At 39.1% G+C, this 72,089-nt stretch overlaps 2 protein-coding genes across 2 annotated transcripts in view; both read left to right on the top strand.

Annotated features, from left to right (window-relative positions):
* gabra5 (gamma-aminobutyric acid type A receptor subunit alpha5) overlaps positions 1–12,440 on the top strand; it is a 23,994-nt gene extending 11,554 nt beyond the window's left edge. Inside the window, exons 6-9 of the mRNA XM_040128272.1 lie at positions 5,644–5,787; positions 9,406–9,558; positions 9,945–10,156; positions 11,960–12,440. Coding sequence (XP_039984206.1) covers positions 5,644–5,787; positions 9,406–9,558; positions 9,945–10,156; positions 11,960–12,250 — 800 coding nt within the window. The 3' untranslated portion in view covers positions 12,251–12,440. The remainder of the gene's footprint in view (positions 1–5,643; positions 5,788–9,405; positions 9,559–9,944; positions 10,157–11,959) is intronic.
* A 7,952-nt stretch (positions 12,441–20,392) lies between these two features.
* Positions 20,393–69,645, top strand: LOC120790876 (gamma-aminobutyric acid receptor subunit gamma-3). Its single transcript, XM_040128836.1, has 9 exons — positions 20,393–20,521; positions 20,769–20,914; positions 35,759–35,826; positions 51,932–52,152; positions 56,665–56,747; positions 60,482–60,619; positions 62,961–63,113; positions 66,198–66,397; positions 69,177–69,645. The coding sequence occupies exons 1-9, from the start codon at positions 20,469–20,471 to the stop codon at positions 69,453–69,455; spliced, it is 1,341 nt and encodes a 446-aa protein (XP_039984770.1). The 5' UTR covers positions 20,393–20,468; the 3' UTR covers positions 69,456–69,645.
* Positions 69,646–72,089: the final 2,444 nt, after the last annotated feature.

Here is a 72,089-nt window from a genome sequence, read left to right as displayed (position 1 = left end):
AAATGAATAGCAGAAGCCTGCCTCACACACATGCAAATGACCTGAAATGCAAATAGAAAGCAAAATGAGACAGAGAATTTTTACCACTTTGTTAGACATTCATGTGAATCAATAAGCCTAAAAGCTTGTTTTTTCTTTTAGATCACACTGCGGTGCTTATTAAAGTGTGTCCTATGCTCAGAATTATCCAGATAAACCACTTTTTATTAGACTGTTTTCTAATTTTTATGTCAGCCCTTATGTCTCTTTGCATTTGATGATGGACAGAAAATATGGACGGGAATGGAAGACATGTACCATCATGCCCAACAGCTAGAGCAAAGGCAGCTTTAACTAGTCACGGAGACGTGCTGGGAAATAGCCTATGGTGGAATAGAAGAAAGAGCACACAGCAGGACAAGCACTTGAAATAAGGCAGGGACCTGGGAAAAGGCTTCCTAAGTGTTCGCATCCGCCTTGGCTTGTTTATTCTTCTAAAAATCAAACTTACTGTTTTCTGTAGGTATAGAGGTTATTTGTATTTACTGTATACGTTTATTTAACATAAGTATTGACCCCCTTATCTTATCAATAGTTACCTCTCAGTTCTCATCAGGATGAATTATAACAATTAATATACTAACTAAGCACCTCCATGTCCTCAGTATTACAAGCATACCTGTCTACTAAAGGTCACACATGACGCTAGGCTTCCTTGTATCAGAATTAATGTATTTAACCACAGCTGTGTACAGAACACTTGCAATGAATTACAATATCAGGCAGATTACAGAGTTATGTAAAGTCTCCCTGTGTTTCTGTAACTGTGATATCATGATTTTAAATAACAGTTTTGGTATCTACATTTTCTGAGACCCTAACGTAACGAAGAGTGGATGTTTAATACTTTCAGAAGCTGGAGGTGAATAAAGCGTGCACATGCTTGCAAAGTTGAAAGAGCTACATGTGAGGTATGAAATGGAAGCAATGTGGTTAGCCATATTTTAGAAAATAATGACTTTTTTTTTTTTTTAAATACTGAGCAAACAGATTGACAGTAGAGAAGTGGACTATACTGTAGGAATGGTTAGAAAAGTACTATGGAGATTGACAGTGACTGTAAAAACTGATCACATATTGGATTCAACTGTAACAGACTTAAATTGAAGCTGAACACAGCCTTACAGGCTTAAAATATATATTATCGTCACAGGATTTGTTGTTTCAAGCTACACGAAGTTCATTACACTCTACAGTTTCATTTAACTTGCTTCCCCTTCCTGCTTGAATTCAAAACATACATACAGCCTACAAAATGTATGTTAGGAGTGTTAATGTGTAGCATTCATCTTTTTTTAACTTATATTTCTTAAGTTGTTCAAGTGTTCTACTTTGTGTCATTAATGCTATAGATTGATTTAATTTCTGAAAACACAATGTAGAAATTTGTCTCATGCATTCATTGTATTATGTAGGAAGCACTAATATTAGAAATGAATGCATTAAATATTTGGCATATAACCCTTGTCACACACGCAGACACATGTGTGACAAGGGTAGGTTTACATTTTTATTAGAAATGATGGTTTTGCAACGTGCTTAAAGGGTAACTTCACAATTTTTCAAGTCTTTTAAAACACTAGTCAGCTGCTCATATAAACACCGAAACAGGTATTTGAGTGTTGTCTTAAGACAAACTTGAAAAATTGTGAAACTATTTTTTTGAAATTAGAAAGCTTACTAGTGGTGTCTAGCTACTCCAACTGTCCGTGTTGCCATACATGGACGCAAATCTTTGTATGGCATCTCGACCAGCTATCTGTCCAGTTAAATGGCGAAAAAGTTTTCTTGCTAAAGCCTCCTGTAAAGATTAAAGGGTGGTCTCATAAACAAAGGCATTCCTCAGACAGTGATGAGCCCGATTTAGTTTCCTATATTCAAATTAATTTACATTTATTTTGCATGTACCATTTACTTTTAACTTACATCTGTCTCATGGAGCTATTTTATTAAAAGAATAGTTTAACATTTTAGGAAATGTGCTTAATCACTTTTCTTGCCGAGAGTTAAAAAAAAAAAGATCAATAACACTCTCATCACTCTCATGTCTGTACTCTAAATATGAAGTTAGAGCAAGCAGCTTAGTTGCTCAGGAACTAGGTTAGCTTAGCATAAAGACAGGAAATGGGGAACAGCTAGCCTGGCCCTGTCCAAAGGTAACAAAATCCACCTTCCAGCACCTCTAAAGCTCACTAATTAACATGCTATACGTCTTTTGTTTAATCCGCACAAAAACTGAACACTGTGGGCTGTTATGTGCTCTAGTATCTCTTGGCTGGAAGCAGTGACTTCCTGGAGCCTTGTCTCTACTGTGAGGTTGCAGGGCAGCCAGCAGTGACCTTTAAAACACTTGCACATACACTAGTAAATGTTGGGTATCGATATTGAGTGCCAGACGTTTGGCAGTTCTTTTCGATTCCGACCTGTATTTCTAGAAACTCTCTTTGAAACTAGGTTATTTCAGTGCCTTATTGCGTCTAAGGATTAAAGTCATTTATTCCTTTATTTGATTTTCTTTACTCGGGTCTCATTGCAAAAAAGGGATCTTGATCTTAGTGAGACTACCTGATTAAATAAAGGTTATAATGATTTCATATTGACAATTTAAAATCAATCAAAAAACACAAAACTGCTAAATGTCCAGAATGCAGCAACAACAATGTAACTTTCCGTTACAGTTCAGATTACACTGGCTTAGAGTTGATTTTTTTTTGTTTTCTTCAAAGCGTAGTCTTGATCTTTTGACATAGCTCTAAGGAATGTTTTATGTGTATACAAAATCGTAATTGTGATATATTTTTTGGTCATAATTTGCTCGTACAACCTGCAAGTAATGTGTTCTTCTAAAAGTAAATAAAAAATTCAGCTGCTCATGTAACACAGTTTTACAAAGACATGTTTGAGACATTGTGGAGTGTCTTTGAGACGATAATCCACAGACTGGTTGACTGGGGTCAATCTAAATTGCTGTGAAGTCTTCTAACACCACAGTTGCTGGATTAATGCAATACTGTTAGATTGGAAGCTGCACTGCAGTACAATTGAGAGACACACACACACACACACACAGATTTAGTGCATTTACGGTATGTGTGTGCTTTGTACTACAGTGTGAGCGGCTGGGACAGTTTTTGCTTTTGGCAGGGCCTGCTGGTTTTCAAAATGAACTTGAATGAATGAAAGACAGTTTACTCAGTGAAATACATCAGCATATTAAAGAGGCGAAAAGAATCTAAGGCATATTTTGAGCTGTGCTTCATACTGAGAGTTAACTGTTGACAAAAATACTATCCATACAAAGCTAAATGGCCAAACCCTGTGAGCAAACCTAGAACCAAACCGTGCCAACCTTCACACATAATATCATACCATTAGTAACATCTGCGTATTGTGATACAGTCAAACTGATTACATCAGATCCAAACAAGAGCTCTTAACAGTCACACCACGTTAATCTCTGTGTAATGAAGCAAAGTGGGTGAAAGGTCAAGTGTTGTATCACAGCCACGCCACATTTCTTAGCTTGCAACATCTGAGAGAAAAAAAATGAATAGAGTAACACCAACATGAAAACGATTTATACTATTTGATTGGTACGTTGTAAGAAAAGATCCACGGGCAAAGCCGGCTATTACTGGACAATTTCTAATCAGAGGAACATTTCAGGAGGTATTTCGGAGGTCTTTAAGACCTTAATATCTACTGTGTTGGCAGAGCTCAAAAAATATCCCTTAGAGAATAAGGCTGGTATGAATGTATCTTTTAGTTTTTGGTCAACGAAATCCCGAAGAGACCAAAACCAACAATGAATTTAACATACAAACAAGTCTTGCCCGTGTAGCCAACATTTGATACAGCTTATGTCTCTGTGTTATATTGAACTTCTGTTTTTTTGTCACATGCCCTACAATTGCATTGAAAGACATATTACTGAAGTATGATCACTGAAAGTGTAGTTGATAGGGAAACAATTCTGGGACTACTTTTTTGATCTCTGGATCAGTCCTGTGTGGTCAGTGAGCATGCTTAGCTATACGGTTTCTTGTTTATACGTCTTTAATTTGATGAGCTAAGAAGAGTAAAGTAAAAAATGGAAAAAATAAATGAACTCTGTGAGTTTTTCTGCTTGACAGCGAGGCTTTTTATCATATCAAAGTTCAGAGGGGGAGCTGAATATGACAGAGTACCTGCACCTGTGAACTAAAATGACTACAAATGTAACTCTTACATAATTGCACTCACATAACATGTCATTTATCAAACTCATCTTCGCTTGAGAGGAAGTAACAACAAAAGCTCATACTGAACATGAAAATAATATATTGAACATGCACTGAGGCTGCAGGGCATTAACTCTTTTTGTGTTTTTTTTTATTGTGGTTTTTTTTTTCACTCTCAGCCACTGCTGTCTAAATGTGTCTTGTGTGCATGCACATGCTCAGTGTGTGATTTTGTTTTGAAAACGACATATCATTCATTTTGCAGACCATTTTATCCAAAGTGACATCCAGTATTCTAAAGGCAAGGCCCACTTACTTTGCTATTCCCAGAGCTTTCGACTGTATCCCACAGTATTGCTAAATAAGAGGACCTTGTCCCCAAGGTTGATCAATCTCCATAATCAAACATATCAAAACAATATTTAGAATTTGCACAAGGGCACATAGAATATTTGTGCATGAACATTGTATAGTTCATTTGTAATGTGTAGTTACTGTACAGCTTCATGTTAGCTTTATTTTCTTGATTAATTGTTTTGTCTCTCCCTTTCTTTCTCAATCTCTCACTACATGTACGGTCATAAATGTGTGTGTGTGTGTGTGTGTGTGTGTGTGTGTGTGTGTGTGTGTGTGTGTGTGTGTGTGTGTGTGTGTGTGTGTTTTCTGTGAAGGACATTGCATTTCCCCTGTTAAGTTTTGCTTGCTTTCTCTAAAATGTCAGAAAATAATCATAATCATAAAATTTAGTTTCCAGAAAACTGAATCCCCAAAACATTCAGTTTACTCCCATATATGACAAAGAAAAGCATGCTGGAACCAGTGAGTGTTTCACACTTTGTTTGAAACAAATGACTGAAAGACTTTATTTAACATAAGAACCTAAATAGTTGCTGATTAATTTTCTCTCAGTCAACTCATTGATAAAGCGTCTTATCAGTTCAGCTCTATATCCAGTCAGTAAAATGTGGCTGACTTTAGGAGTCTGAATCAGTATTAGGAGAGAGAAAGTGGGATTAGTTCATCCCCCACAACATTTTTAATCGGTATTTTGTATTTTTCAACACCTACTCCGACAAAATTAAAAGTAAAATTATGATTTTAATATCCTTATTATGTTTTTCTCTTTTTGTCTGTCTGTCTATTTCTACGCTCTCATTCTCTCCTCGTCAAACTCACTCTGTCTGACGGTAAATCAGCTGTGTCCATGGGTATTAATGAAGATGTACTGATCTGCACCGCTGTGACATACCCCCAGATATCACAAGCTAAACTAAGGAGTCAAATTAAAAAAGAAAATTTTATCACAGCATGCTTCTGAGAAATGTTCTATTTTCAGTGGATGCGAAAAATCAAGTTTGTGCATCTTTCTGTCTTGTTGTCTTAGATGCGTATCCTGTCTCGGAGGTGGTCTACACGTGGACTAAGGGAGCAGCCAAGTCAGTGGTGGTGGCAGAGGAAGGCTCTCGGCTCAATCAGTATCATCTGATTGGACAGACTGCAGGGACAGAGGACATCTACACCAGCCGAGGTACAGTGAGGCGAGAGTAAACTGCCACCTGACCCCGGACAACCAGGCCTCGGATTACAGATGACTTATCCTTCAGTATCATACGCACGGCCATTTACACCTTGGCTGGAATTTATGTTGCTTCATCCTTACATTCTTTCCTCTCCTACAGCACCAGTCACATACAGTAGCTTCAGGCAGCAGCAGGGATGTTAAGCCCCTGCTTCCCCCCTATTATTCAGCTCTGTGTTATTACAGTGTGTGCCATCCAAAGATGTTGTGAGAAGAAAATGTTTTCAAATCAAGCTGGATAGAGACAATGAATGAATCACAAGGATTTGAGAATGCCTCCCACACATAGCCAGCTGTCTCTGGGGCTGCCAAGAGAGGATAGTTGGGTGGGGGGGGGCAAAAAAAAATCACTTATCCATGGTCTGAGCCATTGGGTCTGTAGGGTTAATCCGTACGCAGGCCCATCAGTTGTGCTTTTACCGAGTGACGTCACACCTCAGGGATTGGATGCTGTGGCGGAGACACATGGGGGAGAGGGGGGGGGGCGGCATCTGCTTAATTCTGTTATGTAAAGAAGTATGATAATACATTTCTGCTGCTTGTTGGGAGTGAGTTTATTACAGGGGAGGCATTCCTATAGCTGTATTGTATACAGAGATATTTGCTTTATCCTGCCAGAGAAAGATGGTGCCGACACTGGATAATGCAACATTTACCGTTAAGTATGCCTTGATGCTTTTTACGCAATAGGAGAAAATCCAAGCCTGCTCATGCTGGTGGAATACCCTGACGCAAAATGCTTAACAAGATCTTGATTAAGACACAGGTTGCTCTATTTTCTGAGTCTAACTCTTTCCTCACCAGACAGTGCTCAGACCAGTTAAAGAAGGAAGACACAGAAAGCCAGCTTGGCCTTAATTAGCATTGCTAATCTGAGGTACAAACCCTCCTTAACAAGCCAAGAATAGCTCAGCAAAGTGCTCACATTGTCGGAGGTGACCCTTGACCTCATGGGTTAAGCCAAAGAGGATGAAAATATGGACACAGGAACTATATTGATGATAGGCAAACCTTGTGATTTCATTACATTACACGCATCAGCGCTCTCAGATCAAAATAGAAAGCCGCAAAGCTCAACAGATGGTTTCAATCTGTACTTACCAGTTGACCAACATAGCTGCATTGTTCTCCGCTATGAATGGCAGTTCCCCACAGGCACTCCAAAAACCAAACAGTAAAATCCACCACAACCGCATTTTTTCACACCTTGGAGATATCCATCCACTTCCAAGACAAGCAGGCGGTCAGATCAGAGTGGGGTTCGCTCGGTCGTGCCACCACAGAGCAGGGCTGCTGGCTAGTAGTCTTTGGAGGGAAGGCAGCACAGGTGCCCTTTTCATTAAGGACATGATGCTATGACATGATACCTTCCAAACTTTTCCTCCGGTCCCTCTCAACCCCCCTCTGCTTCAGTCATCTGTGGACCTGCTTGTAATCACCGCTGATCCAGGTCTGTGCTCGAGCTCAGGCAAGGCAAGGATGTATGTTCCCAATGAAGTGTGGCCTGCCCTGACAGAATGGGATGGACTGTCTGCTGCACACACACACACACACACGCGCACACACACACACACACACACACACACACACACACACACATAGAAAGAGAGAGCGGCAGAGACAGGGGGAGAGTGAGGGAGAGCGAGAGAGATATACAGGATGCAGATTGTGACAAGGGATTAGTGAGACAGAAAAATCCGATTTTGCCAGGAGAAAGCAGCAGTCATCTGTGGATTTTCTATAGTTTATCAGACTCCATGGCTCAACAGGATTTTTGAGAAAAAAAAATCCTTCAAATGCAATCTTCAGTTGGTTAACAGGATATGATGATTTCCTCACCAACCTGTTTTTTCAATTATTTAGCTCACACTTTCATATTTGGAGTTGTAGTCTGACCTGGAGGTTGTGGAGTAAAGTTTATTTGTAGAGCTCTTAATCACAGTTACAGTCTGGAAGGACTACGCAACAGCCACTGACTAACGGAAATGAAAACAACACGACCCAAAACAGAGTTTTTAATGATGACCTGCACAAGCCACGTTATTTTAAAAAAGCAACAATTTTGAAAAGAAGGAAGGAATTCCTCTTCTAAAATGCCAAGAACCCAATTAGATTACTGTACCTTCGCAGTGTAATCATCATGTTCATTATAGGGAAGACTATCAGTGTAGGGCCGTCAGCACCTGCTCCGTCGATTCGGCGTTCCACTGTGGTGCAAAGCAACGTCAGTCGCAGCCCAAAATGAGAAAAGATGGAGACAAAAATGTGGCATTACTTGCTGTTTAGTAAATGGGCCAAGTGAAACGAGTAATGGCTGAATACTACACAGGTGAATTGACAGTTAAATCATATGAGTTAAATAGTTATTCCTGTTGGCAGAGAATAGAAAGGCATCAGTAAGTAAATTTTAAGTGTGTGTGGATGAAGAGTGAGTGTGCCACATTGCAAACTGCAAACTTTGGGGTGTTTGTAGTCATTTTTTACTTCAGAGAAATATGCAGCCTCGTCTTTTGAGGCAGGTTTTCGTAATTCAGCTAGTTACCATTCTATCTATAACCTTCAAGTCTAGTTGAAGACCATTTATGCTGGTAAACCCTAGTACCAGTAATGGAACTTTTTTGCTTTACTGTTCTGGTTCCGTTCTGTTCTGGTGCTATTTTTAGCTTACATTGCTCTGATAAACCCACCTACGTCTGGCGAGCACCAACCAGCAGACAGACACAGTTAGCAACTAGATGTAAGTGGAGCCTTTAGCTGTTAAAGAGTCAGTCAACTGCCTCAGGAGTTGGTACAGACCCAAACAGAGCTAACACAAGAGTGAAAATTGGATTTAGAGTTATCAGTTGGACAGAAACACGACTCCAACTGAATGTCAATGTGTCTGCTGGATGTGTAAATTAAGCAGCTGTTTGCTAATACATTAGCCATAACAACTTTAAAAAGTGATAATAAGTTAGAGTGATATTCACGGCATGTTGCACAGTGGCCAAAAACTCAAGTAAAGCAGCTTCAAGTGGGAAAATGTAATTCATAGAAAGGAATGTGCATATCACAGGGAGCAAAAGTTAGCCCAGGGTGAACAGGAATTTTGACAGTGTGTAGGTGTCATTGCAATTACTATGACAAAAAGTTAATCCACCTTGGGATATAGCTAGGTAATGGTCACACAAGACTCAGGTGTAGGAGACGGCTAGAAACAGCAATGTCACAGTCCAGGATAAAACTGATCATGTTGCTGTTTTATGGGGGGTGTCATGAAAGAACTGAGTATAATCAAATGTATAAGTGGGTGATTTTGATGGATTTGCTCAGCTATGACAATATTGTTTCCAAATGATAATGGCATTCAAATGTAGTTTTCCTATGAATCTCTGTATGTTGTGTGTTAAGATGATATAATGTTAACACTTGGGTGATTTTGTCTTCTGATAGACTCAAACTTTTCAGGGAAATTTTGTATCCAGTCATATACTTCACCACCTTCAGCATCAGATGCTGTTTCCCCTGGTTTTTCCAATGCAAACACACTGAGACAGGCCTCCCCCTCTGTCCCGCTGTTTTCTACAGGTCAATACACCGTGATGATGGCTCACTTTTATCTGAAGAGGAAGATCGGCTACTTTGTCATCCAGACCTACATGCCTTGCTTCATGACTGTAATCCTGTCCCAGGTTTCCTTTTGGCTCAACCGGGAGTCTGTGCCAGCACGGACTGTCTTTGGTGAGTTTGGAAACCACAGACTAATTCACCAGTAAAATAACTTTGGATTAATTTTTACCTGATTTTACAACATATTGGTACTGCAACATTACTGAGTCTATATAAGAATGTACCTGGTAAATAACTGGATCGTTGTCTATCTGAAGTCACATATCTTTGAACATTAGTTAATTTTGTGCTTGACACATGAATATTTCTAACAATCGAAATGAAAGTTGAATGGAATCAAAAGAAGCCACTAATACATGCATGGATAACCTGATGTTTTATGATCTGTCTATAATGCTCTGAAAAGCGCCCTGCTTTTACTACAATTTAATCTGTTGGAATAACAACAGAATCCTAACTCTGGTTCCTAAAACTGACCCAGTTTTCCCCACCACCAGGTGTGACCACGGTGCTCACCATGACAACTCTCAGTATCAGTGCTCGAAACTCACTGCCTAAAGTGGCTTATGCTACTGCCATGGACTGGTTTATCGCAGTGTGCTATGCCTTTGTCTTCTCGGCCCTCATTGAATTTGCCACAGTCAACTATTTCACCAAGAGGAGCTGGGCCTGGGATGGAAAAAAGGCGATGGAGGCCCAACAACCCAAGGTGTGTACTCAAGGTGTGAGTGTGTTTTTCCATGTTGATTTTACATTGTGAAGACCCAGGTAGCTGGCTCACATTGTGGGGAACCAACTCTGAAATGGGTACCAAAAAGCCGGTCTCCACAAGTTTAACAGTTTATTCTTAGATTAAGACTTGGTTTCAGGTATTGGACGCTAAAGAATGAATGTTTTCAGTGGAGAGTCCCTTCAATGATGGCAAATTATTATGTTTGTGCAGCCGTATTTTCACAGTTTGGAGGAGGCTTTTCCCTTTAGTGTCTCAAAATACCAGCCTGTAGCTCATGTTGTCTTTCTGCGTGGTTATACTGTAAGTATAAGTATGTATAAGTATATAATTGCAGATTGGGGCAGTCGCAGTAATGTCCATAGGATGGTAGTAGGGGTTTGCAGATGTCATGGATGCCTACGAAAAAGTACTCACAAGGTACTACTCTGTGTCTGCAGTTGCTGGAAGTCCCCCAATTTTTAGCGGAGACGCTACCAATTCTGGTCTTAATGAGGGCTAAACGGCGGTGTTAGAAACACGACAAATGTTTAATGTCAGCCAGAGCTTGTGTCTTCTAGTAGTTATATTATGTTTGAAACAGAGCAGAGCATAAAAACACGATATATGCAGAGTATAAAAACACTCCACAAGATTATCATCTCCCGCACAACGGAGATATTACGGCCTTATAAAGCTGATATGACAACACATTAGCAAACTTAGCAAGATTTGAGTTCATGTCTCTGGCAGTCTGATGACTGTAGGTCCAATACTCACTGTCCTTTTAGCTCTGTTTTGCTCTTCACCAATTCACCAGTTTTTTAGCTGCTAAATGCTCCACTGTATTAACTGTGTCTGTGCACCATCTGGTGCTGCAGATAGTGTACAGCGGGTTTACCAGAGCTGCCTGCTGTGGCTGGAACAATGCTGATGAGAGCCATGAGAGTTAACCAAAACAGTAAAGTTGCTGCCAAATGCTTCACTGTGTCTATTAGCTAGTCACAAACTTCGTCCCTCTGCTGTTTGGTCCTTGCCAAGTAACTTATATTGGGTTTATCAGAGGTTTTTTCACGGAAGACAGCTGCCTACTGCTGCTGGAAATGAGGTTGATGAGAGTGGAGAGACAGAAGCAAAACATTAAAGTTGCAGGCCGTATAACTACAAAACAATGCACTCAAACAAGATCAACAACTCGCACATTCAGACGGACACTTAGGCATACACAAACAGCCATGTGCACATTCACACATCCAATAGAACACTTATCTTCTGAAATATGCCGTTATCATGGTACACATCACTAGGTTCCAAGAATCACTACTGACCTCTGTTTCTATTTCTAACATTGTTGTAACATTAGCAGTTAATGTCACAGCAGCAGGCTCTGTCAACAGCAGTCCCACTTTCCACTTTTCCTTCCTTTCTGCTCTCGCCTCTGTGTTAATTCCTTACAGTATAGCAGAAGAGTGGTAGTGTGGGAAGCGAGGAGAGGAGGGGGAGTGAAGAAGTCTATGTAACACATGACAATAAAGTAAGAGATGTTCAGAGAAGTTGAAAAAATGGTGGATCAATAAATTCACAGCTCCTGTGCTGTGGCACAATGCCAGTTCATTATTGCCCAAGGACATTCATCCCCACTTTCAACCTTCACTGGCCATCTCCTATTTTTTTCTTTGTGTTTTTGAGTATGTGTGTGTGCGCCTGTGTTATTAACTAAATGTTCAAAGACTGTGAAGCACCGCTTTTGGGCAGAGTTGTGTGTATGCATGCTAAATCGATGCATTTTTTTCTTCTCCCTAGAAAAAAGACCCTTTGGCTCTGTCTAAAAAGCCAAACAACACCTGTTCAGCCGGTGTGAATTACACAACCAACCTTACAAAGGACACATCTATCTCCACCATTTCAAATAGCACAGCTGTTCAGCTCAAACCCTCTGAAACCAAGGCACCAGACCCCAAAAAGACTTACAACAGCGTGAGCAAGATTGACAAGATGTCCAGGATAGTGTTCCCGGTGCTGTTTGGGACCTTCAACCTGGTGTACTGGGCCACGTATCTCAATAGGGAACCAGTGATCAAAGGAGCTGTGTAAGCTGAGGGTCATTCATTCTCCTGACAACCACTTCAGGATTTGGTAACTGGACCGCAATCAAAACCGATGCCAAGCACTTAGTCCTTGTATCATAGTTGTGTTTTTTTTTAGGTCACTGGGTAACATTGCATGTCAGTCGCTTCAGGAAAAATGTTGCCATGTTTGCCTTGAGTTTATACATGTAAGATTAACAACTTTTCCTTGAAAAGTTTATCTCATTTTAGAACTCAGTCACTGATTAGTTTTTGCCAAACTCAGATTTTGTGAAATGTTTGCATTTGGCATTCATATTTTCTCCTTGAGTATCCAGTAGATGATGGTAAAGCAAGGCCAAATGCTATGCAAAACAACATTTTTACTGTGTTATTACTCAAAACAGGCTTTTATCTTTGTAACTCTTACTTTGTACAAATGGGCTGGAGGTCCAGGTATGCGAGGCTGGGCTCAGGCACATGGACCTTTGCTTCCTTGTTAAAAGCAGATGAATAGCCATGCTAAATGTGTTGCCTTCAGAGTGTGATAACTCATCATGAATGCACTGAAATCTTGTGCAATTACTTTTTCAGAAACAAGTTTTTAACTTTCTTTAAACAGTTGACTCTTCTTGCTCATTGTTGCTGCTTTTGTGGAATGGCCAGTTTTCCATTAATATTATTTTTCTGTTTATGTAGAGATTAAACAGGGACAGATTTCAAGCTAAAGTGATAGTGGCAGCTTCTGTTTCCAGGTCACCATGTTAAGGACTCCTGTATGTCTGTACATTTGGTCGTAGTTGAAGAAACATGTATATATGCCCTGCTTTTAGAAAAGCACCACTAAGCCAGTAAGGTTAGCTTCTATGTTATGCGTATACAGCAACACAGTGTTACTCTAGTCTAGTGCTTCATTGACTGGATATTGAAAAAAGCAGAATAGCTTGAGCTTTAGCAATTTTGACAGAATATACAATGTTTTTTTTAAAGATTTCCTTTTTTAGATAGGTTTGTTGTTTGTATAAGCTTTGATGATAACTTGCAAATTTTCTTGATAAATATTTGGATGCTTTGTGCAGAATCACTTTTTTGTCATAATTCACATCTGTAGTGAAGCGTTTGACTTGAGCTTATCAGGTTAACAGAGACAAAGTCACAATGGCAAGTTTGTTGAATTTTGACCTTTAAATCACATCACAGTTGCTATTTTTAGGGATTCGTGCAAAAGTGTAAGATCAATAATTAATATGAATTTGTCATTAAATAGTCGAGTGATATCTCAAAAGAACAATTTGACATTTTGAGAAATATGCTGTTTGCTTGTTTGCCAAGAGTTAGTGAAGACTGATACCACTCTGATGTCTGTACAGTAAATGCGAAGCTACCGCCAGCGACCGGTTAATTTAGGATAGACACTGGAAAAAGGTTGATCCATTAAAGGAATACTTCAACTTTTTGGGAAATGTGCTTATTTGCTTCTTTCCTGACAGTTAAATAAGAAGATTGACAGCCCTGTCATGTCTGTACAATAAATACGAAGCTATAGCCAGACAAAAGTTAGCTTAGCTTAGCATCAAGAAAAGAGGAAACCGCTAGCCTGGCTTTGTCCAAAGAAGAGAAAATCCGCCTCTAAAGCTCGCTACTTTAACACGTTGTATGCTGTTTTGTTTTATACGTACTGGACAGTGACTTTTGATGTCAACAAGACTCCAGGAGGCTGTTGCACGTTGTGTTAGTTTGACATTTGTAGAGAAGTTACGCTATGATTTGAACTTAGACTAAACGAAGAAAATGCTGCAACTCATAACAACAACTGGTTTTTTACATTTCGGTTTTTGATTGAATTTAGGTTAGGATTACCTGTTAATTATTGAGTTTTAGTTGGGTTGCTAGGTGGATATATTTTACCTTTGGACAGAGCCAGACTAGCTATTTCCTCCTGCTTACAGTCTGTATGCTAAGATAAGCTAACTGTTGTCGGACTGTTTCTTCATATTTAGTGTGGAGACACGAGAGACCTATTAAAGTATAACTTTAATGGAATAACCCCAAATTTTTACCCACTTTTAAGGTCACCATTAGACTACATAAAGTCAAGCTTTTTGCATGATTCTCACTGCGAAGGCTGCATGCACTACATTCACTTCAGCAGAGGTAGTTCCGCAGTCTTCGTAGTTTTCCCAGAATTATATTTTTAGCCTCTTGTCTCTATGGGCTCTATGAACAGTTTAAATATGAGTGTGATCTACTCATGTGACTTTATGCCTTCTTTGTGGCCTGCCACTATTTAATAATTTTATGGAGCACTGCAGTTGTATTATATCATTATTACATTTAAGTGAATTTTAGGTACAGGTTGTTCTTTAAATGCAATGAAGCAATAAATAATGCTCATATGAATAATGACTTCTGTTTATGGTAATATGTTATCATTTGAACTTGATTTTGTTGCTGTGTTTTTATCAAGATTTGATCCTTTTGACAATAGTCTTTTTCTATATATGGCTATACTCTGATTCATCTTTTCTCTGCTCTTCCCTCTTTGGAAGCACAGTGCTCTCTGACAATATTTATTTTATTTATTTATGTATTTTATCGTATTTAAATTTTGTCTTTCTTATGTAAAAGGCCTGTGCAACTGACCAATGTAAGGGTCTGGGCCCCTATTGAAACCTTAACTTCTTTTTCTTTCTTAAATGTTATGCATACCTGATTCCAAATAAAGCTTCACTGACTCCATCTGTCGACTGTTAATGGTCAAAAAGCTCACTGATACTGAAACATGCAAAGCCTTTTTCATGTGAGTTGTAGCATGACATTTACGATGTGGAGTGTCATGCTGTAAACGTCAGGTCATAGTTGACACCGATCGGGGATTTTCTTGTTTCATCACTTTTCTCTCCTGTGCGATACCAGATAAATACAAACAGAAAGCAACAATATGATTCAGTAGATAGTGCAAGAATCCACAGTACAGTTCATATTTAGATACACTTATGCAGTTGATGTGATAAAACACTGGCTTAATCTCGCTTGATGGAACAACGGTCTGCACGTGCCATTTCTGCTTTGATTATACACATGCACATCCAGATCATGCAGCCTCTACAGTTGGTGGACTGTTAAATCCATCTTGGGGGTCTCTGTGGCGGTAACATCTGGCTCACATCTGTTTGTCAAGGATTTAGCTCCATTTAAGTTGCTTTTTCCATTCAGCATGTCCATACTCTACACCAAATTAAGCTGTCACTGATGGCACCAAATGACATCAATCATAGTATATAGCTTGAGAAGCAAAGATGGGCTACTGTATATACGCTGGTGGAGAGGACCGTCCTCTCTCATCCTGTACCACGCCTCTATCAAAACATACTCCACAATATTAGAAAGGCCTCTTGTTTGCTGACCTTTATTCGCACATTTGACACACTGATCCAGCAAACAAAAAGTGACACTTTCAGTTATTTTGTGAGACAGGTTGATGTTGTAAAACGCTAAATCAAAAGACACATATACAATGTTATATACATTGTATATATTGCTTTTTTTTATGTTTGTTTTAAATCCCTTCTAGTCAGAATTTTTACATGACTACAACAATCCCCAAATTATTCTGATAAATTAACTTCTTGGAAATGTGTACAGTCTGTGTTGTTGCCAATGTGTTTGTTTAGTTGTTGTTGTTTTTTTTTTTACACTGACATTTGTGGTCGTCATGATCAGAAATGTTCAAAGTAGCTTTCTCACCTGATCCAATGAATTATGTCTCACTTGTTTAAACTGTACAAACACAAACGCGTAAAAAAACGTCACGAGCAGTTATGTGATGGACTATGGCTGCGGTTGAAAAGTCTTTTTTGCTTAGGAAGGTTCTTCACTGAGTGAAATGACCCGGATGTACTGTATCCCTCTTTGTGGCAGCCTTGATAAGAGCTGGTCGAATTCTCTAAATGCTAAGGAAAGGTGCTTCAGTGCTTCCTATCTTATCTCCTTTAGCATCGGGTACACTGGACTACTGGGCACACTGGCAGCAACATTTTAAGCCATCCGCCATCATACAATTACATAGTCTAGTGTATGTGCAGTCGGATTCTCTTAGCACAGCGGTTGTCTTTTCCTAAGTCCTAATGAATTCTCCTTCACATCTTTCCTTGACCTCATAACGTCTTCCATCGAGGTCAAGGGAAAGTGGTCAGGAAAGGACATTTTTTTGACTTTTTCGACCACAGCCTATGTCTCCTATCTTTGTGCCAACCTAAGCTAACCGCTGCTAGCTGTAACTTCATATTTACCGAACAGACACGAGGAAGGTATCTTACCATCTAACCCTCGACAAGAGGGCGAATAAGTGTATTTCCAGAAAAATGTGGAACTATTCCCACAGTTAGGGCAAGGACAGATGGTTGTGGAGCAGATGCACACAAAGGTGTGTAGAGACTGTGGCTCAGGGCGAGAAGAACCAGTGGATGAACCGGGAGAGCGTTAAGAGTAAAATAAATTGTGGGGGAGGAAGAACTAATATAAGACTCTATTCATTAGGGGTACTATCTATGAAATGTCCTCAAAACTGCTTAGTCAGAAGGGACTGTACCTTATGTTCAGACATATACTGCAGCTACTTTATCAGTCTGCAAAATATCTATAGCCCATGCATATAGCTCACTGATGTAATTTGAGTACTGCATTGCTGAGCAAGCACTTTCAGTGGCAGATTCAAGTGTGTATCTCTCTTTCCTCTGCAGTGGAACAAGGGACTGTAACACTGTATCATGTAAAGTTGTATCAAGTTTTTGTATTAAACTGAACTTATCTTTTCATTAACATTATACAAATTATATAAATTATACAAATATACAGTCTCGGTCACTGCACTGCTTCAAAATACAAGGATCAAACTCTTTTGTTGATTATATCACTGTATTGATTTTAGGAAGACAGCCTCTCAGGAGCAATTATTTTCATTGAACATCAAAAACCTAATATCTCTCCTTGTTCCTCGGTGACCTTGATTCCCAGCATGTAGTTGCGTGTGGCTAATATAAGCCTTTTTAAATTAATACAGCACAATACAGACAAAAGATCAAAACAGAAAAGGACATTACACAAAAACAAGACTACAAAAAAAGAGTTTTAAGAAGTTATCTGAAAGTTAAAGAATATCGTTCAGCCTTATCTTCTTCAGCATGCTGTCTCAAAGTCTGCTGTACAAACCCGAATGGCAAATGGCACAGTCATCTTCACTTCCTGTTTTTAACATACAAAATGTGAAGGAAAGAAGATGTGGCTTCGTTGGATGTTGGATTATCTGTGACCTTTAATCTAATCAACCCAATATTCTGCTCCCATGCCAATTAATGCACACTGTGTAAGGCCGTCGCAAAAGTGTGTCTTTTAATTTGTTGTTTGGATGACTGCTCACACAGTGCTGTCGTATATGCATATAACTTTAAAAAGTATAATCGTAAATTATTAAAGAAATGTGGAGAGTGCAGGTCTGTAATCTTAGTGCACTGATGCATAGCTCATAAAGAAGAACCTGAAGCACTGAAAGGTCACCGGAAAACATGTAGAAGTTCAAACTATTAGTTGTTACACCCTATAAATTTTAAATGCTGCGTGACAGAAAATGTTATACAGTTTGTAAAGGTGTCGCCATCTTTCTTTTCATAAAACAACAGTGGCTATATAAAGAATTCTTCAATAGTTTTGGTTCAGCTTTCAATTTGCAAAAAGCCTTATGTAACACTAAATACTATACACTTTTACAGTATTTTTGGCCTTAAAATCCCAAATAACACACAAAATGAAAACATCTGTACCAAATTAGGCAATACATCACGTGGTACATTTATTGGAGCATCACAGCATTGTACTGTTTATGTTTGTTAATGTATTTCATTCATTTTTGAGTTTTAAAATAATATGGTACAATTGTCAAATTACAGATAATGAAAATCAAATTATTGGCAAAATCAGTCATTTTAGAGGCTAGTTCTGTCTTACTGTGCCCAATGCAATCATTCACACTGGTGCTGGAAATACTACAAGTAATGGAAGAGAAGAAGGCAGTTTGTTATTTTCTCTAATAAAAAACCAAATATTCTGAATGCATCAAAGTTATATTTTGGTGAATATTCGCAGTCAGAGTCCATTTGTGCCAAAAAAAAGGGTAATAATAATAAAAAATGAAGATGTTCTTAATCACTTCCTCTCCGTCCACTGATGTTTTCTTCTTTGCAGTGGGCAGTACATGACTCCCTAGTTAACAAAGCACGAAGGTCCCAGCTGATCCATGTAGATGATGTATTTTGTAGCCGTGTTTTGTACGAGCCCCTCCTGCTGCTCTGGTTCCCTCCCTTTATGGTCCAAGTCCCGCCAGTGTTCCCTGCCTGGGGCCTGCGTTTCTCTTTTTTAACCACCAGAGGACGACAGCAGTCAGCTCCGGCGGCGGCTCCGCGGACGCGACGGGAGGTCGGAGGATCCACACAGTCGCCTGTGGTCTCCTGATGGTGCCGCGGCCGTGCCCTCGTCTCACTTTGATGCCGCTGCCATCTGAACCAAACGACACCACGTACGCGAGATATGGTCTTATCTAAGTCATTATTGATCAGCAGTTCATTTCCGAAACCTCCAGGAATCCTCTGCGGAGGAAACAAGGGGCAGAGTGTCCGTTCCAAACCCTCCAGTCGTCCATTCATTTCCAATGGCAGCCAAGAAGGGCCAGGGGGCAGTTGCCTTAGTCTCTGGACAAAAACCTCTGACTGCGCCTTTACAGGGGCTGCTGAAAGCGACCACTTCATAACACCGACAAAAGCTACCCCTTACATACAGCATGTGGTCATTTGCCTTATTTCTTGTCATTTTCGCCGGACTTGTTGCATTTGTTTGTCTCTGAAGGTCGATCAACTTTTACTTAATGGGGCGCGCCACCGATTTGACATGTCAGTTAACTCAGCTTCGGCTTGAGACTTTAAAAAAAAAAAATTGCTGTGTTACAAACTTAAAAGTGTGTGGGTTCGAAAGAAGTGGGGATTTCGTAGGCAGGGAGGGTCTAATGAGAGAGGCCGAGGTCCCAGTGTTTGTTTTCTGCTCTAGTGACTGAAAATCAGTACACCTCGGCTTCTCCTGCAAAGATTTTGACTTAAAAAAAAAAACCAAACAAACAAAACGATCTGTCTCTGGTGAGTCTCCCAACTTTATGGAGCCGCAATACCAAATTTCTGCTGTGCGCCTTTAAGCGTTAAATCTATACCGTTGATTGTCACCACCAATTGCAAGGTGCAGGAGATCTAAACACGGCACAACAAGCCCCCCCCCTCCGATTACAATTACAAACGCTGCTCCAAAGGTGGGCTCGTACCGTACAATAGCAGCGTTTTGCGGCTGTAAAGGAGCTCCTGCCGCACGCTGATGCTTCAAGCTGCCAGATAGAAGAAAACAAATAAGCCCCAGCACCTGTGCTCAAGCTGCAGATGCATCACCAAAGTACACGCATGAATAAATGAATCCATTTCACCTATAAAAATACTGATAACAACATTTTAAAAAGAAGAAAAAGACGCTTATTTATCATTACGCTTTTCCTTTTAACTATGAAGGACTTGCATATATTACTGAGACAGAGTTACCTATTTCAAAGATTAAAGTTAATGGCATGTCTGCTAGAATCATAAGCTTAATACTAAAATATTGCCCCAAAGTCTTCCAGTCTTCCCTTTCCTTTCTTTCAAACCCAGTCACAAAGGCTGGGTTTATCTTTATTTTTTCACGTATTTGGCAGATATCCCCCCCACACACACACACACACGAGGGAGGGAGAGCGAGGAACAGGACCATCACAAAGTCTCTTGAGGCTGCTGTTCCAGTTCCTCTGAGGACTGCAAAGTCGCCCTCAGTGAAGTGGAGTGACGCACACTTCGCCATGGAGGAGTTTTTGATGGAGAAGGGGCTCTCGGTGGGCGCAGGCAGAGAGCGCGCACCTGCGTTACGACCGGCAGTGTCCGCGATCGAGGACACCGCAGCTGCAACTGCTCCGAGCGACAGGCTGCTCCTCCGCCCGAGACCGGGACCGTGGGGGCGATTTCTTTGAGTAAAGGCGCCCGATTTTCAACAATGGTTGACATTTCCGCTCTGACGAGCCTCTCCCTCGCCCTCTCCTCCGGCCAGCTGTGACCGTCGCGTCCCTGACCTCCGGTACGCGCCGTCCTCTGACACAGGCTCCACTTGTTGTCATCCAGCGGGGAAACATGTCGTCCAAATTACTGGCCTATGTCTCACTTCTGTCTGTCCTACACGCCTGGTGAGTGGCGCCCTTTTGTTGGAGACAATCGTACAAAATGGAAAAATGCACGTTGTGTTTGGGTTGTAACTTGAGCACGGTGCTCGCTGCAGTGATGTTTTGGTTGTTTTTTTTTTGACCCACGAAAACTTTGTGTTGGGGCTCTGAAGTTTATCTGAAGGACTCCCGGCGACACAGCCACGGTGGTTCCCATGCATGCACAGGGGACCGCTCGTTTTAACCACCTTTTGTCATTTGACCTTTGCAGCTCTCGAACACTCGATTACGAAGGGGACTACGAGGATGTCACTGTGAACCAAATGCTGGCTCCCAAATCGCAAGAAACCGACGCCACGGAAATACTCAACAATTTACTGAAAGAATATGATAATAAACTGCGACCGGACATAGGTGGTAAGTGTCACTGTGGAAATGTTATTCACCCGAGTAGTTGCAGACTGTAAATCCACAACATTCAGTGAGATAAAAACCAAATGTTGATTTTGCACTGATATCATGCCTTTTATACTGAGCCCGACCAGTCACATGCCTTGAAGTGACCTGTGTAAAAAACCTGCAGGTTCAGGAATTATAACCTGATAAATGAACAGGTAAGTGGTGTCTGTCAGTCCTTAGCCACTTGTAATTAAACTAGTACTAATACCTTGTCATTAACCGAAGTAACACTTTGTGAAAATAAGAATCTGCGCAACACCTTCTACACATAAACAGTGCAATGATATCATAAATGAGTTGCTGGAAGCCTTCATGAAAGACTGAGATGTCTTATAACAACAGTCATTTATCCCTATAGGTTTGATTGTAATACTAAAATGATGTAGGCGGCACAATTGTGCTTTTTCTTATATGGATGTGACAAGCTGTAACACCCACAGTATGTGACAGCTCATTGTCTGCGTCAAGTGTGTTTTGATACCCGTAACAAGGTTAACCCGTAGATGTGCATGTCACTGGAAGCAAGCATCAGGAGTCAAACTCAGTAGTTTTTGTTCAAAATAAACCTGTCCTCTCTTCATAATTCCGCACTTCTGCAACTTTTACATTCCATACAACACAACATGGTTTGGTTCTCGTGGGATCTGACATGCTCCTTAGTAAGCAGGAGAGGAGAAGCTGCAAATGTGGCCGAGTGGTTATGCTACAGGCAGTTAAGGTGTGGTAAATACAGTAGATACACTGTAACTGACAGAAATACTAATAAGGATGATTAGTTCCAATACATTTTTCATAGGACGTGTATGTGGTTAATTTTGAAAGTTAAGGTAATGATAAAAAAACAACTTTTATTTGCTTAAAAGTAATAGAGGAGAAAAAATAAATCAATAGGAAGGAAAAAAATGATTTTCGAGGAATACCTGGAATATGAATGCCGAGGTCAGTTTTGACTCACTTACACAGCTAAGGGTTAATAGGCAAACAGTACAGATATCATTGGGTAGGTAAAACGTTTTTCTGAGGCTGTGAATCACTGTCACATTCTACCCTTGGTTTCTGGCTTCAAGCAAAGAGAAAACTAGCACGTTTTTTCCAGATGTTTGTCACTTACCCGCTGACCTACAGTCACAAAGGTCAGGATGTAACTCATCAGCATATCCTCATGAATATAAATTACATTTGGAGATTGATACTTTGAGTGGATGAGAGATATGAGGAGGCCTAAAATTCAATGACTCTCGTGCTTTTTGTATTTTCTCATGTCATATATGAGATGATCGGAAAATGTGTGTTTGTTGGTTCTGATGAGCCGGTATTCCCACTTAGTTCCTTTTAAAAAGCTCTGCTTCTGTTTCTACTCTTGATGTCTGTTATGCTCGCCGAGGTTTTGGAAAATAGCCTCTGGTGTCTAGATTGATATCCTGATATATGGCATATGACTTATAATGGATACAGAGTTGGGGTTTGGGCTTTTATATTAAATATTTCCATGGCCTGTTTTCTTATGAGATACATTTTGCTTCTGTCTCTGTAAAATTAGAAAGGTTTATGTTATTTTCTAAGCATCAAACCGATGAAGCACAAATTGGTTACAGACCACAGTAGGCACAGCTCAGAGTGGAGCTGGGGGGCCAGTTTGTGTTTAAGGGTAACAGTGCCTCAGACATGATTGTAAACCTCGTCTTCAACTTGTGACTGTGACTGGTGGTCTTTGACATTTGTTGTCATTATCATCGATGTCTGTGAGACATTTAGCAATTCTACAATGTGTGCCACTGATGAAGTGGTAGAGCAGCTAGCATCTGGCTAAGTAAGTCTATTAATCTAACATGTTATCTTCAAGTTACTACAGTGCAACTGGTGCTGAAGTACTTGTTTTTCCTAAGAAGTCAGTATCTTCAAAGCTGCTTTATCAATATTTATAAATAAAACATAAATCAAATGACTTTGTGTAAGAACCCAATGAGATTTATCACCCAACTGTGCAGTTCCTTTCAGCTCTACACAGTGTTTTAGCATCTTTAAGCCAATTGTTTTGGTTTTACGTCCACACAACTTTACTGTTTTGGTTCACTCTCACCGCTCTCATCACCATCATTTTCCACCGGAGCTTTTTTTAAGCAAGCTCTGATAAACCCATTGTAGCTAGCTGTCCAACACCCAAGTAGACTAACTACATTACCAACTAACTAATAATGCTAATATTGGAGATATAGTCATCAGGTAGACACAAACATGACTCAAACTAAATGCTAATGTTGCTCCTTGTCTGCTGGATATGTAAATAGGCAAGTGTTTGCTAACATGTTAGCCACATCAGCTTTAAAAAGGTGATAATATGACAATGTTGTGTTTTCAGTTTGTTGCACTGCCCCAAGTGGAGAAAAATATCAGTATATGCCGATTTAAAGCTCAAACACAAATAATATTAGATCTACATACCTGTGCATTATAGGTTGCTGCAGTAACACTATTAAAAGAAAGTGGGTAACCACCACATCACTGATGTTTGCTCCGACTATCTGCACTGGCTATGTATCCTGTTGCTTTATCCCTATCCTAAGTGTCCATCAAGTACAGAGCACACAGCAGACTACACAAAACCAGCTTCATTATACAATGTGTTGCCTTGACCCCCAGAACCAAAGCAGCTCTCCAGTACTGCAATCCTACGCTGCCAGGCATGCCCAGTGTCAGTTAATTTTTAATGATTTGATTTAACAGATGTTTATTTAGAAAATGCACCTTACTGTATGAGCACGAAAGTATTAAAACCAGACTTTGACACAGGGTCACTCTACAAGAAAGTCCCCAAGATTAGGTAATCATTCAGAATCAGCATTGGTATTTTGGAGAAAGCACTTATTTTCTTTCTTAGATGAGAAAATCAATACCACTCTCATTTTATTGCGCTAAGCAGCAAGATCCAAGAGGCGATTAGCTTAGCTTATCTTAGCATAACATTGGGAGCAGGGGAGAATTGCTAGCCTGGCTCTGTTTAAAGTTCAGAAATGCACCTACAACAAACAGAAAAGTAAAAATGACAAGTTTTAGGGATTTATGTCCTATTACTTGGGGTCATCCTGGTGACCAGGGGGTGGACACAGTGAATTCCTGGAGTCTCCCCTGGTTGCCTGGCAGGATGATGATAAAACTACCAGTGAAACCACAACTTGTCTTTTCATGTTCATGTTCATACATCTGTTGGTGCATGCAATAAACAAACGAGATACAATGTGCATTTAGTGATCTTTAAAGGTGCTTTAAGGCAGATCTTTGAGTTCTGGACTGAGTTAGGCTAGCTGTTTCCCCCTGTTTCCATTCCTTATGCTAAGCTAGGGTAACCGACTGTTGGCTCAGTCTTCTCATCTAACTCTCGACAAGAAAGCAAATTAGCCTAATTCTCATTTCTGACTATTCCTTTAAGGCCATTATCATTTAATTTTATACTGTGCTTACGAGGTGCATATTAAGGTACCAAACAAATGTCCAGCTAATCAAATGTGAACCGCCCTTCTGTGCCCGTTGAGGGTCTTTTGCCCAAGATCGTAATTAATTTAGCAAATGTGCATACTTAAATAGTACTCAGAAATGCCAGAAAGTTGACAAGGAGTTCTGCCCCTAAAGTATTGTTAACAATATAAAAAATATAAAAGTTTGAAAGGGTTATCAGAGTAATATTGCTAGAGTGAGTACAAGATGTAGTGGTTATAACAGGAGCTGGACAGGGAAAGCAGGTGCAACCTGCAGCATCAGGTTATCCTCTACGGTCAGTCCTATTCATGTAGTTTTAGCCACAAGTCTATAGCATATGTATTACTTGAGTATTGTATATGTCTGTTACTATGGATGCCAAGCCAGGTAAGATGTTGTTTGGCCTGAAAGAGAGACTACAGAAAAGAACAAGTATTATTAGTACACAGGATGTCGCTGAGGGGTAGATGTCGCTGCCCTCATGCGTCGAGCTGTGGAAAAGACCTTTTGATTCCATCCTGAGAGAGATAATCTCACTTTCACATCCTTAGCACCAGTTTCTACGTGCCATTTTCTCCACGTGTCACTTTGATTCTGATAACTCTGTGATGCATTTGAGGCGTCCAGTTATAACTTTAGAATAAATTCATTAAATTCATCAAATGTATTAAATTCTATTAGCTGGAAAATATGCATGTAATGGTAATGACTTTATTTAGCAGGATTTTCTAGGAGTGATGAATGCAGTAATTCAGTAAGCCGGTGAAAATCATGAATAGAGAGGGAATTTCACATTTTACGGATGTTGTCCATGTTACACAGCTCAGCTGTCAACCACTGAATGCAGCAACTAAGTGTCTGGGTAATAAACACATTGACCTTTTCGCTAAGCTACTTTAGGGCCTAACGGATCCTCTTTTTTAATCAGAGTTTTTTCCCCCTCACACACACACAGACACACACATCCTTGTTTTACTCTATTCGTGGGGACCTGTCATAGAGATAATGCATTTTCTAGCCCCTTACCCCATCCTTGACCATCACAACTGAATGCCTAATCCACAACCCTTAACCAGATCCTAACCTAAACCTAATTCTAACCTGAACCCTAAAACCAAGTCTTAACCCTCAAACAGCCATTTAAACCTCCAGCATTTTGGTCCCCACAATAGTAGTGGGCTGCCGGTTTATGGACCACATGAATATAGTAAAACAAGTCCGCATTCACATGGAGAATTATTATTCTATAGTGTATCACAGATCATTATTCCTCCCTGATTGCCCAGCCAAATGGATATAATTAACTTTTAAGGATAACTTAAAAGAAACAAAAATAAATAGGATGTGGGCAATTAGGTTTTTTTTTTTTCAAAACCCCTGACCGCAAACCATGAATAAGTAAATTAGAAAGTCATTTATTGTGACGCCGACCCTTTGATGGCAGATGGTACACTAAAGTCATTTGACCTTGTCCTCTTCACCATTAATGAATGTGACTTTTTTGAAGCTTGTAATGGCCCATGGTTAAGCAACAAGGGGAACTTCCACCACATGGCTTGAATGTAAAGGGATACTTGTGCTGGTGATCATGAGAGACAGTTAACACTGAACTGAATATATATCTCGTGTGCCTGTGAGGGTTTTAAACGTTTAATGTTTATCGGAGAGGAATAATAAGTGTCTTTCAGTTGGTCTTTCAATTCATTATTTTCACCTAGTGTCATATCTATCACATGTAAAAAGAAATAACATTTTGTTCCTGTTACAAATGAAAAGTTAGATCAATTAGCAATAAAACGCACATTCACTCAATTTAGTACACTTGGAGGTTTTGCAGTTACAGCTGTACTTGGTCTGGTATGACCAGTAGTTTATAATATTAGTTGTTTAGACAGATATAGCTGTGTAACTTACTTTACTGAGTCAGTTCACTGACTTCATGACTCTTTTCTACTACTACGTTCCTCTACTTCTACTGTTACGCCAGGTTTTAGCGTTTAGCATTATCCTGTATGTGTTCTTTGTTGCCGCAGCAAAAGTTACACAGACTCACTCACTTCATTTGATTTCTTTTGGCTCAAAATCGCCCCACTTTTTTTGGCTCAGTATTAAAACTCAGTCAAGAGCAGTCAAGTCTGCTCTACTGCAGGGTCATTAGTTTGCAGAGCACACAATACTTCGTTTCAGGAATGTATTCATGTACACAAGCTCTTCAGAAACACTTTTTGCACTTTTCTGGATTGACATTTCACTGTGACAGTGGCACACATTTCCTTGGCACTTCTTCAGCAGTTGGAGGTATGCAGTCAGTCACCTGCAGCATTTTCTTGTTCCATTTTTCTCTTGCAAAAATGCAAGCGATATATTTTTTCCAAGTGATCGGCGTCAGCGCTAATCTCTGTGAGAAATACATTGCATTTTCTGTGACTGCTTCACAATAAAAGCCACCCCGTGTTTCACCACGCTTTTAATGTGAAGCAGCGGCAGTAGGAAGCGTTTGTTTAGTATTAGCTTTAAGTAAATAAAGTTCTGATACAGAAAGTGAGGCTGATGTCAAAGAGGTTGAATTACAAAGAGTAACGGTAGAGGACATGCTGTGTTCATAGGAAGGCAATGTCAATCCACTGCATGAATGGCCAACCCTGCCAGTAACAATGTAAACTACTGTAGCCTATAAAGAGGTAAATTACAGAATGTCAATGCACTGATTGGCTATTGCTGAAAAACTGCTGACCATAAATAGTATGAAAAATGGGGTTTGATTGTTTGAAAATCTTAAGCATTATAACTAGAAACGGGAAAGTGTGACTCCAGTTCCATGACTATATGTGTCTAATAGACTTTGAGAAAATCCCCTTATAATTGCCAGCTGTGTTTTCCAGCTGTGTTTTCTCTTTTGTGCATAATGTCAAGACACAAACAGTTTAAAGCTGAAACCATCACAGTAAGAACGTAGGCTTTCGAGGCGGCATGAAAAAACGGGAATTTTTTTTAAAAAGCACAAAAATGACAAAAGTAGAAAAACGTACCAAAAAAAACCCCATGTTTTTTTCAACCGACATCTTTTCACACAGAAAAAGATCAGACTTTTGTTTAGACCATCACGTAGTAATTACATTGATTAAAAACGATGCTGTCAGGATCTGTCAGAATGAGCTCAGCAGATAACAGTGATTGATTGATTTGACTAACATGCTGTGTATTTAGTTCACTGTAATTAATCAGAGCTGTGTCTCGCAATGTCAGGGCAAAAAACAAAAAGCATCCTTAGTTTCCTTCTTGACATGTTGGAAACGAGCAGCTCCGTTTGTCACAATCAGGTGAGAAGTGTGAGGATTGAGGAATAATTCCTGCACAAGTTTGATGTTTACCTCTTAGATGTGCATTTTACAGCGCTCTGGTTCCCTAATGGGCAGGGTGCATACCATGTCAGCAGCAGCATCTGTTATTCAATCCGGGCCATGTCATGCCCCCCTCTCTCTCCTACCATGTTCCTCTCTCTCTTCTGAATGTCAAATAAAGTCAAAAATGCCCCAAAAATCATTTAAAAGAGCATCCGATTGAAGTACGTTAGATATTTTACCGCCACTCACAAGGTTTTGTTTTTGATGCCACATGCTTTTTTTATCTGTTGGATATCTCAACTGCTTCAAAGATTTCAGTTGAATTTGGTGGTAATTTAGGTCATGGGCCAATGAAAAAAAATTACTTTTAAAAAAAACCCTCACTTAAGATCCATTTGAGTCATATACTGTAGGATCATGAGATCAGGTTGAAAGCTCCAGAAAAAAAAGCTAGTAAGTAGACCCTGAGTTAAGATAATTTTTTCAAATTACTATTTGTAAGACCAAGAATAAACCTTCACACTCAACTGAGAATTCTTTTTTGTGGAGGAGGGAGCCACCATGTAAGTGTTGCATTATAAAGTAATAAACATTTATTCTCATAACTGCATATCTGTCAGTCTGTTTCTGCCTGAACGGATTATCTATCATAAAGCTAATTTTAGTCTGCGACTGAGTGCACAGTCAAATTATCACCACAGTAATTCGATCATACTGTAGGTGAAATGATATTGGGCTCAGTCAAAAGGGGGGCGTGCTGGAGCATTTTCCATGTTATACTGTACAGCCATCTGCCATATTCCAGTTGTGCGATCTGATGTGGATTCCAGATACATTAGGAGGCCACTGATCTAAAATAAACAATTCTGTTGAGAGTAAAAAGTGCTGTAAACAAAAAAGTAAACGTAGAGAGCATTCACCCTGCAGACCACAATGTTTGTTTTTTTAAAACGGAAAATCTTTATAAAAAGTTTGATCTTCATATGGTTGAAGATCTGTATCAAAATAGTGATAAACATTCATGGATTTCTCTCATATAAATCCCAATGCATGGCCATAACTAAAAGTTGCATGACTCTATATAACCTGTACATAATCTAAAATACTCACAATACATTTAAATTTGCACCACAGTTCCGCACAACAGGGTGTTGTACCTGTGTTTTTCACAAAATATGACAGATGTACTACATTTATACTTGCAAAAGGATACAGATGAAATACCAGTCCCATCTACCAGATTTAACTCAAGTCTTAGTTGCAGCCATACCGCAGCTATGTTCCTGCCCATTCATTTAACTTACTCTGGTGTCTTGCTACTTACTGGGTGACAGATGATCGGCCGTGGTGCAATTAGCCAGAGGGAGGTGATCTGTTCTGCTTTTTGAATATTTCAGAGTCCTTGGCGTTTCCTCTAGTAACGAACCTGGACAGTGAGAGGAGAAGTTCAGTCTTTACGCCGTGAGTCGTCATGCTGCAGCTCAAGAGTATGTAGAGGCAAACCAAGAATATGGTGCAACTCTCGCAAATGTACGTATGTCATCGGGAGTTCCTGCTAGCTTATGCTAGAGTAGACAAAATTTGCAGCAGTGGCAACAAGTTAGTCCAAAAATGGGGAATGACAAGAAACAAGGCCTAGTTTGAGACAGTGATAAAACTTGAAGGTCTTGAAGATTTAGTTTTTTTAGGAAAAACATTACTGCATTTTGTCCTCACACGTTAGTAGGGAAGCTCTTTTCTGCCAAGAAAAGACATTGATGAAAACTGCGTGGTAAAAGTAAAAAATACTCACAATAAGTCAAAATTTTTTTTTGAGTTTATGAGATAGTCAAAATTTTGATTAAATAAATCAAACCTTTTAATTATTAAGTCACAATTTTCAGACAGGGAGTCAAAATTATGAGATAGTAAGACAAATTACAAGGTACTAAAACAAGATTTTGAGTTCTTAAGTCAAACTTACAATATGAGAGAGTAATTCTTTTAGTAAACATTTGAATTACTACATTAAAATTATGAAATTTTCACCTGCTGTTTCATAATTTTGATGCGGAAACTCAAAAAGGTTGACTTACTAGGTTTTTTTGTTGTTGTTGCCCAAATTGATAAATCTGAGCAAACTGTAATGGAAAACCTTTTTTAAAAAACACACAAAACATGTTAAGTAATCAAACTGATTTGGGTGGTTTGAGGAGTTTTCTCTGATAGGATGCATAAAAGTAGAACACAGTTCTATGAACCTTCATTTGATAATTTCATGTGTGATTTTGCATTTTTGCATCATCATAATTCATATATTAATCTATAAGCAAAATATCCTTATCAATGTTGTAAGGCTGATTTTAACCAAGTTGCCCAGCTCTTTTTAGCATTCAAATTAGTGATTGGTAATGAGGAATTATTGAAAAGCAAAGATGGAGTATCGTCCGGACTGAGGAGCCATTCCGGAAAGGATGGAAGAGCCAATTCCACTCAGGATAACACACAGGTTGTCAGAGGTCAAAAGAAATGATCAGTTTCCCTCTTCACATGAGTATAAGTTTAATCAACTCATTAAATGTTTCTGACCTTTGTAAATAGGGAGAGTTACCCTGGGTAAGGACACCGACAGTGAATCTGCATCTGCAATGCTATTCACATAGACAGAACTAGCAAAAGATAAAGAGAGATGGGAAACAACAGTCAGGACTTACAGGCTTCAAACGACTCTTTTTTCGCTCAAACTAAGTCTCTTTGAATAACAATGACAAACTAATGTGGGATGACAAGGGAGTTTCTGATTCTATTTTAACAGAAAGGCAAATATAAAGCCATGGTCATGTGTTCTTGTTTTCCATAATTATCACCATCAGAATGTCAAACAGAAAGACGAGTCTGTTTGTCCCCGCTCTTCACCAGGAGCTAATGTGCATCCATTCATCAGACAGAGCCAGGTTCCAGGGCAAACCTGGAAAGAGATTAGCTAATGTCTCTGTGGACCTGTTCATCATCCTCTGCCCACCCTAATGACAAATAAATCTCACAAGGGGTTATGGCTTCCCTCTCCCCCTCACTGGAGGATTTTATAAATGTCTCCAAGTACTCGTTCACCATTGTGAAGCAGATTATACCGTCCCCTGAGGGAGTTCATTCTCTGTAATTCTCTTGTCTTCCTGCTGTTATTTAAAAATGCCCATTTTCAGACAATATACTTTTATTGTATCAGTATTTGAGGAGATGGCATCAGGACCAGTACAGTGTATTTAGTAGATGACCATTCAGAATGATTCACTGATGGCTGTTCTGATATATAACCCACATACAACTGCTAATTAATTTGTAGTTCAAATTATCTGTTTCTCCAAACATAATGAGCTGTCCCCATTTACTGAATGACTAGTCGCTGCCTAGCTGCTGCTAAGTGGCACTGTAGGCAGGTGCAGAATTATAGCCTCCAGTACAATTAGCACTGTATAATGAAGAAAGTAATGTAATGCAGCTTCATTGCCAAAGGTGCAAATCTTCAAAGGGACATAATCAACAACTGAAATACTTGTTGATTTTAGTCTTTTACAGCCCAAACTTAACGTTCTATTTTCAAAGACTGTCACAAGCAGTGCTACAATATTGCAATTTCGTCTTTCCCTTTGATATTTCATGGAGAGGCACAACAACCCCAGCGTATTTGGGGAATACTTGAATGCCACTTGACCTTTCTCTAGGCCCTTCCCCCTGTAGTTACCGATGCTGCTACACCCGTCAAGCTTTCCATTCTAGCACGGCACACATGCAGTTTACGATGATGATAGAGGCAAATTTACCCCTCAGATTTCTGAGTAAATAAAGCTGACAGTGGCTCCTTGACTTCAGGCGGAAGTAGACAAAGCAGGCTTCTTCCTGTATTTACAGCCGCGACAGTCATTTGAGGTGGCTGAAATGACAACTCGAGCATATTTTAGCAGCTCCAGCTAGCTAGCCAGCTAATTAACTTTATCTCTTTGAGATGGTCGATAAAAAAAACGTGCTTTTGTGAGTTATGTGTTTGGCAACTGTCCTGGTCAATGAGTTTAGCTGGAGCTGCTGGATTGAAAACGTACCCAAATCCAATGAAGAGCAGGAAAGTTTTAGCCCTGGAAAGCCTTTTTGTAACCTAGCCTGTTACCCCACGAAATGATTTAGTTAGCTAAAGATATTCAGATTAGTTTAATGTTATGTTACTACTATAGGTAGGAAACTAGTTAGAATGAATGCTAATGTTTGCAGCCTTGAGCAGAAAACACAGTTTAGTCAATTCTTTACACTTTTGCCCTTGTGTTTTTGTTTTTGTCTAATGTCCGTGTGTAGAGTATTTATGTGATTGTTGTATGGTTACTATTTTTGTAGAGTTATGTGCACAATAGCATTCGGTGCTGTCTGTTACAGTGTCTTTTTTTAAATTACCAACAGGGGGCACCAACGATGGAAATTTTACACAGTGGATTTCAGTGAGGCCAGCAGCAGCTGATGACTAAATATCTGTGGGCAACTACAGAATAATGTGGATTATCAGAAATAAAAATGTTTAATGTAACAATCTCCAACCATTAGATGCATTTACATAGGAATCAAAAACACAACCATGAGATCACCGTACTTCACATTTTAAATGTACTATAAATTCAACCTTGGATGGATGGATTAAATATTATTATAAAGCAGCCATTGGGTTGCTCCACCAGGCTTTCTGCATATGAATGCTCCCTGCTTGGGAAAGAAGGTCAGGTCAGAAGAGGAGAAGCGTGACAATCAGAGCAGCAGTGTGTTGACGGCCAACCAGCAGGGTTGATTGTCTCCAATTAATTTCTTGTCTTGGTGGTGTCCCCTGCAGGTCTTAATACATCCTGTTGCAGGAGCTGACATTATCACTTGACAGCTTACACACACAGAGTTGTTAACTCACTCGTAGGAGTGTGTTTGAAATGTTTGTAGCCTTGTCCCATCTGGTAGTTATAGGGCATGAAACGAGCACTGATTAGGGTGTGATTTACAAAAATGTACAAATGAGTTATCATAAAATGTTTTGGATGGATTTTTTGAAATATCACATTCAGATCTTTGAAACTGTTTTCCTTATTTTATTTTCAGTGGATTATACAGTAGATTTCTTTCAATCTAATTTGCTCACCAGGTGTTGTGTGGTTATGAATATAATGTTTTTGAAAAGCTGCCTCAGCAGGGACTCTCCAGAAGTGTTCTCTAGTGTGCCATCTGTTAGCACGTGAACTGAAAGCTGGAATGGAGACTGGCAGGTGGAAAAAATCTTGCTGTGGATTTAATTGGCCGAGAACACAGAGACTCCAAAGACAGGTAGTGTAAAACGATGGAGGAGCTCTTTGTTATGCAGACACAAATGCTCATGGCAGCCGTATGTCACATCTGTCACCTGGTGGGTTTGAAAGTTCAAGCCTCAAATGACACTTTTATGCTTTTGGGCATGGAATCCTTGAGAGCAGCAGAGTTGGAGAAAGCCAGGGGTGTTCCAAAATGAATGAAGCTGGCTGAACAGGGAGGAAAAACTAGATTGTAAGCAATAGTAAGGAAAAGGAAACGTATTCTTACAACCTGGCACGTGTGCTGATGCTGGTGCTGCAGGCTATGGAATCTGGACGAGAGACTGCTTGGCAGACCTTTCTCCTCAATCTGCCAGGACCTTTTTGGTGGAGGTGATTGTTGGCTAGGTATGGCATATGTGTAATTACGTGACTCAGCTCCTCTGGCAGCCCACAACAATGGCCGGCGGGGACACAGCATTGAAGCTGTCAAACTAGTGACGGTGGAATGATTCACCTTGATTGAAATGGAAAGTGATTCACGCACTGAACTGATTTTATGTTGACGTGAATCCCCCCCAAAATACATCAAGTCCCTGTTTTGCCTTACAACTGGGCTAATCGATATTTTTACATTAACCAGATAAAGAATTACTGCGGGTAGTGTTTAAGATGTCACTCGTAGTGATGAACTGAGAATTATCACCTGACTCTGCTGTTCCCCTTAGCTCGATGGAGCAGCTCATTGTTTTGGTTTTCTGCCCTGCACCTTTACTGTTTTGGTTCACTCTCATGGCTCTCCTCAACCCGGTTTTCAGTAGCAGGCAGCTGTTGTTGTTGTAAAAAAATTCTGACAAAACCTACCGTATGCTACTTGCCCAGCGCCAAAAGACAGACAGACAAAGTTAGCGACTCGCTGGTGAACATAGTGCAGCATTTAGCAGCAAAAGAGACAGATATTTGCCTGGGGAGTTGGCGCCAAAAGGAGAGTGAATATTGAACTTAGATTTGTCAGGTGAACACAGAAACAACAAAAATATAGTTGGTAATGTTGCTCCATCAACTGATGGATGTTAACTATTCGGTAACCACATTAGCCATATGAACTTTATAAGGTGATAATTGTCAGTGTTGTGCTTACCGCTTGTTGTGTTGCCCTCAAGTGTTCAAAAAATCAATGAATGCAGGTTTGACTTGATATTCATAGGTTTTTAAAGCAGCAATGATCAATATTTCTATAAAAATAATAATGTATCAAATGACAATCTTAAACAATGTGACAGTGTGAAAGGGGTTACTCTTAGTGATCAGCCTAGCGAATATTATCACCTGATTCTGAAGCTCCCCTCAGCTGTATATTGAGTTTCAGCTCATTGTTTAGCTGTCCATTGTTTAGTTCACCCTCACATAGAGCTGTTTTTTCGGCTGCAGCCGGCAGCTGTACTCTGCAGCAGACAGACACAATCAGCAGACAAGACACAGTTAGTGAATAGCTGCTGGACACAGCGGAGCATTTAGCCGTTAAAGAGCCAGATATTTGCCTCAGGAGTTGGTGGCGACCAGCGCAGAACTAGAAAGTGAGTGAGTATGGAATTTACATGTGTAGTTTGATAAAGAAATATAGAAATAAATTTAATACGGAGTGACAAGAGAACATTTTGAGTTACCAAAAGAATATTTTTCAAATATTTAAATAATGTTATAATTTAGATAAAGGTTAACTCAACTATCAACTGATTAAACTAGATTCAGTTTGGTTCAATTCATAGCACATGGTCCATTATACTTATACTTTCATCATAGTTTGACAATGACAGTAGCAAGTACCTTATTAATTCCTCCTAAGTTATTAAAGACGATGATGTTCACATCAAGATGATACCAGTCTCAATTCATTTAGGATTATTGTCTGGGTGAATCTCATTTAAACTGAGTGAACCCTGATGGGTCTCAGCAGATCTATGGTAAAATAACGTTTATATTAAGTTTTCATTAAATTTTCTTCATACCACTGGCTTATACAGTATGGCAGGGACACAGACAACCCACTAGAGCTAATAATTTTAGTCTGTTAGCTCCTCAGTAGCTGAACTGATTCTGCAGCTGAGAAACACCTTAAACTAAGGAATTACCAAACTGTGGAATTATCTCTCTCCTTCAGGGGATGTAGAAAACATTGGATCAGGGGGTAGGGTGTATACCACCACAGTGCTTCACCTTGGGCCAATAAGGGATAGAGGCACTGCTGGTTTATCAGTTAATTGCACTCATCTAGCGTCCCTGGTGAAATTCAGTTCATGATTAGCTATCCAGGATAAAAACTGGGATTGAAAACCACTGGACTACTCTGAGCCTCCTCTGATTTGTCAGCAACATCTTTTCATCTGACAAATTATCACAGGATGTTGTGTTATGATGTTGTCTTTGGCCTGTTGCTAATGCATTTGTGAATGCATGGATGCATAATTGCTGCATTCAAGAGTTTATGTGATGAAGACTAATGTGTGATCATTATTAAGAACAGCTCCCTGAGGACTGCTTCACTCAGAAGCTGCTCAGAAGGACTGTGCGATAAAGTCTCACTGATCCAGCTTCACTTTGCCTCTCTTTGATTTACAGAGAGGCAGGTATGGTGCCTAAATGAAAGTCGTGATCAAAAATGATTTTGCTCTTTTTTTTTTTTTTCCCCCCCACAGTTAAACCAACTGTCATAGATGTCGACATATTTGTGAACAGCATCGGACCAGTGTCATCAATAAATATGGTAAGTCGGTCCATTTACTTCTGATATGCTCTTGCTATTTCGTTTACACAAAGCGACATGTTCTAGTGCAAGGCAACCAGGTCTTTTTTCAGAACAGCATCTCTCAGTTGATGATTTTGTGATTAATTCATGACAAAAGGCATGATGGAAATCCACATGGAACACGTAATGCTCGTAGTAAAACTCTTAAGACCAGTGGACACTTTCAGATCAAGAGTAATAAAAACATGTTTCGTGTTATTATAGCAAGAATACCAGTAAGTAGTCAATCCTGAGCTCAACAGTATCCAACATCCACTGCTTGTAGGTGGTTTGTGTGTTTTCTCCTACAAGTTTCTGATGCCAGTAGAGATTGTTGATAGTGAAGATAACAGCAAGCGAGTTAAAGAGTCTGAGTCCTATTCTCCTTTTTAGTGACACATATCTTGCAAAAAACATCATAGCTGCAGCCCTGATGCTCACTGCTATTCCCGCTCTCTAGCTAATATTTAATGTAAACATTTCAGTAGCAATAATGGGACATGCTGAAATAACATTTAGTTAAATTAATTGGATGTGATTCCAGCTATATATGTATGTGGGTAAAGTAAAAACGGCATGATACAGCCCGATCGTGTACAATACAGCATTGCGGTGGTGCTGCCAATGGGTGAAACTGACACTGAACCATCAATCGAAACCAAAACCTTTCTACAACAGGACTCCTGGTAACCCCTAGCATGAGTCTGACTTTACATCAACTTAAAACCACCATGTGTATGATTGAAATATCCCTTACTTCGGCTTCATCTGGTGGTAGTACTGTATCAGTGATGACACACAGGCATGGCCATGTGTGCTGCTGCTAGTATGACCCGAGGACACTGAAGTAATTGGATTGAAACCAAAAAAGACTGCAATTTTTCATTTCATTTTATTTTTTTTAATTTCCTACAAAAAAAGACTTATATTATCAGAAAAATTTGCTGCACTGTATACACAAAAAATCTACACACGTGTTTCTGTATCTCATTCAGTTTTTTGTATTGTGTTGGTTAGTTAACTTTTAGATTTAGTCCCATATTTATTTTCTGTCCAGCAAATTTTATATCCTGCTGTCATGACAAATCTGAGTAGCAGTTGTCTAAATTCTGCTTTGAACAACCTGCTCACACGTGTAAATGTTTTCTGAATTGTGTTAGACTGTGGCTATAAGGTATATGAATCTGAAATTGAGAGATGTTATCCTGATGAGACATTGCTGTGTGTATCAGGCCCTGGCAAAGGTTTTCTCCCAGAGATGTGACTTTATAATCCTTTTTTTTTTTTTTTCCTTTTTAAGTCACAGCTCACAACACTTTACGAGCCTGTAGCAAGACAGGCTTTAACTTAGTTGCTGAGGTGGAGCAAAGGGAGGGAAGAGGGAGATCAGAGAGGGATAAGGGAGTCTAGGATGGATATAGACACGGAAGGGAAGCACAGAGACTGAAAGAGGTGGGTGAGAGGCAGGAGATTTTAGGATACCTAGAGTTAAGTGTATGTGAAGAATGGTCAAATGAGGGAGAGTTATGGGTTTTTGAAAAAGGATACAGAGAGTGGACAGTTGGACAAGCTGACAGACATTTTTTTAGTTGAGATGGGGAAACAGAATTTAAAGTCAGGCTGGAAGAACTGCAGAGCCATACAGATAGGACATTTTCTTGGACAGCCTACTGCGCCAAGATCACTGCTGTTGATATTATAGTATGAGGTCTTAGTCTGATAATTAATGACTAGATTCTAATTAATTGTATCATAATTCTTGTCTCATAATTATTATCTGCACAGGATAATGTCTCAGGGGGACCAACAAACATATTCTAGGACATCTGAATTATGACATGAGAAAATAAACCAAACATGAGAGACAGTGAATTAAAGACCTTCTGTTTCCTGTCTACTGTCTCCACCTTAACATGAATCATTCTTTAACTAAACGGAATTCATATGAAGATACTGTACTTTTATGTGTTAAATCTTAGCCTTTTTTCACTGGCTAGTACTTTGTGAAACAATTTCTCTTTTTACTTAAAGATACATTTAGAATTGAAACAATTTGACAATTAATTTTAGTCCATTGACAGAAAATTAATTGGAAACTATATTGCTAATCAATTAATGTTTAAGTCATTTTTCACGTAAAAGTACCCTAGTTCAAAAATCTTAATTGTAAAGATTTCCTGATTTTTCTTTGTATTAATAAATTGAATATATTTGGGGTTTGGACTGTTGGTCAGATAAAACCAACGTTTGTTTTGTTGCAGGAGCCTCCCTTTGTTTCTTGCCAAACCCTCTCAGCATATAATGCTGGTCAAACAAGTAGGGCTTAAAAAAATAGTTTTGGGAAATACACCTATTCGCTGTCTTGGCGAAAGTTAGATGAGGAGATTGATACACTACTCTCATGTGTGTCTGTTAAGCAGGAACCTGGAGACGGTTAGCTTAGCATAAAGATGTGAAGCCGGGTAAACAGCTATAGCCTGGCTCTGTCCAAGTTCAAAAATATCCATTTATTAAACCCTTGAAATATTTTTTGTCAAGAAATAGTTATACACCATAACTCCCTCTAAAATCATGGACTGCTGTTTTTCACGTCACTGTTTTTTTGCAGAATAAATGAACAGATGTTAATTAGCAAGCTTTAGAAGAGTTGGTAGGTGTACTTTTGAACTTTTGAGTTCTAGCTAGCTTGTTCCCACTGCTTCGAATCGCTAAGCTAATTACCTCCTTGCAGAATACCTGCCAGTTGTGCAAGCTGTAACCCACATTTGGTCAGAGTATCTTAAAAAGGAATATGCTGTGCTTGCACAGAGCTGTGTGACCAACCAAAAAACAGCCAGTCAGTGACTGTTGATTGCTTTTGAATACATTGTTTATTGTCATGGAAAGATGACACTTTGAGTCAAATGTGCCATCTCTAATCACAGGGGAGCAACATTTTATATGCTTGCTTACTTGAGTTTAAGATAAAACAATACAGTCCTTGGTTTTTTTTTTGGGGTTTTTTTCTTAAAATTCTGCCACAGCCACCTTATGTGGGACATTGTATCCACATGACAAGCAAGGTCCTGTGCTTTATGATGACATTTCAGCACACATGCATACATGAGAGCCTGTTGGTGGGTTTAATTTGAATCAGCAATCCTGCATTTTTCCCTACATATTCAGTACTACTACAGCAAACACTCAAGCAACCTCTCTTTTCTGTGTGACAACCAAATTTTAAGCCCCATTGTCAGAGAAGAATTCATATACAGCCATATCAGTTGTCACACTTGTATTGTTTCTAATTACAATGCAGTGTATAATCCGGGGTGTCATGACTTCTCCTAGAGACAGATGGTGATTAATTCCCTCTTCTCTAGAAGAAATTAGGGACATTTTTACATCAAAAGTACAATCGAAGAAAAAAACTATTCTCCACAACCATGGATAAATATCAATTTAAAAATTCAAAAGAAATGAACTTATTAAAGTTCATTAGCCAGAGAAAGTATTGTGCCAGGTCTTTTGGCATAAAGGTGGGACTGCCCATGTACAATGCCTGAATGGTTTGAGTGGAATGGCTTGTGGAGTACACTACGGCAACTAAGCTTTTCATTCATAATGAATCACTGAAATTTGTAGTGGTCTTTAACAAAAAGTGACATCACTTGATGCCTGAATGGTTAAAACAGCAAGTGAGCTACCAACCCATCAATTCATCTTTCCTTCCAAGTAATCCTTCTAGCATTTTTTTTTAGGTCTTTACCAGAGTCTTCAGTTGGATGTGCTTAGAATATCTGCACTGGGAGGTTTCCAAGAGGCATCTTAATAACTGGCTTGTATCACCCACTGACATCAGCTGGATGTGCCCAATGTCTGTGCTCCTCACCCATAAATCTTGTTAAAATTTTCTGTTAATAGATAGGAAATGAACAAGGTCATGCACCCTTGACATTTTAGTTATAGTAAGTGCATTGAACCATCTGACCCATTCATTTTAAAGCTTTGTCCCAATGAAGTGCTGCAAAAAAAAAAAAGAAAAAAGAAACAGGACTAGGTCAAAACCTGGTATGTGGCTGGTCTGTGTACGGTCAATGTTTGAAATTGAGGATGTAGTTGAAAACGGTTGTGGAACCGCTGAAAAGTCGCTAAATGTTTCTAGATAATGTTTTCTAGATAATGTAATACGCTAGTTAGCATATATGAGGTCATCGCCTCAGATGACTTGCACTGTCACTGTATGTTTATGGCTGTTCAATGCCTTGTGCTATCCTTTGTCAGGTTCTACGATCAATGCTGTGGTGATCAGTTTGTATTAGGTATATTTTGAGGAAAGAGCAGGATTTTCATTGATGATGAAATTATTATACTACCTAGAAAGAGGGAAGGTCTGCGCTCTTAGTTCACAGCCAGAATTTACCACAGTATAAGCTAACATTAAGTTGTTTTTTTTTAATGGTAACTTTTTGATGCTAACGTTACTTGTATGAAGGGGGGGGGGGGGGGGGTTCTTTGCTTTCAACCCTTGCTGCTAGTTGATGTTTTGAGACTCTCACAGGTTATTACTCACTACCTGTAGATCCAACTTTGTGTAGTGTCTTGGTTAACATCATTGCTACTAGCAGCTGTTTCCCAATGGAATTCCTTGTGTCATGTTAGCAAGCCAGAGCTGACAGGCTAAGACATGCGCATGGTAAACAGTTTTTAAAAATCCCAGGGTATGTTCTGTATATAAATTAGCCTTTGAACAGTATTTGCGATGCCTAAATTAAGCTACCATGATGTTTTGACTGTGTGTTTTCCACCCCCCTGCTGTGTCTAGATCCAGGACTTTTTTTTTTATTTTTATTTTTTTATGTCTGCCTGAGGCCTTATTTTCGTCCAACCGTCCATCCATCCCATGCTCGTGAACGCGATATCTCACGCCGTGATTGAATTTCTTAAAATCTAGCACAAACATCCACTTGGACTCAAGGATGAACCCGATTAGAATTTGGTCGTCAAAGGTGAAATGTCACTGTGATATCACAAAACATGTTTTTGGCCATAATTCAAGAATATGCTAATTATGATTAATCCTTAATACTTTTTTTTATTAAATTCCTTCAAAGTGTTCACTATATATATTATATGAGTCTGAACAGATGGATATAAAATGCAACTTGACTGGTTGGCAGAGTCATTCAACCGTGAGGTGATAATTGTAGTTTTAAACTAGAAACCCTTCCTTCCTTCATTTTCTCTTCACTATTGACAGTGAAGCCCACCATAAATGCCCCTTTCAGAAGAAGCAATAAACAGCTATATTTTAGTAAGCAATATGTTAATTTGGAGAGGGCAGCATTTTTGTAATTATAAAGAAGCTATTTTTATACTCTTTTGTAATCCAGGAATTCCTGCCAAAACAAAGGCAGGTGCCAGTTGGGTCCCTGATGCTATTCTCACCCTGTGGAGAGAGCTGCCCACTCACATGCTATCATACACTGGATGCCCAGAGAAATACAATATTCATGCCAGTTCATTTCCCACTGCATAAGTGAGCTGCTGGCAGGGCTAATGCAACATCCTTGGTACTGTGGTTTTCTTGAGCTCCCAGCACAATATGAATTCGTAATGTCGCTGCAATTTGCAGCCTACTGTAATTGTTTGGCTCATACCTGCTGTGATATGAAATGGCCAAGATATATTTTTTTTATTCACATCATAAAATTCTTTCTGCAATAGGTGGGTCAGCTGGTTCAACTTAGTAACTGGATGACTCAGAAACAAAAAGAGAAATAATTTTTTCACTTAATAAGCCAGAGTGGTGCATCTCATTTATTCATTTTTTCTGGCTGGAAGATTTGGGTAATGAAGTCATCAGCACGAGGATCATATAATGAGGCTCTTGGTAACGCCACAAACAGAACACATCTCAGTGGAATATTAATACGCTGCCTGGTGTGGTTCAGTCAGCATGTAATGAACTAACAAAAATACCTTTCCTGTTTTACCTGTGTTCATAACTTTCATAATACCTGTGGGACCACACTGCGGAGCACCCTCTGTGTCTTTTCCAGTGGTGCAGACAGACAGTACCTCATCTGCACAACACTGGATTCATTTTGAACAGTTTTGTCATGTTGTGATTCCTATCAAGACATGAGAGATGAGCTGACATACTGTATAACCACTGTTCCGCCACCTACCATCAAAACCCTAAGAGAGTTTCATAAGGAGTAATAACGGCCAGGGAAGCAGATAATATTTACGGTATATAGTAACTGCAAAAAAGGAACAATTCACAGAACAGGGCAGTTATCAAATAATTGGATGGAGGTTCACAATACTGTATATCCTCATGTTCCTTTTAGCATAATTTAGATTTCCTGTAGGTACTTAAAATGGCTTTATCTTCAGTTTTTGTGGTACCTGCGTTCTTGCTAAAGATATATAAAAACTATATAAGGTATAAAGACCCTGTTCTTTATTGGACCGGTCACCTCATAACTTGAACTGATTGCTAAGCTCACAAGCAAATAAATCTTGCAATATCTCCTCAGGCATAACATTTACATTGTAGTGATGTATATTCTAGAGCTAAACCAATGCACTGGCAGATTTTAGCTTCTTGCAGATATATCCATACTGACGTATTCAGTAGCTGATAACTAGAAATTGAAGTGTAGAAATGCCAAATACATGGTTGAGGTCATTTAAAAACAGTGTCTCCATTACATACGTTGTCCACCTAACCCAACTAAAAATGCTCAGCACATCTCTTTTTCCTAATTTCTATGAAAAATTTCATCTGTTTGTGCAGATTAAAGTTACCGAGCACCTGCAAACAATTTCTGGATGTGCGTGTGCACAATAACAGTACTTTGGAAAAATCTTTGCTCTCAGCATTGATCGACATCAAGACATAACTAGACAGAAATTTGAAAGGGCAGAATCATGAAAGTCCCAGTAGTAGTGACAACAAGAAAGGGTGCTTGTTTCATATATATCAGTCCAGGCAGTTGCAGTGCTTAAATCCATCCTTAATTTCTCCTTGATGGCAGGATATGCCAATAATTGCTTCAACAGGAGCGCCACTGTTACCTGCTATATAGATTGTAGAACAAGGAACTATCTTCTATGAGGTACCCTTTCAGAAACTTGGATGAGGTTTAACTCTCCCCAACGTCTTGGCAGTTACTGCAGCTAGAAAATCTTGATTTAAGCAGGAGAGGCAGAGCCTGGGCGCAGCTGGGGGGGTACGAGCGAACCATAACCAATGTTTGTGTGCGATGGGCTGAAGCGTATGCGCAGTAGAAAAGAGTAACTACAGTGCTCAAGAAAACACATTGTTGGACAGTTCTGTTGGGAGCTGATTAAATTAATTGGACCATAAAACATAAATAATACACAACAATAACAAGTGTTCCATGTGTACCATTAAGCTACCTCGAGGGCAGTGGAGCATGTTGTTAACAAATTCCAACCTCCATCCATGCATTAATCTTCTATCTTCTATTCTTATTCTCTTTAGGGTTGCAGGGGGCTTGAGCCTTTCCCAGCATTCATTGGCTAAGATGTGAGGCACACCCTACATTTAAGAGTTTCCAGTTTCCAGTTCCAGTTTCCAGCCTACTCGTGCTCTAATTTGTTTTAAAAGGAAAGTTTTGCACACAATTTGTGTGAGCAATACAGTATGCGATTTATTTCATACAAATATAGAATGAAAGTGAAGCAAGATTTCTACTTCTGAGTTTCACCACAAAGGAGGTGCACCTGTGCTCATTGTAAACCAGGGTGTTGTTTCATTGCAGCATAGTGAATCAAAGTGGGAGCTACTGAGATTCCCAGTCCTAACATACCATATCTGTGCAGATGGCAATACTCTGAGCAGCAGGTCACACCAGGGGGAAGATAAAGCTTGTCTCGTGCCAAGTGACCTTCAGCTGCCTCCAATGAATACACAAGGAGAGACATCAAGCCAACAAAGGAACATGACAAGATGTCTCAAAGCACAGGACAGATGCAGTATGTACTGTATGCCAAGTGCCAGCTTCACACTGAAGCGCTGGGGCCGCATGCTTTGCCCTAGTTTACAGTATCTAGTGCAGTGACCAGTCTAACTTAAATATACAACACATTTTGTCAGGAAAAAGTTTATTTGACTAGGATGTACAAATGCGAACATCTTGACTATTTCATGTCTGAATAAAAATGGGTAATTTCTACCTTTTTAAAAAGCAGTGAACTGGGAGAAAGACAGTGGAATGTTAATAGGCTAGTGGGAGGAGAGGAAGACTGTTCACTGGTATAAAGAGATTAAGTACTTCTCTGTTCAATAAAAGGAACTGGAGAGCTGAAAAGTAGAGGTATTTAGTCAAGTCCTTGAGCTCACAGTCATGTCTGACATAAATGTTGAAATCCAGTGAAAAGAACATGCATGAATACAAGAAAAGTATAGATATTAAGTTCAAAAGTAGTTTTTGTTTAGCATGTTTTAACCAATGTCTTGTTCAGCCCAACAAATTACAATGGAATGTAAGTGTCTCAGTTACTTTACCATTTTATAGACACATAATTCCATGCAGGGGTACATTATATTATTTTACTAACATCTTTGCACTCTGCATATATCAAATGTGTTGATTAGGGGTTTCCTACTGAGCTCAGACAAGATAGTGTGGACCAAGGTTCATCCATAAAATTCTTGGTATCTCAGAATCATCTTCAATAATGCCCTTTTTTGCATAAGGGAACAGGAAGGTCAGTGGAATATGCCTCCCCTGTCTTCACAAAATCATCGGTGTCATCACGGTAGGTGGCTTCTGAAAGGCTGCTTCACATTTCAGCTGTTTTAGTCCACCCTGAGCCATTAGTCAGCCCGGCCGCTGCCTGAGTTGTATTCTGGTCATTCTAAGCATCAGGTAAACGGGTGGCAGAATAATTCCTCACACATCAGAGTCGACGTTAAGCCATGTGCAGATTTTTCAGTAATGAGTATTCCCATCTGTCCACATGATTCAAAAAGTGATGGGGAAATATTTCCATTTTCCATTTTCCAAAAGTAAATCTGTTTACCTTGACTCATCTTAACGTCTTTTAGACCCGATAGAATGATGAATGATGGAATTAAATATTTCACTTTCCCCACAGTATCTATAAAGAGTAGATCCACACTGAATCACATGGGGCAGAGGAAGCCGTTTTGCGTCGAGAGTAACCGAGGAAACACCTGCTGTGACATCCCCAATTTGGGTGTGGCCACAAGTCCCACGTAACTGAATGTTTCAGCCCAAGCGAAACTGGAACTTCCAGGTTCTGTTTCAGAAGAAAGAAAATCTCATTCAAAAGCTTTGCAACAAAGCTGATAACTAAAAATTCAGCATTGGAACGGAGCTTTTCTCCACAGTACGTCATGTGGCTCACTTCATATGTTTAGACAAGGATGGCAGGTTTTTAAAAAGGTTTTTATTTTTAAATCATCCAGTGTTGTTTATTCATATTCTGTTTTTCAGCGAGGTGAGTCCATGGGTAATTGGAAGGGCTGCGGATAATTCAGTCTGTGATAACAGCAGGGCAGAGAGGACTGAATACTGTGGAAGTTTTTAGACAGCCGCTCAATAATTGGAAAAATGACTTTAGAAGAGAGCGACAAATTTCACATCAGGGACAATAAATGTTATCTTATCTCATATTAAGCATCCACATGCTGCGTTTTTACAGAAAGACTGATGAAACGGATGCTGAATGGGAGATTGCACTAAGTAATAGACGCTGGTGGAGGCTAGCCCAGACCTGACGTCAGGGCGCAGCAGCAGTTTTCTGGAGCAGTTAGCCCTGGACACACCACATAGTGTCAGAGCAAAGTTCATCCACGTGTCCTAGCAAAGTAGGTGGTTTCTGAAGCTCGGTGACATTGTGACCACTCACATGGCCAATGGGTGAACTCCTGCAGCTGATGAGCTAAAGGCTAACATGCTAGCCAGGCAAGAACATGCTACCACTACTCAGTCAAATAGCTCTCTGAGCTACTATTGACTCCTGTCTTATAACTCTGTGCAAACCATACCTCTTTTGTGCATCATTGTATACTTTTATCAGAGACATTGTTTAAAAGTGTATGTTATAACACAGCTAACAAGCCACAGTATTTCCTACAGGTCGAGAATTTGCTTGTGGTGTTGGTCGGCGCGGCGTGTGATCGACATGCATGCAGAGACTCCTGCAGTTTAGAGGGAGAGATGTAACCCAGGTTATTTTCTGTAGCTACAATACACAGATGTCATCTAAACTCAGGCTATTGGTAGAGGCTAGCTAGGTGGCTGCACACAAACAAGCCTCTAGTCCCCACTCGGTTACTGCAGCGCACGCAACTCAGACAGATGTGTGGGCAAAAATTAGTTAGTTCGAAGAGAGTGAAATAAGGCCTTCCATTGTAAGAGTTACATTTGAATCTACATTTGGTTGAACTAAGCAGTCAGTCACGGCACGTCCCGACCACACATCAACCCAAGAAGCTGTCAGTACAGATAGCACAGTCAAAAGACAGGCTGTCAGTAAAAATAAACCTTACTTTGTGCATGTAGTCGGGACATTTTAACAGCCTGTTCTTTTTATTTCCCGTTAAACTGGTGATTGTTGCACAGCGACAAACATAAATTTCCCTCACTTTCTTGTTTTTGCAACATCTTTTTCACATAACGAGATGTTTTCCACGATATTATGAAATATATTCTCGTGATTACATGATACCAATTTATAATAACATGTCACTCCATCTTGTTATATCACAAAACCAACGTATCTCGTTAAAACAAACTTTGCTCGTTATAACGTGATAAGTTGGTATGTTGTTCTAACAGGAAACTTCCATATGGTGTTAAAATGAGTAAAAGGTCCATCATTGCCTGAGCGTCACTGTAGCCAAGGACAATCATGTAACATGACTGATAAACATATAAAGTGATGATCTCAACATGTGTCAGGGTGTTTTTATGTATTATGGCTGTGGATTGCTTTCATGTTATTTGTGCGCCTGTGTGAAATTATTGTGTGTGTCTAAAACCTGCCTACTCTTCCCAGTCACATACTGTAGACTATATGCCTATGTTTCAGTGCATGTAGCAAACTGAATAACGTAAAATATTCAGTGCCAAGTGCCACGAATCGATCACCAATATCATGCGGGCCAGAGACCAAACACTGCTTGGGTTGTTATATTTAACAGCAGGCTATAGTTTTACATTCAGTTTTTTAGTGTGCACAAAAACATAGTAGTAACCCTTCTAAGAGTTGACTGTAAATGTGAATGTGAGTATTTTCTGTCTGTCTCTATTAAAGAAGATCAAAAGAGATGAAACATGATGAATACCTTCAAGAAATGGCGTTGTAAAAGTTGTATACTACACTGTGATGAATTCACTGTGCTGAATCCTAAAACAAGTGATGGCATCCTGTAGAGGGAGAGGTTCGGGCTTGAAGAAAACCTAAAGAGCTGCTACATTACATTTAATATATTCATAATCAATTTAATTATTTCATCTCACCTTTTTAGGCTAAAAGAGCAGCTTTCTCAATAGCTCTAACTAGTAACATAATGATACAATCAGGTCCAGAAGTATTAAATTCCACGATAAAGAGGTGCAAAACAGCAGCATTGACATAACAATACAATAATAATTAAATAAGTGCATGGATGTCTCAATTTCATTTCTATATATTGTCAATCAACACCCACTCAAAAGCTGGCTCCCAAACATGTTTTTTTCCAGGTCCCAAAAGAACACTGTTCACCCTAAAGCCTAATAAATACAGTAAATGAACAAACAACAAACACTGCCACCTGACTCACTTTTTAATGTCGATGAATGGTGGTTAACAAAATAATGTTGCTATTCCAATAAGACAGCCTATCAGAGCCACATTTGAATTTTTAGCTCACAAACAAAAAAAAACAAAAAAGAAAGTTGAGTCAGCCCACTGGGAAATTGCCTGGTCTGCCAGATGTCCAGTCCAGCCCTGCTCAACACCAAACTGGGAAAATAGTTTCTTCATGGAACTGGCTATGTGCATGGAGGTATTATCATGTTAAAACAGGAAATGGACAAATCCAAACTGTTGCTACAATGTTGGAGGCACTATTGTCGAAAAATAGTCTGAGGTAACATCAAGATTTTTCATAATTGGAACTAAGGAGCCAGGTCCCAACCAGAAATACAGACCAAAAATACATAAAGGTATATGGACAGACACATCATTCTGGCCATATTGTGTATGCCTGAGTCTTCTACCACTAAATCAAGGTTCACTTTAACAATACAAGTGGTTTTTTCTAGGCAGTACTAAGCATCTGTCAGATCTGCATGTCTCAGGGAGCAAATTGTTCCATTCTCCAGTTTGAATGAATTTATCATGTGAGGTCCATTTCTACTTTACAGCAATATCTTTGATTTTACTGTGAGTATGTACAGTACCTCTATATCAGCAGCCTTAATATAGCAGCTCCTCCGAGGCATTTGAGGTGAAACACCCATTTTCTTCATAGCAATGCCTGCTGTAGTGGCTCAAAGCAGCTGCAAGCAGCGGCGAGGGGGAGTGAGATCGATACTCTTTCAGCACCGTTAAAATTACCCACTAATGTGAAATTATATAAGAAATTACAAAGCTAGATATTTAGGTGTGCTATTTGAGATTTACCTCTCACCCTCCTCTCTCCTCCACTGGTCATTAAATCCTGCATAATGTTCAGTTTTTTTCAACTCCCTTGAGCCCCACACAATTAAAGGTCATGAGTACCCAGTGGTTCTCTTGATTATAGACATCATTGTAATTGGTGAGCTGTTCCAACTGGTGCAGAGGAAAGGGTAAAAGGTCAAATGAATTCCAAGCGGTGACAGGTGTGGATTGCAGGAAAAGGGCAGACTGTTATTCATTTCATTTCACTCTACATCTTTATCTATATTGTTGCTAAAGACAAACCTAAGAGCCCAACTGTTGCTGAGGGGATTTTTTTGGCTTTGTTTGAGCTAGTAAATGGCCAACTGAGCTTGCACAGCAGCACCATTGTCAGGCAAGTTAGATTACAAACAGGGGTCTAGTGATGCTTATGTGCAAAATTTTAAAACTCTGTTGTTGCAAAGTCCGCGCTGTTTACATTGTCACCTTTATAACTGGCTAGAAATAGCCACATACAGTATCTTCTTATACACAATTGATGGAGCAGTTGTTCGCCTCATTAAATTGAATCTAGTGTGTAATTAGTGTGAAACAGCAGTCGGTGGTTCTTTTAATCACAACTCTGCTAAACAAATGAAAGGGCTGCAGATGTTTCACAGAGTAACATGCTGCTGTGTGAATATTTCCAACTAGCTTGTTTTCACTAAAAATCTATTGAACAGTTTACTATCCTCAACAGAATAACCATTTTTGGTATGATTTCACATAAGCAGCTACTGTAACTGGCAAGCCAGGGCCTCCAGCAAGGCTGCGGGGCAACACACCGGCAACATACTGTGTGACACACGCACTGCCTTCCTACATCCCTGTAAGAAGGACTGGACATGTCTGTGTCAAGTACAACAGTACTTGGATGTAGTGTATGTGGATAATGTACATGGGAAATGGTGTGACCAACACAGATTGACTTTTCATTGTTTTTCACACTTCAAGGTGCTAAAATCACCGCAAGTACCGGTGACTAACGCATCTGAGGGCATGTCTCCCTTTTTCATGTAAACAATACAGGATCATAGCGAAACGGCCTGAATATGAAGAAGAAAAATCAATGATCTTGAGAAAAGACACTAGCATGTCAACTCTACAACAGCAGTCTAGTGGATAATTTCACTCTGACGTGAATGAACGAGATGCTGTAAATTTACTCAATCTTGAAACCATTATGGTATCTTGACATAACCAGTAGTTTGGCAGACAATCTGTTAGGCAAGGATTTAACAAACCCGTACCAGATGACATTATGGGTAGACTTTACAGCATTTCTCACATGTATTAAAAGGCGTAGTTTGGCTGCCAAAGGTAGCAAAATCAGCCTACCACGTTATATCTCACTTGTTTAATCTGTACAAAAACTGAAGTGTAAAAACCTACCGGACACAGGCCCATTGGCCTATGGGCACAGGGGAGCCTTGGAAAAAACAAAATGACCCAAAATTACTACAAAAAGGCACAAAATCACTAAAACTATAGACCACCTTGCGATGGGATCACACCAGCCGTGACACCATCAACAGGTTCACATTCCAACCCATGAGTACTCAGTAGTCATTACCACGTTATTGACAGGCATCGCCACTGGTGTGATCCCATCACAAGAGGGTCTGTAGATTTACCTAATGTCTGACAAGGGACGGGAATGACACACAGACACACACAAATATAAACACCTGACAAATTACTCAAAACCGCCTCTGTGGTAGTGGCCGCTACTGTAGGTGTCTCCAAGACCAGATTTTGCCATGAAGACACACACACAGACTCACAAGGTGAAGGAACAATACAAGCCCCACTGTCGCAATTGGTGAATAGATGCAAAGCAACCACAAAGAGACTCTTTCAGTCTGGGTGTCTGCTTCTACGTAGGAGGGGTTAGGGCTCTTCTACTCGTCTGTGCCTGGGGTCCCATTGTCTCATAATCCATCCAGATTTACTCTGTCTTCGCTCTCACCACTCTCATAGTGTCAATTCACTCGGCAGCAGGCAGCTTTTTCCAGCAAAACACACACTGTGCCCAAACGACAAACAGGCACAGCCAGCGAAGGTCGAGACTTTCCTTCTCCTGTCAGTCATCTGACGCTGCTCCTCCCTGCACACCTGTCGCTCATTCCCTCATTAAGCCCCTGTGTATTTATGTACCAGCCACTTTCCCATTCGCCACGTCATCTACTGTAGTGGTCCAGCCACGCTTATGTGCCTGTAAACCTGCCCGTTATCTGCCACTGTGTTTAATTCCTTCCTTTGCCCATTTGGATTTGTGGTCCTGGTTCTGCCTTTCTCTAGGTTTCTGATTTTGTACAGACATTCATTGTCCTTCGATGACTTTAGCGATCTCCTGACTTTTCTTCTCACACCATCATGAGGTCAAAATGTTGTGTTGTCCAGTATTTTGGTTTATGACTAAATGCCTGCAAAATTCTTGGCATCATTACCATCAGACTCACTGCACTTTATGTTTAATGCAGATTAGAAAATATTAGCATGCTAAGACACTAAGCTAAGATGGCGACATGGTAAACATTACATGTTCTAAATGTCTCAAAGCAACACTTTGCATAACGACAGGCTCTCAGAGCCACTATCATGGCTGTGGACTCCAAGTCTTGTTATGTTTATGGACAGTGCATTAGATCTCAGATAAATAGCTCCAAGGGCCAATTCACATACAGTACAGCATCTTTTATTTATCATTCATTTGGTATAGTCACTCGTTATCCAGCTGTGTTGATCATTACAAGATTGTAACAAAATCTTATAATAGAAATTGAATTGACGAATGCCTGACTGTTTTGATAAATTTACTGTCTAATATCACATGTGCAGCGGTCAAACATGTCTGTTACACTCCAGTCCACCAGTACCGTGACGGACTGCATACTCTCCATGGCTGCAGTGTAACATGTGCATGCTCATCAACTGTGACATATTTTTTCATGCATCCCTTAGATAGATAGATTATGATTTTTTTGATTCTTGTTTTTGATTTCTGTCAACAAAATTGAGTTGCTGCTGAGGTGCTGACAGCAGCTTAAAACAGGCGCACCGCAGCCTTGCCGTCAGCACAATGGTGAGTTAAGCAGATCACTGAGAGGTGCCAGATGAGGTCTGTGCTCGACATATGGGCCAGTGAACAAGTAAAATGATAAATGCTCCCGCTGTTGAAAGTAATGAATGATAGATTGCATACAGAGATGTGCTGCTGAAACACATAATCCCTCTATTCACTGTCATTTAAAAAGAAAATCAATACTCTTGAGTAGCAGGTGAAGTTGCTTCTTTTTTTCTCTCTTTTGCTAAGGACGCAGAACAGATTGAGGTTTCTGAAATAAAATGGCACCAAATGATACTTCTCTATATATCCAGTTGCCTCTCTTCTGGTTTTATTTTTTAGGAATACCAAATCGACATCATCTTTGCCCAGACGTGGACAGACAGCCGTCTCAGATACAACAGCACGATGAAAATACTGACTTTGAACAGCAATATGGTTGGACTTATCTGGCTACCAGACACCATCTTCAGAAACTCCAAGAATGCAGATTCCCACTGGATTACAATGCCTAACCAGCTGCTCAGAATATGGAATGATGGGAAGATACTTTACACCTTAAGGTAAACACAGAAATCAAGACAGAAATCCATCTAAAGCTTCCCCTCTAGAGAGGACGACTAAGATGTTTCACTGAAACGTAAATTTACACTTCCTCCCTAATTGTACAGTATTTTTTCATACCAGTTCTTCTGTCCTCTCCACCAGTCTTTAAGTGAAAAAACCAGCAAAAGAATTAGTGCAATTTCAGCTTTTACCGAGAGGTGTGCATATTTGTAGCACCCATATCAGGTCATTACACGTACCTGTACCTGTCATGTCAACAGCGATATTTCGATCATCATCTTCAACTATAAGAGAGGAAAGCTGTGATTTAGTTTATAGTAAAGCTGCAACAATCAATCAATTAGTCAATTGAAAAAAAATGAATCAGCATCTGTTTTGATTAATCTCTTAATTGTTTCAGTAATTTTTCAAGCAAAGATGCCAAATATTTCTCAAATTTTATATTAAACTGAATGTCTTTGTGTTTTGGACTGTTGGTCAAATAAAACAAGCAACTTGGAGAAATCTCCCTGGGCTCTGGGCAATTAGAACAGGCATTTCTCGCAATTTTCTTGCATTTTACAGATAAAACAATTAAATTATTAATCAAGAAAATAATCATCAGATTAATCAGTAATGAAAATAGTCGATAGTTGCAGTCCTGATTTAAAATGCTCATATCAAAACAGTCTTTACAAAGTGACACAAAAGTAATTAATGTGCATGTGATGGGCATTTCACAGATTAAAAATAAATGCATAAAATCATACCACAGGTGAAACTGGCTGACAACCTAATCGAATAACATTTATTATCTGATGTCTCTCACCTTACCTTTCCATCACCACCTTATCATATGACCCTTGGTTTACTCTAGGAAAATTGGTGCACATGTGGTTTGAAGTATGTCTATGTTAGACGCATTCTCACTGTAGAATCTGTTTTGATAAATAGCAGTTTATGAGTGAGAAGTTGGGAATAAAAGTTTTTTTTGGGCATATGCAGCATTTATACACCTGGCCTCAGGTTTGCTTGTTCTTGTTTGTTTATTTTTAATAACTGGACACATGTCAGCCCCATAATTTAGGCAACAATGGTCTGGATAGGTTCTTGAGTGTACTAAAAGATGTCAGTATACATACCAAATATGCTTTGAGTCTGCTTTTAACAGACACTATTGTTCCACAAAGTAATTCCCAACAGATCTAAAAGAAATAATACAAATTATGCACAATGAGAAAATAATCCAGGGACATCGTAGAAAACAAATGATTAAGTTTTAAAATTTGGGAGAAACTCACTGATTTTTATTTAAATCTAGACATTTGTAGTTGTCTCGTGTCATTTTCTGTTTGTACAATATAAAATACATTTATTTCTAGTGAACTAATTGCAAAAGTAGTGTATATAATCCATACTATTAGCATACAGTATGGAGACAGCTTTTATCTGAAAGCTGCATTAACATTTCTCAACATGGTTCCTATAATTACTTCCCAGAATCCCTATGTTTTCTGTGCAGTGGGATTATTTTAAACATCCCCTTGGAAACTAATTAAGTTTATCAATCAACAAATCAGTTTATTTTGTTGCAGACTGTAGCAGTTTTATTCACTAAGAAAATTATGCAAAACAATTGTGATTGAAACATTCCCCACAAAGAGCGCCGCAAAGCAGTTAGCTCGTTATTAGGAATTGTAGGTGCAAACTGCCTGTTTAAGCTTTAAGACCAATTTACTAAGGCAGCCACCCTCGTGCCCTAAAGCACTCTTTGTAATTGGAGCACTCCATATTAATATAAATTGCTCTTTCAATAATAAGGATCTTTCAACTGTCCTCTGTCTTTTTGTCACTGATACTGTTTGTCATGACTTTGCTATGTTTTAGTAGAACGTATCGTACATGTGGAAGATTCCACTATCTGTGTTGGCGTCGGGAAAATGTAACAATTCACAGTGAGCCAGCACATTTCTGCATGAACAAAAAAGTAGCAAAATTTCTATGAGCAAGTCAAGTCACAAACAAAGCCCAGCTAGATCGTCCCTCGCGTAGTTCTACTGATATTGACTATTTAGGAGCGTGCAAACTTTGAGGAGTAATATCCGTCGTCGGCAGGAGAGAAAGACAGTGAAATGTCATTTGGTATTAACTGTGCATTGGCTTGGCTGGAGTAAACAGAGATGACATTTTGTGATATCCATGCCTCTCCCACATGTATGGTATTGTTCCAGTTTCATGTTTTAATGAGGTTTAAATATCATACCAGAAATACAGTACAGTGTTTTTTTTTTTTCTCTACTTTCTCTACTTATTCGTCTTATCTGTTTCAACTGTTGAACATTACATATTTTTATACTAAATTCCTTGGAATGTTGATGTGGATTTTATCTTACACTCTGTGTAGTTGAGTGGACAAAGGGTCTGCTCCATACTAGCTCTTCTATGAGGCCATACATAGGTACAGCAGTAATTTGAGGTAAATGCTTGCCTGCTAAGGCAGGCTAACATGCTCACAATGACAATGCTGATGTTAAGCAGGTATGATATGTACTATGTTCACCATCTTAGTTTAGCATGTTACTGGAGCATGCTAAGGTCCACCAATTAGCACAAAACAAAAAGTACGAAATGTCCAGTGTTAGAAACATATTAGGGAAATTAAAGGCTTCTCAAATGCCAAAAGGCTGGTTTTTAATACTATGAGACCGGATTTTACAAGAATCTACGCCTGCATATATTTGATTGGCCACTGCACGACCTTGCCAGATAATAACCTGTTGTATTGCAGCAAAAATCGAACCATGTTCCAACTGGCTCCATTCAAATGAACGAGAGAGCTGTGTCTTTTCAAGCCTTCTAGGTCCATTCTGCTAGCATGACTAAAAATTCAGCCCATACATTAACTACCGGTTCCGTGCCTTCAACATACTTTGTTACCTCCACCAAGGAGGTTATGTCTGTTTGTTGGTTGGTTTCTTTCTTTGTTTGTTGATTTGCACCTAACTTTGTGGAGGGATGGGGCATGGGCCTGGGAAGAACTCATTAGATTTTGTCGCAGATCTGGATCTTTTACTATGAATTTGAATTTTTTCCTCTGAAGTCTGGTGTATGTTCTTCGACATCAGCCCTGGCAGAGGTCTGCTTTCTACTGAGCGTATTTTCTATTTTTTTCTGTCTGTCTTTTTTTTTTTGTCAATCAGATGGTTTGATTCAAGATGAAATTTAATTTCCATTATGCAACACAAGATTGTATAACGAAATTACAGCTGAAGTCCCTTTATGATACTCACAAAAAACAAAATTATATAAATGAATGAATTTGTACTGTAGTTTCATGGGAACACATATTCCTGATTTACCAAAGCTTCAGGCTTATCTTCAAACTCTGTTAATTCAGGCTGAAACCAGCAAGCCTTTTTCATCATGCGTAAAGAGGACCGCGCACTCTTAACACTTCCCACTAAGAAAAGAAATGTTACATGCTTTCTTTAACTAGTTTATAATTAAAGATCGACAACATATTGGCTTCATAATTACATCTGCAGGTTTGTGTGGTCTTCAGGGACAGCTGGCCATTAGCAACATCACAGACAGATTTACACAGAACCAACATGTGATAATTGCAGTGTGCTGTTTTCTAAGAAGAATGTGTGTAGGTTTGTTAATACATTATCATTATCATGGAGGTACACTTCTGGAAATGTGTATTTTATGAGTTTTGTGAATTATAGGTAACTGAAGGCGGTCCTTGGTTTTTGTCAGCGGAGGCTAATAAAAGTCAACGGAATTCCTCTTTGTTATTCCAATTAAGATTATTGCTCGCATACTGTAGATAATGACTGTCATTTAATGTCGTGTTATACTGAGAACACAACGCGTTCACAAGAATACAATGATGCAGGAAAGTATTTACTTTATTACCACCACCTGTTGATCAGTGGTATAGCAAAATCAGTTGGCCACCTTTTATTTTCTGTCGATCAACTGATTGATTATTCGAGTTATCGTTTCAGCTCTAATATATACTGTGCATCACACCGAGCTAGAATGTGATTTGAAGTGTTTTGAAGAATCAGTTCCAAACTGGATCAAAGGTCAGATAATTTACTTTCATTTTTCTATTGGGGCCTGAAAAACTTTGACTAGAATTTTAAAATACTGTTATATAAATGTAGACTGATGCTTTTTTACAAGGTAAAGTGTCTTTGTAACATTTTTTGACTACAAATGGCCTTGAGGGCAATTCAAGAAGCAATTTATGTAGAATCAGAAAGACGCTATAAAGGGCAGATTCTTCCTAACAGCTGCCCCTTCTCAAGTCCCTACACTGTAGAGGGATAACAACTGTTAAAAATTGAAGCTGAGATATTTTTGTCAAAAACTAACATGTATTAATGCATTCATGCCCACATTAATGTCATGAATCTTTGAATCTCCAAACAAAATGAAACTAACTTGTACCTTTTGGTCTCTTATTAAATGACTTACTACACTATAGAAACAGTAAAGATTCACTATTTTCTTTGCAGACTGACAATAAACGCAGAATGCCAGCTGCAGCTGCACAACTTTCCAATGGACGAGCACTCCTGCCCGCTCATCTTCTCCAGCTGTGAGTACACCTTCCACACCACATTGTTCTCTATATGAGGAGGAGGGTTGGGGGGCCTTTTACATGTCTGTGTCCAGGGGCCAATTTTCTCATGGCTGTAGGCTATTTGAAGTCAAAACCAACAGCTGTTCATTGATATAATTTCCTGTATTAATTTCCAATATTTATTTACTGAATAAACAATGTGACTATTAATAATGTAAAGTTTATTATTACCAAGTACCAGGGCTATGAGTCTTACCACATTTTTACTCATTTCACAAATGCGCCCCCTTTCTTTAAAACTGTAACTGAGTGTGGCCCCCTCATTCAAAAGGTTCTAGATCCATCTCTGTGCCTAAAGATTCTTCGGCCGGGCAGATGCACATGCCCACCTCGTAAAATATATGTGAACACTAGTGACTACGCTGTCCAGCTGCCTTGTCATTATGGAGATCCACATAACATGCACCATGATCACTGCTCCTTTGTCAAAACCTGCTCCAAAATGTGTTTATTTTAAAGCCTTCATAGGGAAGCAGCATGTAATATCCTTAGCCTCTCATTTCGAAGCTGGTTTGCAAGTAGCTATGGCAACATTTGAATAATCTGAGTAAGCTCTTACAGCCAAGTCTACAGAGTGAAGGGAAAGATAACTACAATAAACTGCAGCATAGGTGCATTGAAGTGCACTGAGGTACTAAACTGCATGAACACTAGCAAACTGACTCTCTATTACAGAAAAAAAAAGTATATAAGTCCATAATACTATAGTATATTATAGTATAATGCATTCCCATAAAACACAACTTGACCGTATAATACTGTATGCTATCCTTTGCCCCAAGCTAGCTCGCTTCATGACAGCTCTACAGCGTGAAATTTGTTTATCTACTCTTCTAAAAACCGCGCTGTAGAATTCACATTCTGGAATTTCTTCCATTGTTTGGTGTTTGGATGTGACATTTGAAGGGCTGTCAGTCCATCTAGCCGGCACCCAGAAAGCCAGGCGACGCTCTGAGGAATAGAACCGTGTGTTGAAAACGAAAGATGCTGCATTGGTAATGTGTTATCTTCTGTGGAATCTATAGTGGTCTCTCGGATCTATTATCATGATTACATAGTGATCTGATGTGAGAAGACCTTGCACCTTGTGCAGCCTATTAGAGCTTAAAACCTACTCACTGCACTGCCACGTCTGTGGACCCATCCTGCTGTGATCCGTTAAACCTGTTTCTTTAGCTAAGAAAGTCACTAGACATTATATTGGTTTCCATGAGGACATACCTGTTTTCTGATTAAGTCAGATTTACTCATCTTTAAAGCCATCATGCCTCTGGGGAATAGGAATAATCAACTGAGTACAACGCAAATATGCAGCGTAATTAAATTGACACTTATAAAGGGAGCACAGTATGTATGCTGTAGTTAATTAGCATTCTGTCGCTCGTAAAGCTTGTCAGGTCGTTTTCTAAGATTGAAGTAATAATGACAGTCATATATCATGACCTGGGAGAAAAAATATGATTTGCTTTTTCATGATATGATTCTTCAATCACAATTCAAAATACACACATTTTCGAAGTTTTAAGGAGATAGATGTTTTTTCAGCTCTGTTTTTCTCGTGTTTTTTCGTAAGATTGCATGATAGGTTTTAGAAAATTCTTCACATCATTAAAGCTGCAATAATCAATATTTTTTTATTAGCAATGGATCAATTGACTGTAATGTAAAAAGAGTTGCTCGTAGTGATGAATCCAGAGAGAATTATGTCCAGACTCTAAAGTTCCCTTCAGCTTCATGGAGCTTTCTTGTGTCTTTGAGCTAACTGTTTTGGTTCACTCTCCGCTCTTATAAACCAACTATATGCTACCTTCCGGCATCAAACATCAGACAGACAGAATTAGCGACTAGCTAGTCGACTGGGTGAACGTCTAGCAATTAAAGAGCCAGATATTTTGCTCTGGAGACCAAATCAGAGCCAAAAGAAATTGAATATTGGACTTACATTCATGTCGTGCCATGTCGTGACAGAAACAACTCCAAAAAAATACTCTTGTTGCTCTGCATGGCAAAAACGCATAGTGGCAAAAAATGTATTACGGTTTACAGTAGTTTTAGTTTTACAGTAGTAAAACTATTTCACTGCACTTTAAGACTTTTAAAGACTTTGCTAAAGGCCAGTTTGACCCACCTTACTGCCGCTGGTCTCTTGGCCCACTATTTTGATCACAGCCACATTCTTTTTGCAGCAGATGCGATTAGGTGAAAATATTAACTGAACGTCTCTGCATTACTGAACATAAATATTCATCTGAAATATGTGCACTCTCAAACAACTTTCTGTCTCAATACTTTGATGTTTTTTTAGGAATCTATTTGGCCTAGTACTTCCATGGTAGAGACACACATATCCGTCACAGGACCTTTTGAAGAGGAATGTTATAACTCTCAGTTACATAAGGCTGTTGACTCATCTGTAGTATGGTCATGATTATCCCTTTCTACAGTTCAGATTTCTGCTGAGTTGCCAAACTGAGACAGTGGCCTATTTTTCTTTTTAAACAGATATCTGACCAAACATCCAGATGATTTAATTGCAGTTACTATAGCTATAGTACAACGGACACTAACAGAAAAACAATATAGATGGCAAATTTCATTTTTCTGTGTCAGCTAATCAGAATCAGATTTACAGATCTGCAATATTTCAGTTTCACACGAGTTCACAGAGATTACATGGACAATCAAATGTTGAAGGAGCTGAGTTACCCAAGTCTGTCTTAAACCAATAGTCAGAATATCATAGTCAGAATGGCCAAATATGACCAGCGATATTGAAAGTATGGCTACACTCTTACAAACCATATAGCAAACTTTCTACCTGCTGACTATTTTTATTACCTTCAGGTTACATATTGTCATATTGGCCAACACAAGGTGAGTGTAAAATAGTATTTTTATTTTGAAAGGCACTATTTCTTTCTGTTTGGTTCATGTGTATTAAAGTTTTATGAATGCTGTTAACTTATAAATCCATCATGAATTGTGCTTTGAGCCCATCACTAATGTTTTATGCAAAGGTCTTACATAATATTGCCTATGCATTGTTGTCATTCATAAAAGTTTAAGCTCTTCTCCTCAGTAAACTGTTATTTTCTGAGAATTTTGTATTTGAGTATAAATTGCTGAATCTTTAATGACATCATTAATAGTAAATGAGGGAACTGTTGCAAATGTTAATGGAATTCATTCATCAAGCATGTTTGAAAACAATTAATAGTTTCAGCAACATCTTCCCTCACAGTTAATGTTTTTCTTAATTGAACGCCTATTACATCAAATTGCTATCAGGCAAGATCATAATATTGTTAGCTTTTCTACTTAAAACGATTATGTGTCTGTTTAAGACAGGAAAGATTCAGACTAGTGCAACACCAAAGCAGAAATGGAATCATTAACCCATCATTAACCTCACGTGATCGATTGTAAAAGGACTTGCAGGCTCAGTGCACATCATCTGAAGGTCAGGCCCAACATCAAGATGGATTCTGTACATTATTGAACCAAAGCTTTCATTTAATTTACTTTCCTTCTACCTCTGACTTCATTCCAGACTGTCTTTTCATTAGCCAGCCTCCAGCACAAGACAAATGTTGCTCTGGGTGGCCTAGGTCTGTCTGCTAAGGGTATCCATCATTAGGATGTGCCATGTAGCACCAAGGGTCACATACACATGCTCTGTGTAATTGCAGATGGATACCCACAAGATGAGATGATTTACAAGTGGAGGAAGAACTCTGTGGAGGCGGCTGACCAAAAGTCCTGGCGTCTCTACCAGTTTGATTTTATGGGCCTGAGAAACACTACAGACATTATAAAGACTACTGCAGGTAAGAAGCACTGTTACCTTCCCAAGTTTAACAGTTGAAAACATGTTGCTAACAAGCTGGATGTGTTGATCTTCAGTGTTAGCACACATAAGACTCGTTTTTTTAGAAGTAGTGGCAGAAATCAGTGTCTATTCATTATTATCATTCCCGCATTCATTTATTGTGCAGCAAGTTTCCCAAAAAAATCGGACATTGAAGTCCTGCCAAACTGGTTTGAGGAGAATAAACTAAGGTTTGTTAAATACAGCCACACTAGAAAACACATATTGGCAAAGTAAATTTGATCCGAAAGTAACAGCAAATCTGAAGAAAGAAGTATGGCAAGAAACAAGTTACTATTCATAGTTTTCCCTGCCTAAGCACTAATGCTTACCAAAATTATATTCCGTCTCTCAAGAAAATCACTCTGCCTTTTTCTTTAGCCCCTGCTGAGATCTTCAAGTCAATTCCATGTTTTTTCCTGGAAAGTTCCCCCTAAGATAAACGGACAAATGTATTAGTCAGACCACTGTCCTATCATCACTTATATAACATCATCATCATACACTGAGCTTACAAAAAATAGAAAGTGCAAGTCCCAAAAACACAAGTCTCTCTCTCCTCTTCTCTGTCTGTTGTTACCATGCACTGCACTGAATCACTTTAAAACCATTTTCATTTGGTAGACTACATTACTATGCTCAGTTCCAGCAAGTTGCTAAGAAATTTTCTTTACCGTACAATGACAAGCTCTCATATTTCAGATCTCTGACATCATTTAAATTCAAAGATTTAATCCTTGAGATTTCAGTCATGGTTGATTTGATTACCATGGTAACATGAAAAGCAGTTTGATGATACTCCACAACAAAATCTACACCGTGTTTCGCCAGTTGAATGCTTTTAACATGAAGCATTAGCAGCAGGAAACACTGGGTTAGCATTGCAGTAACTTAAGCCCTATACTATGTTGGGAGAGTGAACAATCAGGCTGATATCATCGACATAAAAACAATAAGTCTGGATTACATACTGAATCATTTTTCATGTGAATCCCCTGCGTGAAGGTAGGCAACGTGAAACCACGGGAGAATGGTGGACTCCGCCACTAAAATTGAAAACTACAATACATAAAGGGAATTACAAAATGTAAATACACTGAATGACTATTGCTGAAAAACTTTAAAGTGTTTAGTGAAACCTCTTTGGGGCAAAAAAGTGGCCACATGTTACAATTATTGTTCTCTGTAGATTGATGTTCAGTTGACTGATTATTACAATTTATGCCATACCTGTTTATAATGCAATATGATTTTACTACCAGTAATAATAACTAAAATCAGCTGAAGAAATAAAAATGGATCATAAGAGACCACCTTAAGAAGAAGGTGTATGTGATGTGCATAGAGCTGACTCAGATCTTGTATTCTTAAAAATGTCATACATAATTTATAGGGTTTCTCATGAATTTTAACCTTTACAGGAAGCCACTTAAAACCAGTTTAAATAACATGCAGAACCTTGCTCTAACCCACCGGCCCCATTTAGCACTTATTTGGAGTATATAACCCAGCCGGTCGGGGCAGACGGCCGCCCACCATGAGCCGGGTTCTGTTCAAGGTTTCTACCTGTTAAAAGGGAGTTTTTCCATGCCGCTGTTTCCAAGTGCTTGCTCATGGGGGAATGTTGGGTCTCTGTAAATGAATAAAGAGTACGGTCTAGACCTGCTCTATATGAAAAGTGCCCTGAGATAACCTCTGTTATTATTTGGCACTATATAAATAAAATTGAATTGAATTGAATTGAATTATATAGACACACGATGATATGGTCGTAAGCGTAAGTTTATTAATATATATCAACAATTATAAGTTTCTATCTGAATATGCATAACTGGTTTATAGAAATATAATGATACATAATTACACAAGTGAAAAAATCCCTACAGTGTTTTAAAAACTATTACCTGCTATATATATGAATTCACAGGTTGAGCTTGAAAGTTCATTCTTCACCTTGGATGTAGTAGTCTGACAAAAACCTAAACTCAAGGTTCACCTACTACGTTTGCTTAAAAAAGCATTTTTGAATATATACAATGAATATAATGACCATAAGAACATACTTAGGGCTGCATATTAGTCCATAATAAAGTACCTAGATAATAAATAGAATTAATATAAATGTTATAAAGAATAATATAAAAAGTAAATATTAAATATTTTACATGAAAACATATGTTATGAATACAGTACAATTTATGCAGTATACCCTACCAGAGAACAGAGGGTCTAGTACAGTGACAGCAGGCATGTGTGTCTGTAAAGTTTCACATCGAGCTCTGATGTTGTCATTTACACAGGGGACTATGTGGTGATGACAGTGTACTTTGACCTGAGTAGAAGAATGGGCTACTTCACCATCCAGACTTACATCCCCTGCATCCTCACCGTGGTCCTCTCCTGGGTGTCCTTCTGGATCAAAAAAGACGCCACACCAGCCAGAACGGCTTTAGGTACTGTGGACTTGCTGCAGTTCAGTAGGTCTGTCCATACCAGGCCAAAGTGTATGTCTGAAGTTTGAGTCCAACTTTTGAGTTTCCATTTTCACATTTTAATCATGTTTTGCTTTGAATATGCTCCGTCTTTATGTGTTGTTCCAAAGTACGTGGATATTTGTTTGCCACCTAACTTAAGTCACTCTGTGTGCTTCTTCTGTTTTGTCGTGTTTTTTCCCTCTTTTTTATACACTTGAGATTTGTTGTCGTTGCAGTCCTGTGGAAGATTCTGGTGAAGGTAATTGATTTCAGTCATTTTTTTTTTTTAAACCATTATTCACATGTTTGAGTGAGGTTCTGTTTTCCCAGGCGTTCAAATAAGGAATGGGGAAAAAAACCTCTCTCAGTGGTGACCCAGTGTCAGCAAAACACCAGCCATTCCTCAGTGTCACACTCTGCCCTGCTGCTGTATCATCTGCCAGCAGTCACTGCATTCGATACTGTACATTCACCACTAATGAAAGGGACAAAGGTAGAAAATGAATTTCAAGTGCCATTACTCTTACATCTTTACTTTAAAGCACCTGGATCAAATGCATGCAAATCAGCCCAGCCAGTATGGGAGTAAAGATAAAGCTCTGCAGCCTAGGGCAGCAAACCTTTTAGTTCAGGTTTGAGCCAAAATAACAGGTAGTTACAGTGCTAACTTAGCTCTGTGGTAAGTTATCAGACATTTTACCTGCTTATTTTTTTAGGAAAGTCGCAACGTACGTTGGGCCCTCGAACCATCTACAGTAAGTTTGAAACATTATATACCGAACCTCACAATTTCATCCACATTAAGCTGTCAATAAAGATAAATGCTGCTCATTCTATTGTTGAGCATAAACCCGAGAATCTGTGCTACAGCATCAGCAGAAGGCAGGTAAGGGTAATCACTGTGGCAAGCAGAGGCTAAAGGAAAAGTGTGAGATGTCTGCCTGAAATAGATGGGGCCAGCTTGTTACCATGGGAACCTCAGTGAAACAGTCGCAGATGTTTTTTTTTCTTTTTTTTTCTTTTTTTTTGTTTTGTTTTTTTTTTCCTCATAGGCATCTCTATAATGCTCATGGAGGAGGGAAAAACTAAACCATACAGAGAAGCCTGAGGAATGCAGGTTTTTGTCATGTCTATCAATCTGAGTGAAATGAACCTCTGCTGTTAATCAATATGAAAATGCTAGCCTCTAACTTAGCAGCTAAGTGCCATCGTTAAGATAAAGATATGGTTACTTTTACCATAAATAAAAATAATAAAGGAGAGGCGGATTCTAAGTGCTTTTACATGCAGTAATTAATATTTATTTATTAACATTTGTTGTAGCACCCAGTAGATCCAGCAAATCACCAAATGTCCTCCAATGATCAGAGGACTATGTTTAATGTGAAAGGGGTTGGTGGTATTCATGAACCCACAGAGAATTATCGCTCAAGTCTGCATTCCTCTCATCTCTATGGACCGTTTTAGCTTCTTTCAGCTCATAGTTTTGGTTTTCACTGATCTCACCAGTGTCTCACAAAGCAGACAACTGTTTTCAGTGTCTTGGTGCTGCCAGGCATCAAACAGCAGATGGACAAAGTTAGCTAGCTGATGGAGCATTTAGCAGGCAAAGAGAAAGATAGGTCCCTCAGGAGTTACTGGAGACAAAAAGGGAGCTAAAAGGAGATTGGATATTGGACTAACATTCGTCAGGTGGCCAGAAACATGACTTCAGATGAATACTTATTGTCTTTCCATATGTGCTGGATGCATATATGGATAATTGTTTGCTAACACTTTCACCATAACAACTTAATAAGACAACAAGACCTAGAGTCTCCATGTGGCTGCACTTTGACACAGCAGCTCTTTTAGCCACCTTTTAGCTTGTTTTGGATTTGACATATTTACCATTCAAATAGCAGGCTCTGATGGGATTCTAGATATTCTGTATTTGGCACGTTTCAAAATACAAGACAGGTTAGAGCTAAACAACTTATGACAACATGATCTGTGCACAAAGGAGTCGTCCAAAAAACGTAATCAACATAAAACTTTACGGCGACAGTATTAGTGGTTTCGGCCCTTGATCTTTAAACTCCCTATATTCAACAAGGTTGTCATGTAGTCTGCTTTCTCTGTATGGTAACCAGTCCAATTTTTCATTTGGTTTCCCCTTTCCCCTAACCTATTTACATTTATTATGGAGGAGACATTCCATATGAAAATCAAATAACTGAAATACTGTGTCAATCCGTGACATGTGGTGACTTTAACAGATAGGCAAGCAGAGCCGATGACCAACTACATCTATTCACTAAGGTTAGTCACATACTCTAAACATTTTAAATGTATGTAAATTTACATTCGCATAGTGATATGGAATGAAATACAAAAATAAGTGGTGTGTATAATACAGAAAGAGAATGTATACCCAGGAAAAAACTAGAGAAGCAAAGTTTTGCGCTATGCCAAACCTTCAAAATAAAATTAAATCGCAATTTATTATAATAATTTTCCACCCACCATCCTAATTATAATTTAACCCACTCTTTACCTCAGGCCCCCCCTCCATCTCTGTAAAATAAAGTGTCATGTCATGTCATTCCATATTAATAAAGTGATCATGAACGATCTTGAGGCAAACAGTCAACCAGGATCCCTCTAGTTTGTGTAATCCCCATCCCGCTCGTCTTCTTCTCAACTGTTTCATGTTGAACACTCATTCAATTTTGATTTTGCACTCAAACAATGATGAGAATTCATTTTGTGTGATGCTTGTGCACACTTTGTGTTTGTCATAATCCTGCAATGATGGTATCTCTTGACATTTTTGTCTCAAATGGACAAATGTTACAATAAACACGGTGAGTAAAGTCATTTAGAGGAGCATCTGGTCTTAGGTGCTGGTATTAACTAACAAGACCAGCATTAGGCTGGGTTTCTTCAGGAAGAGGAAACACCTTTAATTACAGTTCAATGTCACAATCAAACTTAAAATAGATCCAGCACAAACCGTGTGGATTTCTATCACTACATTTGAGCAGTTCCTAAGATGAGTTTGTCCTTTCTTCTTACCTTCAGGTATAACCACAGTGCTGACTATGACTACGCTCAGTACTGTGGCTAGGACGTCACTACCCAGAGTGTCTTATGTCACTGCCATGGACCTTTTTGTTACTGTCTGCTTCCTGTTTGTCTTTGCTGCTCTGATGGAGTATGCAACATTAAATTACTACTCATACAGCGCCAGAAGACCCAGCTGCATGGAACCTAAAAGATCGGTGAGTTAGCCTTGAATCAGTTTTATACAGATCTATTAAATATTCTTGCAGCAGTTTTCCTTAAAATCACCTCCTAGTGAAGTCATAAGAAAATGATAAAATGTAGATTGAGGTGATGCCCTCATGTACAGGATTACTGTCACTTGTTACAAAAGTAGCTTTTCTCTGATAATACTTTGGTTTTGTTATCACAGGATGGAATTGAGAAAACCTTTCAGGGTTGAGATGATGTGATGCTGCCCTTTATAAGCTCTTCTGATAAGACTGTTACTATTTTAAGGGACACTGCATCAGTCTGATCAAGCTTCTAAGACAGACAGGCTTTTTCTAGCCCATCAACAACTGAAGGAGAGGAGCGCAGACTGTCACCTCATGTTCTGTGCATCAAACCGTTACTCAAATCTGTAATTTTAGGCACATAAAATGTATAACTCCCCCAGCATTAATGTACTGCAGACTGAACTGTGACTGATATTACTATGAGCGCCCCCCCCCCCCCCCAGATTATTTTCATTGTATTTAAAATGAAAATATTTAGCTATGTATCAGTCAAACAACCTTAATAGAAAATGCTCTGTGTGTCTCCTGTTTGCCTTAAATCAAGCCAGTCCAGGATTTATCTGTTAATGGCACGACATAAAAGCTTTGCTTTGCCCCTCTGTTTGTACCTTTAGAAGAAAGCTTACAAATGCTTGTCAGGGATGTCTCAGCTCACAATAGATATCTTCAAGCAGTGGTTAATATCTAAAAATACTTTTCATGCATGCAATAGTCAGTATATTTCGACTTTATTTTTTATGCATCTAATGGATTAATACTGCACAGTGGCATGAAAAAGCCCCTGGTCAAAATTTCTGTCACTGTGAATAGTCAAGTGAATTACCTTGTTTGGGCTATGACTTGTTCACAATCATCATTAGGAAAGGCCAAGTGATGCAAATTTCAAAGCTTTATAAATACTCTGATTACTCCAACCTTGTCCCAACAATCAGCAGCCATGGGCTGAAAATTAAAATAATTGATGCTCACAAAGCAGCAGAAGGCTGGAAGAAGATAGCAAAGCGTTTTCAGGTAGCCGTTTCCTCAGTTCCCGGTGTAATTAAGAACTGGCACTTAACAGGAATGTTGGAGGTCAAGTTTGAGGTCTGGAAGACCAAGACAACTTTCCAAGAGAACTGCTTGTAGGATTGCTAGAAAGGCAAATCAAGACCCTCGTTTGACTGCAAAGACCTGCAGGAAGATTTAGAAGCCTTTGGACTGGTGGTACTTCTCTACTGTGCAGCGACACCTGCGCAAATATGACCTTCCTGGAAGAGTCATCAAAAGAAAACCTTTCCTGTGTCCTCACCATGAAATTCATCATCACAAGTTTGCAAAGGAAAATCTAAACAAGCATAATGTATTTTGGAAACAAATCCCGCAGTCCAAAGATATGTTTCAAAAAAGAAGAATTTCATGAAAAGAACGCCTCTACAAGTGTTTAGCACAGGGGTTGGATCGATCATGATTCGAGCTTGTGTTGCAGCCAGTGGCACGGGGAACATTTCACTGGTAGAGGGAAGAAGGGATTTAATTGAATACCAGCAAATTCTGGGAGCAAACATCCCACGGTCTATAAAAAAGCTGAAGATGAAAAGAGGATGGCTTATACAACAGGATAATGATCTTAAACACACCTCAAAATCCACAATGCACTGCCTCAATAGGCACAAGCTGAAGGTTATGCCATGACCCTCAAGGTCCCCTGACCTAAACATCATCAAAAATCTGTGGATAGACCTCGAAAGAGTGGTGAATGCAAGATGTCCCAAGAATCTCACAGAACTAGAAGGCTTTTGCAAGGCAGAAAAGGCAAACAAGAACTGAAGGACTCTTAGCTGCTACAAAAACTGTTTACAAGCTGTGATATTTGCCAAAAGGGGTATAACTAAGCACTGACCATGCAGGGCGCCCAAACTTTTGTATCGGGCCTTTGCTACTTTTTTTACTATTTTGAAACTGTAAAAGATGAAAATAAAAAAGCAATGTTGCTTAAAATATTAAAGAAATGTGTCATCTTTAACTTCATGCCTTTTGGAAAGCCGGCCATCTCTTACTGACTGAACTGTGCCCAAACTTTTACCACTGTGTGTGTGTGTGTGTGTATTATATTTTATATATATATATATATATATATATATATATATATATATATATATGAGAGAGAGATCTGCACGGCCAAACTTTAACAAAAGTGAAGTGCAAATCTGCATGAACCAGCCATTAGATCACATAAAAATGCATTATTCAACTTGTCATGCAAGTTTCAACAAAAATAAAAGGGAGATAATGAATATTTCCAGGATGAAAGTGTAATGCGAATAACCGGGATATCTCTGCCTCTGTTAAATCGATTTTGACCACTGTTTTTATAGTCTGTCTTTTGTGAGTCAACTTTATGGGAATTTGGTACTAAATTGCTGGTGAACCCCCATAATGTGATTTTTTTTTTTTTTTAGGTGTTGGATAGGCTATATAAAATATATAGAGGTAAAATCCTTGATACAGAAAAAATAGGTGGATGCAAAGGTATGATTTTCAAGTCTCAAAACACTTATTTTGTAGTAACATGCTCTGTTCACCTAATTGGAAAACAGACCTATTCAAGTTCCCCCTTAAAAAAAAACAAAAAAAAAACCTATAAACCATCTAGTCTGCACCAGGACAAAAAACCCATTAATATGATGAGCATGATTTAAACTCCTTCACCTTCTGTATGACTGTCTCTTGCTCTTCTCAGAACTACTCTGTCCTGGATGTACGACCTCCACACACAGTCATCGCTTTCAACAACTCGATGTACTGGCAGGACTTTGAGGATGCTTGTGTCTACGAGTGTCTGGATGGAAAAGACTGCCAGAGCTTCTTCTGCTGCTTTGAGGAGTGTAAAGAAGGTGCATGGAGAAAAGGACGTGTCCACATAGATCTACTTGAATTGGACGCATATTCACGCGTCTTTTTTCCCACCTCCTTCTTACTGTTCAATGTCGTCTACTGGGTGGGATATCTCTACCTTTAGCACACTGCACGAGCCTGTTTGGTTTCAAAAGGAGGACGGCACAATATAACAGAAGAAATTTCAGATCGATAAAAGGTAACACCACATAAACTATTTCCTGTGGTACCTGAAGCAGTTACCTGGAGATGAAGACACAGTATGTGTCTGGAGGCCTGTGCCAAGCAGGGCGGTAGGGAGGACGGGATGGACTGTGTGCTAATGACAATACATAAACAAAGAAGGAAATGTGCTTTGCACTGCTACCCCAAACTTATCAATCAGGAGGATGAATTGTGTTGTAGGGAATGTAAAGGCGCGTTATTATCCAGCCATCAGTCAAATCCAGTTGATGAAAATCCAAGGACATTCAAACCATTCATAGTGCCTTCCTCTGGAGGGGTAGATAGTATCTGCTACAATAATCAGGGAAAAATGATTTATTAAAAAAATAAATAAAGAGTCTGGCTTTGACTGATTGTGGCTGCTCTCATTCAGAGCTATGAGTTATATTTATAAAACAGCCATTTGTTCTAACAACCACTTGAAGATTCATTAGGCTCTTATCGCTTCATACTGACTTTCGGCCATTAGGCATGACTCATTCCTCCTGTTGCAACACTATTAGTACCCCTATACGTTATAATGAATAAACTGGTTCCCATGGAAGAGGAAGATCTGAATAACCTTACAGCAGAATAAATAACTTGTGCTTTATTGGCATATTTTTATACGTTTTGGGGCATGAAGTCAATTATTTGAATGGTTCTTTATCTGTTGTTCATTTTTGTGTTCGTACAGGGACAAATCTCTCATTGGGTTATCCTTGCTGTGCACCCAGGGGCTCAAGAGAAAATAAAATGATGATGGGAAAGTCCCTTCAGTAACTGGCATGGGTACAAATGGCAAACAAGCACAGAAAACTGACCTCATGTACACTCAATGGGATATATTTAAAAATACCTTTCCTATAAGGGAATAGTTTAGGGATATTTGATGCTACTCTACTAATTCTAAGATGGATACAACTCTCATGTCCATACGCTAAATAAAAAATCGAAAGCTAACAGTCAGTTATCGTAGATTAGCATAAAGACTGAAAATTGTGTACCAGCACTTGGACTTTTGTAAGGATTAAAAAAACAAGCTATAATATATTAGTTAGTGAGCTTTATTTTTTACATGGACAGAGTCAGGCTAGCTATTCCCTCCTGTTTCAACACTTTCTGTCAAGCTAACTAGCTGCTGTCCTTAGCTTCATATTTAGCTTACAGCAATGAGAGTGGTATTGATCTTCTCATCCAACTCTTGGCAAAAAAAAAGAAAAACAAATAAGCAAATTTTCCAAATGTCAAACTGTGCCTTTAAGTGAAACGAGATCAGTGAGTGGTTTATTGATTTGATATGAGTCATATATGGGGGTGTATTTTTCTCTCTGCGTCAATTCTTAAGCTTATAGGGGTTGTAAAGATAACAAATCTTGAGTTAATTATAATTGTAGACAATACACATAACAGAGGAGTTTTTTTATGTCTCCCAGCTGCATTGTTACAGATTTGGGCCCTTTGAGATGAAACACCCATAGAACAAAGGCAGTCATGCATACAATTCTAGTGTTACTTTTCTAGATGTTTCACATATTCACACCATGTATTGGTGTTGCACAGCAGCCACTTCTTGCCGGAGCTCTTAGCACACAATATATAAAATGAATAGACAAAGAATTGTGTGTTCTTCTGTCAGCTGTTAAACTAACATTGACCCTACAGTTTTTTTCCTAACAAATTTGGTGAACTAGACGCCCAAATTAAATATACTGGGTGTTATTTGTACATTACTTTAGGCACAAATGTAATAATCCCACTCATTTGGATCACTCATCTCTGTTTGGCTGTTGACTCCTGTTTGCATCCAATAGACAATTAAACATTGCCCTGAAGAAGTTGTAATACCTTAGGAGATAGAATTATAGTTTTAATATGAACTGTCTGTATCATTATTTGATTTCCCTGTGTTTAGACCTGGCATTAGCAGCCGTTGAATTGCCTTAGTGTAGCCTGTAAAGAGCTGAGATAAACAGCAGAAATACATATTTACCTCTGATAATAACCTCAGCATGGTGAAAACCTCACTTCAGCAAAGGCTACTTCTTGCCTTTGGCAGTGAACTTAAATAGATTTTTTTATATCCCTTTTTTGAGCTGTTTTCTTTTTATTATATTTGCTATGTATGTGCCAAATATTTCACATATGTGCCCTGTCATTTATGTTTTCAGGCAAGTTCGAACAACCCTAAAACGGTTATATTAATATGTTTTGACACGGCACATACAGTATAGTATGGTGGTGGAAACCTAAAGAGGAAATAGAAATATAGTATATATACTGTATAATGTTGGCTTTAGAAATGTGGTGTATTTAGCGATTGCCAGGGTTGATGCTGTGTTCACGTTGTGGCAGAATGCAGTAGAAGTGAAACTACATGGTCTTTATTTCCACTAGGAGAAGAACAGTACACTCTGCCAGCACTGGTGTAAAGTGTCGCCTACTGTGCCTGCAACCAAGACAAACAAGATGCGGAATGAAAATGGATGCAGCCACATATGTTAGTGCACATGCTCATCAGGTCTCCTCAACAAACACAAAGTACTGAAAGCAA

The sequence above is a fragment of the Xiphias gladius genome, chromosome 6, assembly GCF_016859285.1.
Source record: "Xiphias gladius isolate SHS-SW01 ecotype Sanya breed wild chromosome 6, ASM1685928v1, whole genome shotgun sequence".
In the NCBI taxonomy this organism is placed as follows: Eukaryota; Metazoa; Chordata; class Actinopteri; order Istiophoriformes; family Xiphiidae; genus Xiphias; species Xiphias gladius.
This window is presented reverse-complemented; position numbering and strand designations above follow the sequence as displayed.

Coding starts and splice junctions, on each gene's coding strand:
- LOC120790876 (XM_040128836.1), top strand. CDS start 20,469: ATGTCGTCCAAATTACTGGCCTATGTCTCACTTCTGTCTGTCCTACAC. Junction 20,522..20,768: donor CTGTCTGTCCTACACGCCTG/GTGAGTGGCGCC, acceptor TGACCTTTGCAG/CTCTCGAACACTCGATTACG. Junction 63,114..66,197: donor ACCAGCCAGAACGGCTTTAG/GTACTGTGGACT, acceptor TCTTACCTTCAG/GTATAACCACAGTGCTGACT.